Source organism: Spermophilus citellus, assembly GCF_964194105.1.
Source record: "Spermophilus citellus genome assembly, chromosome: 6".
In the NCBI taxonomy this organism is placed as follows: Eukaryota; Metazoa; Chordata; class Mammalia; order Rodentia; family Sciuridae; genus Spermophilus; species Spermophilus citellus.
Genome location: NC_138187.1, coordinates 118,066,505 through 118,138,593, shown reverse-complemented (window position 1 = coordinate 118,138,593; position 72,089 = coordinate 118,066,505). Strand labels below are relative to the sequence as shown.

Sequence of the window (72,089 nt, the reverse complement as noted above, 5' to 3'; positions counted from 1 at the left end):
GGTTTTTTTTGTTTTGTTTTGTTTTGTTTTTTTGTTTTTTGTTTTTTTCTGCTTCCTGGCAATGCAGTCAGCAGTTTTGTTCTGGCATGCACTCCTGCCATATTGTGCTACCTCATCACAGGCACAAAAGGGGTCAACAAATCACAGACTGAAAATTTCCAAACTTGTGAGCCAAAATAAGCCCTTTCTCTTTTAAGTTAATTTTCTCAGGTATTTCTTACAGTGCTAGAAAGATGACTAACACAGCATACCATATGAATGTCTGCCCATATATATTCATTGAGGCACAATTCACAATGGCCAAGTTATGGAATCAGCTTAGGTGCCCATAAACAGATAAATGGAGATAAAGAGAATGTGGTATCTATATGCTATAGAGTATTATTCAGCTATAGAAAATAATGAAATCAAGTCATTAGAAGGAAAATGAATGAAAGTGGAGATCCTGTTAAGTTAAATAAGCCAGAATCAGAAGTATTGCATGTTTTCTCTCATCTAGGAAAAAAAAAATACAACATGAAAGTAGAATGGAGACTAGTAAAGAAAAGAGAGAGAGTCATGGAGAATGGGAAGGGAGGGTAAGAAAGGGAATGGAGGTGGACATGATAAAAATATTACATGTTTGTATGAATATGCCACAGTGAAACAAATTATGCTTTTGTGTGTGTGTGTGTATGTTTGTGTGTGCCTTGGGGGAATTGAACCCAGGGGTACTCTACTACTGAGTTATACCCCTAGCCTTTTTTATTTGATCTTTTATTTTGAGAAAGGCTCTTGCTAAGTTTTCCAATCTGACCTCAAACTTACGATCCTACTGCCTCAGCCTCCTGAGTCACTAGAATTACAGGTGCGTGCACTACACCCAGTGAAACTCACTCTTCTTTATAATAAATATACACACAAAAAAAGTGAGTTCTACAGATGTTTATTGAAATAAAAATCTGACTTGACATAATAGTTCCGATTGACACCATAATAGCAACAAGAGGGAAATAATATCAAATATGTCCTTCTGAGGCAGCTTCCCATTGCTCTGCTTTATCTCAATAAAATCTGAACTCTCAGAACAGAAACTCTGACCTCAATAGTCAGGGAAACAGATCATTTAATAAAGAATAAAGGAGCTAAGACCCAGATTGACTCGTATTACCTAGATGGGACCATACTTTATCAAGCATTGCTGGAGTGCTTTCTTTATGTCATATACAGTGTTGGTCTCCAGGGAGGGAATATCCTGCAAGAGATATGGAAGAGCATCTAGCAGGGCACGAACTAGGGAAATGAGGCATTTCCAGTCACCAGGAAAATATATAAAATAGATTGTTCTTTTGAGAGATGGCTTTTGAACACTGATTAACAACAAGGTAGAGTTTTTGTTTTTTTCAGTGTAAATCCCAAAATCAAAAAAATGGAGGAAAAAGGTCTTTGAAAAAATATGTACCAAGCTAGGTTCAGTAGCACACCCTTGTAATTCCATCTACTGGAGAGAGGCTGAGGAAAGAGAATCAAGAGTTACAGCTTGGCTAAGCAACATAGCGAGATCCTCCTAAAACATTTTAAAAGCACCCAAAAGTAGTTTCCAAGAGGAATATTTCAGTATAACTCAGTATGCATTTAAAATGAAATGTGAATTATTCACTATCAAGAAAGTTCAAAGCCCTTCAAGTGAAATTGTTTGACCTGTTTGGCAGCAAAATAAATATGATGGGTGGTCTGTTTCAGGCACCTGTCCAAGTCCAATCACATTACATTTTCATAGTATCAACATTTAAAAGCCCCATCCCTGTTGCATCAACAACAGCATATGGGAACATCTCCCAAACACATGGCAACCAGCACATTATACAAACACATTTCTTCCACGAGCCAGACTCTGCATATTTCCAGAAAAGACAAACTCAGCAAGTGAAGGAAGGATTTGCATGCTACAACCCAGAGCTCTACCACTTGGAACACATCACATGGATTTGAGGAGTGAGGATTTATCTCATTAAGAGTCAATTGACTTCCCAAAAGAATGATCATTTTCCAGCTCCAATGGCAAAAAAAAGAGAAAAAACTAAAATGCAAGTTTCCTGTCTTCAAAATCAGAATTTTTTTTTTTGCATGTGTGTTTCTCAGTTCAATTCTTCATATCACTGTAACCTGAACTAAAGTTTCTGTAAGTCCACCAATTATTTTCCCTCTCCTCTAAGACATAAGTCATAGCCTACAGGACAGAAATCGTAGATTTTAGTCCACAATGATGCCACTTTGTATAATTAAACAATTCACTTAACTTCTCTCAACTCCAATTTTACAGCCTAAAACTGTATTGAGTAAATTGAAAGGGTTGTTAAAAGATTGTATGAAGATGCCTATACATTATAAACATTATACAAATATGTTAGTATTAAAAAATAATAATCCTCTCCCAGAGGTTAGGGGTCATATATGCTCTTATTCAATCAAAATACCTTGAGTATAGTAGCAAAAATAATTTAATATTACTGAATACTTGCTGTGTTCCAGGAACTGTTCTCAGTGCCTTACTTATATAAAATTATTTAATCTTTCCCACAAGTATATAAAGTAGTTACTATTATTATTCCCAACCTGTATATGAAATATCTGAAGCTCAGAGAGCTAAATGGAAAACCTGAAATTCCAATCACAGAGCCCCACTTCATGGCCATATGGCATATGGTGTGTGAGATAATCAACAGCCACTGGCTCAATGGTCAGCAAAACCTTGACTCTATTTCTGGATCAGGAACCTCCCAGCCAGACCCCAGAACCAAACATATGTTCACAAAATACTTAGCGAACTCACTGATAAGCCACATGTTTTTTTTCACGAGTGTTTGAATCCCAGTTCACCTGTCTACTTTTACTGGTCTATGTGAGGCTAAATGAGAAAACACATATTATACAAGTGTAAAGTGCTATTCACAATATTTCTTAATAAATAAATGATAGCATTTGAATGGAAAGCTAAACTGATTTGCTTCAAGTGCCACACTAACTTTATCCCTTCTTTGGTCCTAATGTGGTAAATTAGGTCTGGTTATCAAGGTAGAATTTGCTTATTATGTTCTAATTTACAGAAAAAAAAGGGGGGGTCATTGGAGACTTATACAGGGCCAAGGATCTTACTGTGAGTCCATCCAGTAAATCCTCCATGGAACACGCAGAGCCTGAAGGACAGCTCCACTGCCAGACCACTCCCTGTGTTATATCCTGAGGCCTCTATATTTTTGGCCATTTGTTCCCAGTAGGCCCTTCCCTCTGCAGCTGGTCTGGCTAGCAGTTTTCAAAATGTAAAACAATACAGGCTGAGACAACATCATTACTACTTGTATTCGATTGAATATTATCCCCCCAGAATTTATGTCTACCCAGGACTTTAGAATGCCACTTTATTTGGAAAGGGTATCTTTGCAGATGTTATTAGTTCAGAATTTTAAGTTGGAATTATCCTGGAATTAGGGTGAGCACTAAATCCAGTGACCGGTGTCCTTAGGAAAGGAGGGACAGAGAGATTAGGACATGGAGACATAGAAAAATAGAGAACACCATGTGAAGACAGAGGCAGAGACCCAAGTGACAATTATAAACCAAGAACATCACGAATGGTCAGGAACCTCCAAAAGGTGGAAAAAGTGAGAATGAATTCTTCCCTTGAGCTTTGTGAGGCAAGGCAGCCCTGCCAAAACTTTGCTTCTAGATTTTCAACCTCTAAAACTATGAAAAATTAATTATTTGTCTTTTTAAGCCACTAGGTTTTTGGTAATTTGTTAAGGTAGCCCTAAGAAACTAATACACACTGCTGCTGCTTATTCCATAAAAAGTGAGGAAAAATAGTATTTCTGTGATTTAAGAATCCATTGAAGAACCAGAGATACTAAATATAGAACTAAAGTAAAAATTTGGTAGATAATTGTCTACATGGGGAGAAAAAAAATCTGTGAATCACACTCTACATGGGGAAACACACGCCATCACTGGCAATATTTATTCTCATTTTTGATGGTCCAATAATTAAAGCAAAATCTACTTACTGTTAAGATGCTTTTTCCCCACTGTGTAGCATACTTCCATGTAATTATAAAACAGCAAGCATGTTGTTAAAAGACTCATTCTATTTCTATAAAAATAAAGTTGAAGGAAATATTTTAGAAAAAAAAATTCCAAAAATATAATTAAAGACTGTCAAGTTTCTGCCATGAAACAACCATTTCAAGAATTATTTTCATTACTCTTAGTTACTACTGATCTATCCCAGTTTTAAATCTATTACACAGTAAATTTCATTTAAAGTATTCATTAATCTACATTTTTCCACAACCTTAGTAACTACTAGGAACCATCAAAAATGATTTTTTTAAAAAATATTTTAACTGGGCCTATTTATGCACTTTTGGATATTTTCTGCTGGATTATTACCCAAGTGCAACATAGGAAAGACCTTAAATTTTAACTTATTAGGAAAAAAAAAAGAGCCTGTAAAAATTTTATGCTTTGCAATCAAAGGTAGTGTTCCCAGCATGGTGCCTGCTACCCGTGTGCAGCTGTGACTGAAAAAAAAAAAATCAAGGTGTGATTAAATGGTCTTTTTCATATTATCCTCTCTTAAAGGCTTTTTAATTGGAACCCAGCCATCATTAACAGAGCCTGTTGACCAGAAGTCTTTACTCCAAATGACCAAATGAGCCATCTAACTTCTTTCTGATTTCTTCATGCCAGGTCAATGCCTACTACTGACGATCTTTCAGCAGTGTCCAGCTCTGTTGCACATCAGTCTTATCAAAGAAAACAAGATAGCAGCTGTTTATGTGCTTTTGCCATATTGTAGCTTCATAAGAAATTTACTTTTTTCAAATCACAAACTCGCCTGGTCTCCCCAGTGCCACACTTTGCCTCTTACTTTATTCCTATTCCTCAGTAGAAGGCTTGGTATCTGATGTTTCATGAGAGCCACTTGAATTCTTTCTTATGCATTTCCCCTGTTTCTAATTTGCCATTAAATCCTGTCATCTCATAACTAACACTACCTTCATTCATGTCACTGCTCCAAAAAAGTTTGGGTGTCCTGTCTACCTAGTTCTTTGATGCCACCCACAGGCATAGATTCCTCGTCTCTGCAATCCTTTCAGTCCAGGTAAATGTATAAAAACCACCACTTACTTCATTGAGCGCCTCTGCTTAATATTTTGTTAGGGCTCCTAGTTATCCACTAGATAAAAATTCTCATCCTTATAATAGCATTTCAAACCCTTCCATAATTAGCTCAATCTATCTATCCATTTTACACTGCCTCATACAGCTGAGGTTCCCAATATATCAGGATTCACACTGCTTCCTTTTTAGTTAGACCTTCCTCTATTCTGGGTTTCATGACTATTCTTTCAGCTGTACTTGTTCTTTGACTTCGGCCACAAAATATCTTCCCTCTTCCCCACCATTAAAAACCTTTCCTGTGCTTAAAGGTCCAGCAGCTTGATCCCTTTTGCTCAGGGAACCTTTTCACACTGCTGCAAACTAACATCCCACTTAATTGACTCTCAATGTCCTTTTTTATATTGCAACTTCCTGACCTTCCATCCCTCTCACTCCTTCATTTCTGCTAAATTGGCTCAGAAACCCCATTGGAGACCTACAGGCTTTAACCCCTCATTATTTTTCCTTTCTTGTAAAATGATTTATTATATTTGCCCTTTCTTGACTTCCATATCTCCCTGAGTAGCCTATACAGTACTATAATCTCACCATTCTGATCAATGACCCCCACCCCATGTTGACCTTCAGTCTTGTCAGCTCCAAAACAAGTCAATAAGTATTTTCTTTATTTCTTCTCTTCCCCTCGCACCCCCCCCACCCCATGAACATTTGATGACAGTGTAGCTTAGCACCTTTAAATTTTCTTTTTGCATTCTTGACTTTTTCATACTACCTTTTTGACTCAGCCACTGCAGTCTGATTCTGATTCACAGCAACTACCTCATTGCTTTAGGGAAACTGCTCAGGAAAGCTTTGCAGGTCACCTCTCTCCTGCCTGCCAAATCCAATGGCTCCATTTCAGCCTGTCTTAGTACCTACCACTTGTTTACCCACATCTCAGAACAATGGTCTCCTCTGCTTTCATGTTGTTCCCCTTTATGTCTGTCTACTCCCATGATTGCTCCTGAGAGTTTCACTGATTTCTCTTTTTTGACCCAGCCTTTAAATGTGGGTCTTTAAAAAAAAAAAATGTTTCCTAGGTTCTTTATTCTTCGCCTGTGACTTTTCTCCAAAGATGATTCCTTTGATTCCCATAGTTTTATCCAATTCACTTACGTTAATGACTCCCAAAACTTATTTACGTCTTCAATCTAAATTTAAAACCCAAATTTCCAGCTAACACCCCATTTTCACTGAAACTTCAAACAGTCCACCAAAAGTTGAACTCATTATCTTTAGACTTGCTCCATTCTTTACTGATTTATGTTTGTTAATAGCTTCACCAGAACACTTTGAAATAGTCATTTTTAACCCATTTCCTAAACCTCATCTCTAAGTAGAGTTCCTGACCGAGTCCCAACCTGACTTTTCCAATCTGCCTTTTTTTTTCTTATCATCCTAGTCTATTGAAAAAGATTTCTAATGATTCTTCTTCTTGTTCCTTTCAACCCAGCCATATATCTTCTTTAAAAGTTATTCCTATATTGCCAGAGCTATTTTGTTATATACATGAATGCGTCACTCCTTTGTGTAAATGAATAAATAAAAAATCTCTGATCTAATAGAAGCTTCTAAATGCTAATCTGTCTTTTGTGTCTTTCTACATTTGAGTAGTTGCAGACTTAAAGGCTGGATAAGAAGAGCATAATATAATTTTGGCCCATGTGATTTTCATTTGAAAGATCATCCATATTCTCTTTTATCGTATAAAGTATCTTGTGTTATCTGTGAAATCATTTCTTGATCTTTCCAGATGCAATCGCTCTGTTCAAAAATAGGTCCGTTCCTGTCAGGGTTGCATACCAACCCCATCTGCCTGTGGCTACTCTTTCCTTGCATTTCACAGCCATGGCTAAAAGACAGAATTGGGGCTTCGCTGAGCTCTATAAAAATGTTCCAGTCATTTCACTTGACATTAAAAATTAATATTGGTACTTTTTAAAATGCCTACTGAAATGCCCAGTGTCTTGGCGCTCTGTCTGGACTAAGAGTATGATATTATGGATTAAAAACGTGAATAATTGAAGATGACCCTGGGATTTCAAGATAATTTTAGAGATTTACAATTGTTACTTTGCATTGTACATGTACAAACAAAGCCATTGAGCCAATTAAATTTGCTTCCAGTTAAATTTGCTTCCAGTTTACTCTGACAATTCTTGAAGGTACTTATTCACTGTCAGTACCAGCCTGGGCATTTGGCAAGTCTTGACGGATGAATCTCCTCTCCCTCTATGGCTGGGAGAATTGGGACCTATTTTACAAGTCATGTTTTAGGACTTATAAAACCTCTTCTTCCACACTACCTTCCCACATAAAGCACGGAACTAAAAATTCTGATTTGGTGTTGCTATGTAAGCCTTTCTTACAACATAAATACAAGGAGCTTTCTCAAAATTCACTTGTACTGTCTTGCTCAAGACAAATATTAAAAATGCTTCAAGAATCTCCCCCTTTTGTCACATGTTAGGGTGTGTGTCAAAGGAGAAACTCAGCCAAGGATTAAATTTGTTTATCTTCAAATTTTTAGCTTGTAGTCAATCATTTCTCTTCAGTGTGCTACATCATGCTACAGTAATTGTTTAACCCATTTCTTTCTGGACATATCAAACCTTCTATGAAATCAATTTACTTTTGCCTTTTTTTATAAATTGCTCTTCAGAAAGTACAATAAATAGAGTTTGAAGCAATTACATGATTATATCAAAATCTATCTAAGTGGAGACTGAGCTTGTATTTTCTCTATTGGCTCACACCTTTCAATGTATTTTTCATGCAAGGTTCTCAGCTATACATTTGGCAGTATAAAAATCTGGTAACTTAGGTTACCTAGGTCAATCAACCCATTAACTAATTAATCAATTATTTTCTTGCTTCAGTTTTCATCTAATTACATAACTGTTAATATTTCTTTAGAAAATCCCAACATGATTTAATGGTAACCATTCCCCATAAGCTTTTAGTTAATGTTATAGAGGTTTTGTAACACAAAAGTCACAAAATTACAATGCCCTTAAAAAAAAACCCTTCCCCCATCTGAAAGAAAACCTATAAATTTAAGCCAATATAAACTTGTCAAGAGTTCTCCCTCTCAATTTCACACCAGGGCGTGGTGCTACACAGCTGGGGAGCTGAGCTAATAAGTGTTGAAAAATGAAAAATGCTGCTTTATGGCATCACATAAACCGGCAAAAAGAATACTTTTAACTCCACCCCACTTTTGACAAACAAATGCCAAAATGTAGATGCTGTAAGAATGAGACTTTATGGTATCAGACCCATGGGGTAAACAGAATGGTCTCATGGGATTTTCTTTTTATTGAATACTACATGTAATAAGAAGTGGCATAACATTTGTAAAATCTAATCACTTTTGGTTCCTTTTTGAACCTCAAAGGGGTCATTTCTAGAAAAGCTGTTGGAAACACTGCATAATGATCTATTTATCCAGTAGTGAAACAGGATTATCCCTTTTACAAGGAGACTGAGCTTTCCCTCACAATATAAATACTGTAGCATGAGTGTACAACTTGAGTCTTTTGAGGAACATCATGTTCAACAAATATTTATCGAAGAACTTATAACTGGATTCAAAGAATGATGCTAAGAGCTCTTGTGCAAGTTACATGAAATAACATCATCAAGACCCAGCTGCTTCTCTTGAGCTGCTTTGTTTCTTAGCTGATGTTCACTCACTCACTCACTTTCTCACCCACTCACTAGTCACTCATTCAATATTAAATCAGCAAACAAAAATAGCAAGTTTACCATATCCAAGTTCCATGCACTTAATAAATCCCAGAGAACTGTACCATTATAGCAAGAGATCCAAAATTTATCACAGAAGAAATGCCTTTACTCCCGGGCTTGAAATAAATGAGATGGAAACAGAATATAGCAAGCCAGAAAAGAGAGGCAGAGGAGTGTGTTAGTACTCCCTTCTTGATAGGGATCACTGACTTTCAGAAAACAGAGGATGGCCTCTAGTTGCTACACTAGTGCTTATAAGTGCTGCTAGCTTGCAATGTCTGAAGTTTTCTATTACAATATATAAATAACTGTATCTATTCTACATATGACTTTCCAGATTTTTCTATAAGTAGAAGAATGTTTTCTCCCATCTGAACTCGTAAAAAAAATTTACCCAGAACTTAGTTTTCAGCAATATATAATTAAATACTCTATCTACCATATGAACTAATGCTTATTATAGTGATAAATATGAAAATAAGACATAAGAACTAAATGAGAAAACCAAAAAGCATGACTAATATTTGAGAGAAATACCAGTTGAACGGTTTAAAACATGTACAGATTAGTAAATAATGGGATAAATAAGAGAATTCTAGTTACAGCTTTTAAAATGTGGAATTACATGAAGAAGCCACAGAAAAGAGAATGTTTCTAAATTCCCAAAGGCATCTGAATATGTTTTACAGGACATAAATGAAGACTATAATTATAAGAGTTGCATTATAGCATCACTTTTATATTCCATAATGTAATCAAATGTATCACTGAACTATCTCCCTCACAAATGCAAGTTTCAGTCAATTCCCAGGAACAAATCCATCCTACTATCATTATTATACTTTTTTTTAATGTTAACAATGTTAAGTATTATGAAAATATTTTTTAAAAAGAACATTTTTGGTTAGTTATAATAGGTTCCATATACCAAGCATGTAACTTTAACTTTAAAAATGTATCTCTTTCTCATCACCCTGGTACTCTACTTTTTTTTAGGCAGGAGGGTGGGGGTTACTGGAGATTGAACTCAGGGGCACTCAACCACTGAGCCACATCCTCAGCCCTATTTTGTATTTTATTTAGAGACAGGGTCTCACTGAGTGCTTAGTGACTTATTAAAATATGCTGAGGCTGGCTTTGAACTCTGATCCTCCTGCCTCAGCCTCCTGAGATGCTGGGATTACAGGCATTCACCACCACACCCAGCTGCTACACTACTTTTAAGTGAAGAAAAAGAGGATAAAACTTTTTAAGAGTACAACCTACCCTGCCATCAGTTTTATCTTTTGTTATATGTTATAATGCTAAGGCCATAACTGGCAATCTACTAGCACTATTCACATTTTAACTAACTTCCCTCAAGTTCAATAAAAAGTTTCTATTCCTGGCCCTCAGATAGTCATCAATACTTAGGTGGTAATCACCAAATTTTTTACATGCACTTTACCTTTGGCGGTGACTAACTAACAAAGTGAAGGTCAATTTACCTTATTGTCACAGCAAATCAAGGAGCTAACATTGATTCCTGATTTTACTCTGGAAGGGAAGACCAATTAAGTTTTTAATACTTGGACACTTCACATTTGGCAAGGGGTCCATACTAGACAATTCTTCATTAACATGAGATATCTGAGTGTGTGATAAAATTTATAGCACTTAAAATGAGATTTTTCTGTACTTCAAATCGGATTATGTTTATCACAATATAACTTCACCAAACTAGGCAGAAAATACCCAAAGGCTTTCATTTAAGCAAATGGGCCAAGTACCGACAGAAGATGTGACATAAATACTTATAGATGCAATAAGCACTTCCTCAAATAATGTGGCAGGAAGGAAAGGAACACCAGCAGAATAGCTAGGAATGTAGTAATGTGGAATGTGGTGACATCTTTTGAGGAAAGGTCAGAAAAGACAATACTTAAAACCCATGTCAGCCTCTGAGAAAAACAGCCAGAACCCCATGAAAGCTCTGCCTTCAAAGGATTTCATTCTAAACTACATATCCACCAAATAATTGCCATGATTAGCATAATCTTTGCCTGTTAAACCAGTAATTTATTTTCTGATATAGACTACTTTTTTTAAAAGAAAGCATTTGGTTCTTTAAAGTATTCATGTCCCTTTTTATCTTTTTTCCTCTTTCCTATGAATATTTAAAATGCAATAGAATCTATAGAATACTCATAGAAGCAAACATGTTACTATTACCAAACTCTGAAAGAAACTGCTGGAGAAGAGTATTGGATTTACCCCTTTGGAAATGCCTTAGAGATCTGTGGAACACAGTTAAGAAATGGTGGTTGTTGAGTACAGAGTATGGCTGAACTTTTATATCATGCTCTATTTTTTTTTTCTTTTCATCTGTACTTAGAAATGAATGGGGCTGTTAATGACGTTATGAGAGAAACTTTGTGCTTTACACAAAGCACAAATTGTAGGAATAAATAGTACATGCATCCTGTGTTTATGGCCAGGCCATGGGTCAAAAAGAAACTCATGTCCTGTGTGAACTGAAATAATCAAGAGACTTCATTTGCCATGTATTTTTATGTTTCAGGGAAGTCTATTTTAAGACAAAGAACATACTCATTGATAGTTCAATCCTTTTACTGGCTTAAAGGCCACGATAAGATTTAAGTCTATGAGCATCAAAGGAGATACGGAATTTACCTTCTTACTTCCATTGTATTCTGTCTCCTCTGAATAAGTAATGAATTGATGGTGGTTATTATCTTGAGTGACTTCCAGATGTTAACCATGTGGTGAACAGAAGTATTTCCTGACCAAAGGGTCAAGAGAGAAAACTTCTTAGTATATATTTATGACTTTAATGGCCACGAAAAATACTTATTTTTGTTTCTCACATACACTTATATGATGTAAACAGCCTACCTAGATAGGATGCTTTCCTGTGGGGAAGAGCAAGATTTAACTGCTTATAGCAATATGTGAACATAATCTTTTTTTTTTCTTTTTGGTATCAGGGATTGAATTCAAGGGCACTTGACCACTGAACCACATCCCCAGCCCTATTTTGTATTTTATTTAGAGATAGAGTCCTACTGAGTTGCTTAGTGCATCACAGTTGCAGAGGCTGCCTTTGAATGCATGATCCTCCTATTTCAGACTCCTGAGCGCTGGGTTTACAGGCATGCACCACCACACCTGCGGTACGTAACCCTTTTTTTAAAAAAAGAAGAAATAGCTAAATTAATGAAAGCTGATCATAATATATCTTTTACTGCTTTATTTGTTTAAAGACATTAAAGTTTTGTCTATGATCTATAGAAAGAGAGACTCATTCCTGCAGTCTCTTATGACAAGCACTTTTGATATTTTTACATAAAAAATATGCTATTAAAGTGCTTTCCACAAGAACTGAACATTGATGCACTTTACATTTTCTATTAAGAAAAATAAATAATTCACACTCTTGTGAGTAAAGGTATATTGTTTTCCTGCATTTCTTAAAATTATGTTATTATTAGTAACAAGTGCCAGCATATTTCAGGGATGGCATTTCTCACTGAGAAGCAAAGCATGAATGAATATTTTTATTAGAGTCAACCCACTTGTATTCATAAACAAAATATTATTAATTTTTTTCACTTAGATTTCAATACTAGTAAGGAGAATATAAAAATTGTTAGAAAGAAATAAAATTTTCAGAGACTGTCATTGATATAAATTGAAGCAAGGAGTTGAAGTTGTCAGCTAAAATTCCAAAAATTTGATGTTTAGTGTGTTTTTAAAATAATTTAAATTATTGAGTAGATTTCTGGTCTCTTTTTACTTCTGTTGTCAAAACAGCTGTAGTTAATGATATTTTTCAATGTCCTTTGTATCTTATATAATTTATAATGACCACATATAGTCATGGGTAACATTTTGGTCTACTACCTACTACAGTTCCCTAAGATTAGACCATCTAGTGAAGAAGGTTGTAGCCCTCTTAGTTTGTGCAAATATACTGCTATGATTTTCACACAAAGGCAAAATTTCCTACCAACTAATTTCTCAGAACATCCCTTTTGTTAGATGATGCATGACCATAATGATAAACTAATGGAGAATGTAAGACAAAAAATAAGCAACAATTCTTTCTACACACACACACACACACACACACACACACACCTGCACTTACCTTCAAGTAAGAAAATGGTTGTGAAGGACTTAACACAGTTCCAATACTACGTGGAAAGTGTTTTTGTTGATGATTGTCAGGCACAAGGAAGGTATGATAGAACATCAGTCAAATATGCAAATAGTATGTAAATAGTAGCCACATTTGTTTTGGAAGCAGGCAGACTACAATTAATCAAAGAAAAAAAAGACCTGAACTCTGAAAAAATAAATATTCAGGAAAAGGAGGGACTAGAGAGAGATACACCTGACAAAGGCGTATCTCTTCTCTTTGTCCAAAGAATGGACAAAGGAGAAGGTAGAAGGCAGCACAGCACATTTGGAGAATTCTTGATATTCAGCATGGTCAGAAGGTTAGAATGGATGTCTCTAGAAATAAAACAGGGAATGTTAATAGAGATGTGTTCCTGAAGAATTTTAAAACAGTGAATGTTAATAGAGATGTGTTCCTGAAGAATTTTCAGAGAACTGGTGTCAATCCTTATATTAGAGTCAATGTAAAGACAGAGTTTTTAAAAAGCAACTCTGCAAAAATATTTTTTCATAATCTAGGCATTAGTAATATGAAGAGGAAAAAAATTCAGTTTGCCTGTAAGAAGGTCACAGAAATAGAAACTCATTGAAATATAAATTATACTCTGTCTAATTTATATTATAAATTTAGCCTTTGGGATATAAATTATACATTCTTAAAATCAGGCAGACCTATAAAAATGACCTCATATGCTTGTTGCTTCCATGCTTAAACTTGCAAAATCATCCTGGAAACTGCCATTCTAGGATCACACACAAAAACGTCATTTCCATGACTTTTACTACTTTAGATCTGTTACTGAAGTAGAGTCATATAGTATTTGTCTTTTCTGTGACTGGATTATTTCACTTAGCAAATGTCTTCAAGATTCATTCACATCATAGCATGTGATAGCATCTTCTTCCTTTTTAAGGCTAAGAAATGTTCCATCATTGTTCTTGTTTAGACATCCATTTGTTGATGGACATTCATTGAAAGTTGCTTCCACTGCTTGGTTATTGTGAATAGTGCTGCCATAAGTATCAATGTACAAACATCTCTTTGAGAATTTTCTCTCTATTCTTTTGAATATATACATTTGTGTTCATTCTTCACTACACAAAGAATATCTGTTCTTGAATATTGACATTTTTGCCATCAAGTTATAAGAAAGTGTATTCTTTAAGTTTATAGTTATGATAATGGAAACCCATTGTCATATCTTTATATAAAATATTATTCATGAGTAAGTACAAGCACACACACATGCACAAACACACACCCACACTCACACGCACACACAGATATGTACACATACATACTGAAAATAGTCCATTTCAGAATAAATTGCATTTTCTTCTTTTTTAATAGCAAAGATTGACTTTACATTTTCTGATTATGTTTTTTTAAACTCTTTTTCTGTTTTTCTGTTTTCGTTTAGAAGCCACCATGGAAAGAGTAGAAATAGTTGCATACTTAAAATTTTTTGTGACCCTAGAATCATGAACTTCAGAGGTTTGCAAGCTGTACTCCCCTATTTCACACCTGGAGAAATTTGTCCAATGAGACAAAATGGCCTGTGTAATGGCACGTAGCTTATCATCTCTGAAGTGAAATAGAAACTCCTTACTATCATTGTAATATTTGCAAACACACATTCACAAGCTTCTCTTAAATGAATATGGCATTCATATTGAATATAAATATGGGAGACTGCCTTGATAGGGAAAGTACTCTCTGTTTTTCTTTCCCTTCTTTCTATTGGATATATAGAGTGCAGTGACTTTCTCCCATCTCAGAGGACAATTTGAATATTGAGCCTTCTCTACACTCCAGGGAATAGGACCTGTTCAGAAGTTATTATTAATTCTTTCTTTGGACTTGGGAAGCGATAAATATATATTATTGAAAAACAAAATAGTAAGTTCTAGAATACTTAGGCAAATAAGATCAATGGAGCAATTCTAGAGACTGATACAAAGACTTCTTATTCAAGAAGTATTTCCAGAAGTTGGGAATTTGAGAACTGACAATAGAAGGTACTCAAAAGGGAGAAGATCTTCTTCCTAGGGAATAGTAGAGACATGTAGCAAAGGAGTACTGTTTAGTCACCCAGGTATAAACACTGGTCACTCAGTCTGCAATGAAGAAAGAAATGTCCATCATCCTTCTCGACAGCTGGCATACTTCTTTGGTATAGATCATTTTGACCATTAACAGCCCAGCAAAGTAATAACTATCAGTGTTCCAGGACTGTGTTGGATCTATGCTTGAGTAACTCTATTCCATAGTCCCATTGCCAATGCTGCCTTGGCTATGTCACAATGCCCTAGTGGCCCATCTGCTCTAAGAAGGAAATGGGGCCACATCTAGTAGGTGTAGTGGGTGGAATAGAGGAACTTCTCACATCTGTATTTACAAGAACTGAACTGAAAAAGTACAATGTCCTTGTCACTGAGGCAATGGTTACATTGAAGTTTATAACCTCATATCTAAAATGTTTAGTTGTACTATTTTATAAGAATTAAGGACTTTTAAATTATTTTGTTGTTGTTTGTGTTTTTTCTTTAATAAATGGGAAAAGGGAATGTATAAAGGAATTTCCTTTATTATTTTATAAAATTTTTTAAGTTACTTAAGCAAGACATTTTATATGATATACACATATTCATTGGCTGTGTTTCTCTTTCCCTTTGAATAATGCCATAGACAAAAACTAACTAATATGATTTGATGCTCCAGAGTGAGGAAAAGAGCGATGCAAACTCTAATGTCTGTATGATTAATTCAATTTCATTTAAGTGTTATCATTTGAAAGTACCAAATATTTCATTCTAAAAGGCTAAACTTCCAAGTTTTTTTTTTTTTTTTGGTAAGCCAACAAATGTACTCTATGGAATTTCTAAACACATAGCAGAACAACAAACTAAAGTCTAACTTCCTCATTTGTATCTTTAGATCCCGATATATATTGAAAACCCTTTTGTTTTTGTTTGGTTTACTTGCTTTTTACAGTTTAGAAGTGAAGTTAACCAAAAAGGGATGAACCACTAATGGATACCTAGATTAGCTGAAAGCAAATAAATAGCAGTTTAAAAAGAGAAGATACACAAAGAGTAAAAGAACATAGGGCTAAAAATCATCCAGCAATAATTTGCCCCCAAACTCAATAGGGCATGAAAGAAGCAGTCACCCCAAAACTTAATTACATTTCAAACTAGTATAACATTATGAAAAGAACAAAAACATTTGTGCTCAATAGTTTGCCTATCAGAAGACATCTCCAAATATAATAATCTGAAAACTGTTTGTTCTATAAATAAATAAAAATAAAATGAATAGTAACAATATCTAAGCACTTAAATTACTGGAAAGAAAAGTATACTTTGATTAGGTTTGGAAGAACCTGGTTCATTCTAATAGTGACATGAAATCTGACAGAGGTCAAGTTCTAGTAGAAAATCCAGATTCCAAACTGGAGGCATCTACTCTAGCTTATTTACCTGTTTAGACAGGTGCTCATTCAGATGGAGAATCAGACTAGGAATTAACACCAAAGACTTGGTAAAAGTTTAAGAAACACAGAAATCCTAAGAGATAGAGACTCTAAAGAACTATGGTTCAAATTACAGAAGGGAATTAAAAAAAATACTTTGGATATTCCCTTGCCTTATATTTGTAGGCCAGTGTACATGAAGGGAATCAGAAAATAGTTGCCCTTTTCTGTCTGGGTAATTCCATTTAGCATAATGTTTCCAAGGTTGATCTTTGCTGTAGCATCATTCAGAATTTCATTCCATTTTAAGGTTGAATAACATTCCATTGTACATACATACCAAATATTATGTTTATCCATTTACCTGGAGATAGACATTTGGATTGTTTCCATCTTTTGCCTATTGTGAGTAATGAGACTATGAACACTGCTGTATAAGTATCTGAGTTCTTGCTTTCATTTCTTTGAGGATATGTTGAGCGATAGAAGAATTGCTGGATCATATGATAATTCCATGTGTAACTTTTTGAAGAACCACCAAACTGTTTCCACAGCTGCCACATTGTTGTACATCCCCATCAACAATGCACAAGGGCTCCAGTTTCTACATTTCTTCACCAGTATTTATTTTCCAATTTTTTGGTATTAGCTGTCCTAATGGGTGTGAAGTTCTGTCTCATTAAATTAGATCAGATTTTGGGGTTGGGATTGTGGCTCAGTGGTAGAGCGCTCACCTAGCACGTGCGAGGCCCTGGGTTCCATCCTCAGCACCACATAAAAATAAAATAAAGATATTGTGTCCAACTACAACTAAAAAATAAATATTAAAAAAATAAATTAGGGGGCTGGGGATGTGGCTCAAGTGGTAGCGTGTTCGCCTAGCATGCGTGAGGCACTGGGTTCGATTCTCAGCACCACATAAAAATAAAATAAAGATATTGTGTCCACCTAAAACTAAAAAATAAATATTTAAAATAAATAAATAAATAAGATCTGCTTTTAAAAAACTCAAAGAGAAACTATTGCATGACTTCCGCTCGCTTGTATGTAAAAAGCTGCAAACATTTGGTGCAAGTCCCAAAGTGGTTATATCTGTTAAATTTTAAAAAGTAAAAGAAGATGGTAATACCGCATTTTAGAATTGCAGTCTAAAATCCTACAGCAGATGCTTAGGGCATAAGTATATTCACTAGTTACTACAATAGTCCAGTGCAGACTGACACCTGTGAAGTCCCACGCTTAGCAAAACCAAACGCTTAATACAGCTACAAGTGTCATAGACATGAACCCAAACACCGAAAAGGACTCAGAGGCAGGACAGCTCCCGTTGCGCCTGCGCGCTGTTAGGCGCGCTCCCGCACGGCGTCTGCGTGCGTACGTGCGCGTCCCCGCTGTGGCGGAAGGGCGGGGTTGCACGACCTGTTCGGGCTTCCGTGATGGCTGCTGCGTCGAGTTCTGCTCGCTTGCGGCGTTGTGTGGTATCGCCGGCTGGGAGGCACAGCGCCTCACTGATCTTCCTGCATGGCTCAGGTGGATTTATGTCCCGTTTATCTGCAATTTGGAAACATCTTCCCTTTGATTCCCTCAGTGTTTCCCAGTGGAGGAGGCGCTGGGTCCCAAAGGAGCCATGTGGGTTCGGAAAAGGTGGTTCTTTCCTTGCTGGCCCGTGACTGTGGACGCATGGTCACTGTCACCTCTTGGTCTTACTGTTTTGTCTTGCGCGCTGGCCCACAATCTTCTCTTCTGAGCCTTGTGCCCTGCAGTCCACTGTGCAGTCCTCCCGTCCACAACATTCTCTCAAGCTCAACCCTTGACCACCTCCCGTTCCTCTCCGCACATTTAAACAGCAGGTTAGGTAAATCTTGTGCTAGAGTCACATCCATTATTTCATACTTTTCAGGGTCAGCTACTAGTGATTTTGCCTTGTTCCGCTGGGATGGATTATTTGCCATTGCTTTCTTTCTCCAGTCTCCCATAGGAATGTAGACAAGTGAGACTCACAGTTAACTCAGATGGTATTTACAGAGTAATTCCTTTTTATATGGCACTGTGCAGAAATGGAATGCTTTCCCTCTTTTCCTTTTTCCTACTCTCCATTCTCCCTTTCCCCTTTCTTCCTCTGTCATTAAGCCTCCAAGATAAAGTACAAAGTTAATTCTGAGGCCTGAGGGTAGGTATTTTCTTCCCCTGCCTGCCCTTCATTCTGTATAGCATTTCTTATGCTCCTCTGTAATCTTTTATGTCTTTCTTCTCCAATGGATTGTGAGCACCTCCAAAGTAAGGACCTTGTTAATTATTGCATTCACAGTGCTTGGCTTTCTTTTAAGAAATGAGATGCAGCCAGCATCCTCAGGGGGCCTACCTAAATTTAAAAACAAAAACAGTTCATTAGTTTGAGTCAGCATGCATGGGAGATCACAAGATGGTGCATGATTTACTGCCAAGAGACTAGAAAGGAAGAAAAAAAATGTGGTTAAGCATTATAAAGCCATTTGGAGGATGAAGAGCTTGTCCGATTTTTTTTTTTTTCAAGTAAGTAGTCTTTGAATTGAGATGTGTAGTGTTAAGGGGGAAGATGATTGGAAAGATACAACATGGAGAACTAGCTGTGAGCAGTAATGAGAGATATTCTCTTCATTTTGAAAATGAGGCCAGATGGATTCCACTGTTGTCCATAAGTCACTTGGCTATTAGGTAAATGATGGTGAAATTGGAATTTGAGCCCAAATCTTTTACTCCAAATGTAGTATTCTGGTGAGTTAAGTGTGTGTGTGTGGTGTGTGTGTGTGTGTGTGTGTGTGTGTGTGTGTATATATATATGTGTGTGTGTGTGTGTATGTGTGTACGTGTGTGTGTGTGTGTGTGTGTGTGTGTGTGTGTATTCCCTTTATACTCTGGATAAAGAATTTAAGTAATTCTGCTGTTTGTAAGTATAATAATAATGTAATTCTTAAATATTTAAATATCCATTGAACCACATAAAGCTCAGATTGGGGATAGGCTTTTATCATTCAGTTTAGAAGCTAAAGATATTATATTAGACTTTAATATATATGATTGTGTTATAGGAGGTGTTTGACTTCTGGCTAACCCAAACATGTACAAACTAAATATAACAGTTCTACTATATTTTTGGAATAAGATGACTTTTTAAAAAGAGGACTTTGTGGATTAATGGATGTATATTAATTTTTTCCAAGGCTAAAAATGTGTTTTTTTATAGATAGTTTTAAAAAATCTTAAAAACTTGAGATTTTCTTTTCGAATATAGCAGCTGTAGAACACCACATGGGAATGTAAGTTATATATTGCTAATTTAATTTGAGCCCTTTCCACTTCTAAAATACTAAAGAAATACCTTCTTTTCGGATAAAAAATACAAGATAAATTTGTAAGCTTTGTTCGGTCTCCTAGATTAAGTGAATTTACTCTTATTTGCTCTTAAGATACTATAGTTCTCCTTTCAGTGGTACTTATCATACTTGTAATTACCTAATTTAATGTTGGTCTTCTACACTAAAATGAAAGGTTCACGAAAGCCCAAACCATATGTGTCTTGTTTATGGTTTTCTCCCCATCTGACAAGTTCCATGAGTTAACTAAGTAGGGTCTTTCCAAAGTTATCAGTAACCTCTCTGTCCTAAATATATTTGTCACTTTTCAGTCTTCTTATTTGAACTGTTTTTCTATCCATTGTTTGTTATTTCTGGTTTCTTTTGTTTCTTATCCTCCTGAACCTGGCCATGAATGATAAGGTTCCTCAAAATCTGGTCTTGGGTCTTTTTCTCACTCAACATTTTTCTCCCCTAAGTAAACTTCTTAGAAGCTCATAGATTTCTATTTCTGCCTACATACTGGTGATACATATGTATGTCTTCATTTTGGACCTACTTTGAGCTCTAGACATGTTTACCTAAGTGTCTTAATACATTCTTTGAAGAAATATATCACATAGCACTATGTTCAAGTCACTGTTCTAGGCTCTGAATATATAGCAATGAACACACCAACGAAAAACCCTGCTCTCCTAGAGCTCACATTCTAGTGTAGGAAATAAATAACACAGTGTAAGATAGTGAGTTCTAATGTGGGTCGGGGGAATGGCAGTATGGGGAGGTTGGATTATATGAGGGTCCTTACAATGTTAAATAAGGTGGTCAGGGTAGGCCTCACTGTGAAGATGGTGCTTCAGCAGCCACATTTAGGTGAGTGAATCATGCAGATGTTTGGTCACACTGTTCCAGACAATGAAAAAGATAAGACAGAGGCTCTGAAGTAGTTTCCCTAATACATTCAAGGAACAGCAGTGAGTCTAGTGTGCCTGGAGTTAGAAGAGTAGGAGAAGATATCCGAGAAGATACTTTTTTCCTTTACCTCAGCTGTTCTTCCCTTCTGCATTTTACTGCTCACCATCCTGCAGATTTTAACTTAACCTGTTCAACAACTATGTTCTGTTTGTTGCTGTTCTAGGAATTAGATTAACAAACAACTCAGAGGATAAAATAAAATAAGACTCATCCTGTGGAGCTTATGTTTTCATGAAGTTGGCCTGGAACTCATTAACAGATCAGTTCTGAGTGTAGTAAACCTCATAGCACCAAGTTCCTTATCTTTGTAGTAGTTACATTTGTTTTACACATTTATTTTATTTGACCAATGCCTATTTATAATAATAAAATAATATCCCCAACAATGCCACTCTAGTAGTAAATACTGTTCCTGGTACATTAGTAGTTACTCAATAGATAATATTTAAATTGTGTTTTAATGATTTGATTGATTATAATTAAAGTTCGGATTTTGAGATTTTCCTTTTCAGGACTATACATGATGAACCTATATTCACTACCTTTTTTTCTGTGTGCAAATACACACATATTCTTACATGAGCTTGGGTAGTTTTTCACCTTTAGAGTATATAGTCAATGATTTTAGGTCATTTAAACTTTATCAAAATTAAATTCTGATTTCTTCAAGTTAAAATAAAGGTGCATTGAATACCCTTTTAAAGACTTGCTATTGTCTTAACGAAGAAAATTATATTAGGTTGCTCCAACTTAAATACAATTAGGCTTAACACTCACTTTAGGAATTTATTATTTTTAAGTGTAAGATAAGAAATGATGGTATTAAAATTCAGATATAGAGAATTTCCTTTTAGAAAAGTCATTTTATTTTATTTTATTTATTTCTATTATATCCATTAAACAAATGAGGAAAACAGAATTTAAGCTTAAAGGTTTTCAAAGAGATAGATCAGTGATGAAGCCTGAAGTATAATAATCAAAATTATTACTACTATTGATGCCTACTAAGTCACATTGCGGAATCATTTTTTAGACAGTTATTTTTGTATATGGAGAGTTTTAAAATCTATTCCAGCATTGTTTGACATGAAAGTTATAGACTGCTTTTAAATGCACTGTATTAAAATGTTCATCTTACTCTAGATTTTGTGATTCATCAGGTGATTCTGGACAAGGACTCAGGATGTGGATCAAGCAGGTTTTAAATCAAGATTTAGCATTCCAACATGTAAAAATTATTTATCCAACAGCTCCTTCCAGGTATGCAGTAATGTGTTCCACTTCTCTGTCTTTAACTTTGTGGCATAAAATATAGACGTGCCAGCTAGATGTTTTTTAAGCTTGATTCTGTATTTAAGATATTTTAAATTAGGATGCCTTTTTCTAGAATGTATTCTTTATTTTGTAGTTAGACGCTTGGGCCAGGTTTTGCCAGGTGTTTTAATCAGCTTTCTCCCTGCTGTGACTAAAAGCCTCTACCAGAACAACTGTAGGAGAAAGGTTTATTTGAGGGCTCATTGTTTAGGAGGAAGGCTGGCTCCATTCCTCTGGGCTCCAGGTGAGGCAGAACATCGTGGCAGAGGAAGCAGCTCACATCATGGTTATCAGGAAGGAGAGAGGGGGAGAGAGAGAGAGAGAGAGAGAGAGAGAGAGAGAGAGAGAAAATATACCTCTTAGCCACGCCCCCAATGAACCACTTCCTCTAGCCACACCCTACCTGCCCCCAGTTAGCACTCAGTTAATCCCATCATCGATTGATTAATTCACTGATGAGGTTAATACTCTTATAACCCAATCATTTCTCCTCTGAGTCTTCTTGCACTGTCTCACACATGAGCTTTTGGAGGACACCTCATATCCAAACCATAACATCAGGTAATTTCCTCTCTGTAAAGCATTCCCTACAACTCTGAATTAAACTGTCTACTTAGCATGACCAGTCAGACTCTCCTTCCTCTGGTCTTGCAGATTGCTCATCTTTCACACTTTCTTCTTCCCCCCTTTCACTCTTAGAGGTAATTTAATAACTTTGGCAAATATAACTTAATCTTTCTAATAATTTAGTTTAGCCAGAGTTCCTGTGGAAGGGATTTCATGACATTCTTTCCAAATTTCAAAAGATTCTTTAGAAATAATGTTACACTTTTTGAACAAGTAAACCATAAGAGAAATATGGTGTTGTTTTAATAAATATTTAGATTATATAACTTGTAGGTGTGTTTAATTCACAGTGATAAGACTAGTACAGTTTTAAAGTCAAACTGCTTATCTAAAATATTAACTATACATTAGCATCTGTACTGTTTTATTCTGAACATATGCTTTAAACTGAGGTTTGAAAGTATTTATTGTGTAAGCAAAACAATGTGCTGAGCTATGCAACCCAACCTGATTTTTCATTATCTGTTCTTGATTTATTTTTATTAAATATACTATGTACTTATGCAAATGTTTTCCTTCATTTTTCCATTAACTTAGTATTTACTAAGAAGAAAAAGAACCAGGACTTCAAGGATCTCTTTATGTTCACCAGTAAGAATTTGCTTATCTAGTTGATAGCATTGAAAGAGGTGGAACAAAAATGACAATATAGGATTGAAGTTTCAAAAAAGTATAATTTTAATATAATTAAGAGTTTAGAAGTGTGGTAGTACAAATAAGAAACCTGCTGACCAGTGGGCTGTTTTTGTCCTGTAAATTAAATGTCTTTGAAAATATCATAAGTGCTCATTATTTGTTATTGGGTTTTAGGTTATGTGAAGTTGAGAGGGAAGAAAATACTTGTATTTCTAGAAGAGTAGGAAAGATAAGTGCATTTCATTCTATATATAAATGTAATTGATAAATCACAAGGAAAAGCATTGGAAAGATAATTCTAGGGATTAATAAGTTTTATCTTTTGAATTTCGTGTTTCGTCACTGATTGTGATATGAATTCTAGATCAGTGTTTCTCAAATTTTAGTCTAGAAACATTTCAGAGTTCAAATATATGCAGTAAGTATTGTTTGTGGATACTATTGTGATTTAGTAAAAAATTATTGAAATGATTCATTGAATTCCCAGTAACTTTTTGTTGTTTTTATTATCAGTAGTATTTACACAGATCATCAAACATTTTAGACCATACTGATTGATATAAATGTAGCACAACAGATATTATATATAAACATAAATTTTCATGGCATCAGATTAAGAAAAGGAAGAAGAAACAAGTAAAATTCATGTTATTAATATTTTTTATTTAACTTAGTATATTCAAAATATTATTTTAGCATATAATTAAAATGAACATTATTAAAGTGATATTTTACATTCTTATTTTTATACTAAAACTTTGAAATCTAGTGTATGTTTTACACATACAGCACATCTTATTTTGTATGCAAATTAATTGAATTTAAATTAATATTAGAAATTTATCCTCAGTTGCTCTAGCTGCATTTTAAGTGCTCTTTCTCTATTACATGGCAAGGGGCTCATTTTGGATATGTAGTTTTAAATCTTCAAAAGGCGTTCCCCTAGAGACTATATTGATAGCCACTGTTCTAGGTCAAATTATCATTTTTCGTTATATTGATTTACTCAAGTTTTCACTTCTAGTTAGCAAACCGCAAAAAGTTTCCAAGATTTTATTTTAAGTAATAATAAATTATTTTATTGCAATAAAAACTAAAATTCTTATAAACAAATCTGGGAATGAACTTCGTTGAATTTGGTAAGAATAAAAAGCAAAAACTCAATTTATAGAAGCAAAAACATGTACTAGAATGACTTCTCTTGACTGGGAGCATTTAGCATGACATGAGCATAAGAAAAGAGAATAGAGAGCTTTGGTTAATCCTTTGAGTCAATTAAGTGGAGGTTAGTTAAGAGAGAATACTTAGCATACTATATTGTAATTAGCTATATTTTACTACCTTCTACTGGATTAATTTCTAGAACAGTCTTAGATCATAATTCTTATTGTATCCTTCTAAGCACTTCATTATACATAAGTGCTTAACACCAGAAGCTGACAGATAGAAGACCTTCAGTGAACATTGGATAAATATCTTGCAGAATTTGTTGCAATTTACAATAATATAGTAGGAATGAAACTGTGGATATTTGTATATAATGTTGATATTTTATCTGTGTAGTTATTTATGCTGATATGAACAGTTTTTTTAAAGTATAAATTGTTGTGGATAAATAACATAAGAATTATAGTTTCCAAGGATTTGTAGCTTTTCTTTCTAGGTCTTGAGTAGTAAGACAATAAATCCAGAGTGAGCACAGAATTTTTAAGTTGAAGTATGTAAAGCATGCTGGGCCACTTTTAACTGAGGAACCTCCAATTCAGGAGGTGGGTTGTATCATTAAGCCCAACTTTTAACATGGTTTCCAAACTGTACAATACTATTTGATAGTATTTATTAGAATAATCTGGCATTCACAGTAAACTCTACTGTTTCAAGTCTGCTAGCTGATGTTGTAAATAACTGTTTATTCTGTTTAGGTAAGGAGTTTGGGCATAGATTTTATTAACTTGACTTTAAAGACAGCTACTCTTTCCATCTGCTTTGACAATGTTTCTTTTGATGCTGATTGATTCACTTGGGCTACCTTGTTCACAATCTTTCAAAAGGCATTCAAAGGAGGCATTTGGTAGATATATGAGTTCTTTAATTCATTGTTTTTAATGTAATTAACACTTTTTTAAAAAGTGAACTTTAACAGCCTTTTAAAAAGCCCATCAAGGAGGTTTCATCCATTGACATTCTTCTGCACACTTTATGACATTGTCCAAATTTATAGTACTATGTATCTCACCTCTTTTTGCTTTTATCACTTGTGAACCCTTGAGTGTTTCTAAACTATAAGGGCTTCAATGACTCTGCTATATCTATCAGGGCATAGTGAAAATATCATCTTTTTAATAAAATCTTTCCATCAACTCTACTTAGTTGTTATGTAGGATTAAATGGCCTGTATTTGTTAACCAGTTTTGTTCTAGAATATATCTAGTCTCACATCTTTGAAAAGATGCTTACTATTATGTAGATTTCACCAAGCCAGATACTTATGGAAATGAATGCACATGCAAAGCAAAAGCAGGTTAAGTTTTTTTTATTTGCTTAGGTATATAAGGTCAGGCATTTTTCTAGACAGGTTATAATAATTTACACTCTCACCAGCATTGTTTGAGATTTGCGTTTATTTCACATCCACTTGAATACTTTTCACTGCCAGTGTTTTTAATTTATAGTCCACTCTGTGGATGTGTAGTAGTATCTCACTTTAAATTTGCATTTCTCTAATAATAATGATATTAGCACGCTTTTACATGTTTATTTAGCATTTGGATATCCTCACAAGAAATGCCTTTTCTAATTGTTTGCCCATGGTTTTCTGTGGTTTTCCTTTTGTTTCATCAGAGCTTTGTATTTCTTTGCATACACTTTGTGGTGGTTGTTGATTAGATGAATCCAAATATTTTCTGTCTTGTGGTTTGCATCTTCACTTTCTTGATGATATATTACAGGCATAAGTATTAGTACATTTCTTTAAAAGTAACATTTACAGTGAAATACAAAAATTTTAGGAATATAGTTCAGCGAATTTTTTATTTATTTATTTATTTTCAGATACCGGGATTGAACTCAGGGTTACTCAATCACTGAGCCACATCCCCAGCCCAATTTTGTATTTTATTTAGATACAGGGTCTCACTAAGTTGCTTAGCACCTCACTTTTGCTGAGACTGGCTTTGAACTTGGGATCTTCCTGCCTTAACTTCCTGAGCTGCGGGAATTACAGGCATGCACCACCATGCCCTGCTAGATCAGTGAATTTGATACACTTATGCACCTGCCTACCAAAATTAGATAGAGAATGTTCCTCTCACCCCAGAAAGTATTCTTGTACCTCTTTTCCTGTCAATTGCAAACTCCTAAAGCAACTATGGTTCTGATTTCTATCACCATAATACAGTTTTGCCTGTTCTTGAAATTTGTTTAAATAGAATAATTTAATCTTTCTGTCTGACTTCTTTCTTAGACCTAGAGTTCTTAAGGTTCATACATGTGTGTGTATCAATAGTTTCTTTTAAAATTCTGAGTAAATATATTGTATGACCACCACAATTTCTCTCCATTCTTCTGTTGGCGAACATTTGGATTATTTCTACTTTTTGGATCAAATGAATAATGATGCTATAAATACTATTGTACAAGTCGTTTTTTGAACACATCTTAATAAGTTCTCATGTAGACTCTATTCCATTAGTTTATTTAATGTTTGCCAGTAAAAGACCTTTCTTTGATTATTGTAGCCTTGTAGGAAATTGTGAAAGCAAGTGGTTCAAGTTTTGATCATTCCAGATCCTTTCCATTTACATGTAAATTTAAATATCTACTTATCAATTTTACAAATACCTGTTTGAATTATGTTTAGAATTATATGAAATCTGATCTGCAGTTTAATGTAGAGAAATTGATGTCTTCCATAAATGCACATGGTATATCTTGCTGTTTTTAGGTATTTACTAATTTTGTTCAACAATGATTTGGATTTTTTAGTGGAGAGGACTTTTGCTGAGTTTTTTCATAAAGTTTTTCATGCTAATTTAAATGGGATTTTTAAATATTTAATTTTCCAACTATTTGTTGCTAGTGTATAGAAATAAGTTGTTTTTGTAACTCATTCTTGCATCTTCTTATTTTTACATGTCATTTCTAGTTATGTTTAATATGTTCCTTATGATTTTTGTGTGAACAATCATATTGTCGGTGAATAAAGGCAGCGTTATGATTTCCTTTCCAATCTCTATGCCATTTTTTTTCATTTTCTTGTCTTCTTGCACTTGTTTGAAATGCTAAATAGAAGCAAAACATGCTTCCCATTCACTCTTGAAAGAGATGCATTTTGTATTTCACCATTAAGTATGGTGTTTTACATGATATTTCCTTTTAGTGCTTTTATGGTTTATGTTGATATATTTTATTTTAATTCTGATAGCAATACTTTCTATCTTCCCTCTTTTTTCTTTGTTCATTTTGCCAAGTGTTATTAGTTTATTAATTTTTTATAGAACTAAATTGGTCTTTGTTATTTTTTCTGTTTCATTTATATCTACTCATACATTTCTTCCTCTGATTTATGTTAAAGTTGTAAATTTCTCGCTAATCACTACTTTACATCTTATTAATTTTTTTCTCTTGCTTTTGTTATTCATATTGAAAATTTACATTGTCCCCATGTTCTCAGTATTATGTAACAAACCATCAAAAGCAACAGTTTTATCATGGTCACAAATTTCATGGGTTAGAAGTTCAGAAAGTATACTATACTGATGACTTGATCCTGTACTATCATATGTGGGACCTCTGTTGGGAGAATTTGAAGGCTGGGTGTGACTCATGAATTTACTCCTGGCAACTGGAACCATCAGAAGCCTTGATATCTGTCAGTTAATGCTGGATATTAGATGGGACCTTACTTCATACTTACTATTATTGTAACATCTGTATGAGGCTTTCTCTTACGGAGTCTTGGGCTTCCAGGTTAGCATAGAGGTTGGGTTCTAAGAGCAGGTGTCCTCAGAAAAGCATAAGGAAGCTGTATTACCTTTAAAGACCTAGTAGCAGTTACATAGCTGTATATTTTTGTTAGTTAAAAGACTAGTCACACTCAAGAGGAGAGGACATGGACCCTCCCTCCTAAGGAAATACTAGAGTCACATTGTAAGAAGGGCATGGGAATTGTTGTTTTAGTCAGATGTGGAAAATTTCTAGTGATACCCTAAGGTGTAGCTTGTTTAATAATCATAGAGTACACATCAACTTTCTTAGGAATACTTTATATTTTTTCCATCCTTTACTTTCTTTTGGTTAGTGTTAGATGATTGGTCTTTTTTCATCCTTTTACTTTTAACCTACCTGAATTGATTATATTTAAAATACATTTTATATATACATAATATAGTTGGATTTTAGCAATTTCTGGCTTTTAAGTGATTTGTTTAATCCATTTACATTTAATGTAACATTGAACAAATATGTTTGAATTTATTTCTGCTTTTTTTGTTACTCTGCATCCAACTTTTCCCTTTTTCTGAATTATTTGAACTTTTAATACTTCATTTTAATTTGTCTATTTTTTATTCTTGATTGTGCTAGATAGACTATACATAGCAAACCTTTATCTTTTGAGTTATAAAACCTTAACTTACAAAGTTCCCTTTTACCTCCCCTATTTATAATTATCGTATGTATATCATCTACAAATGTTGAAAACGCCACATTTTTGTCATAGTCATACATAAAGAGCAGAAAAGGAGAATTATGCTCTCTTGTGTTTACTCAGTCACAACTGAATATTCTATTACAGAATATTGTTATGTTTCTATTAAATTCAGAATTACCATTTGGTTATAAATATTCCTTTTTATCAACCATATTTAATAGATGTTTTTAATCAGTGAAGTAAGGACTTATTAACTAGAAGCCAGCAGTTTGCTGTGTTAATTAAAATGGAAAGTAGAGTTATATTTTTAATTATGTTAATGGGGGCTCTTTAATTGAAGTACCAAATAAAGACTTATTCCTGACAAGTTTAAGCTATATTTACAACTAGAGGTTTTCTTAGTTTGGGTTTACAATTAGGATTTCCATTTTTAGAAAAGTAATGTTTTAACAAGCCATTTATACTTTTTATGATGATAAAGTTTCTCAGTGTTTTGAAAATTCTGAAATATTTGTATAGTTCCTCTACTTTTTGATTCACTATTTTTCCACATAAAATGAATGTTTATATTTTTCATTAAATATGTATTATAAAAGAGATGTTGGCACATGTTATTTAGGCATAGTAAACAATGGGTTTGTCTTTACTTCACTGCTTAGGATTCTGATCTGAAGCATGTGAGGAGATCTCTATCCTGATACCAGCAGGTCTGTACAACAGGCATTCTAGTCAGGAACTCTACTAAAAATAGATATTTTGAAGAAATAGTTCACTTCTTTGGTAAGTTTTTTAAATGGTGAATTTAAAAGCCAATAGGCATATAAAAACTTGGTTATTTAGAAATATGGAGTTTTATTAAGTCAAAGAAAATTTTGACCATTTTTCTAGAAATTGCAAGTGAATTTTATAAGTGTTAAAGTTAAATGATGTTAAAAGCACCAAATAAAAAATAGTTTAGATATTTTGTTTTTTTTAGCTGACACAGATCTTTCTCAAGTAATACAAATGATTATTGACATTTGTCATTCAGTAATTGCTTATGTAGCATCTTCAAATACCAGGCTTTGCTTTTAGTTGTGGAAAAGATAAAGCCCTTGCTCTCAGGGAGCTCACATGGAGATGGAAAATAAAAAGATACCTAAATATTATAATTTCAAATAATGATGAATGTTAATGAAGTTAAGTAAGATACTAGGATAGAAACTCTATGTATGTTACAGGACAGAGGGAGGTATACTTAAAGTGGAGAGTCAAAGGAGCTCCCCTGAGAAGGTGACTTTTGAGTTTCGACCTTAATGACCAGGGGGAACCCTCCATAGATAATGCTGACATAGAGCATTCCCAGTAGAAGGATATCAGATGTAAAGCTCCTGGACCAATAAGGAGCTGGTCCTCTTGGGAGCTAAGAAGGAAGCCAGTGTGACTGGAACCTAGTGAATGCTAAGGAAAGTGGTGTGCAATGAGGGCAGAGAGGAAGACTGGAGCCAGATTGTTATCATAAAGGTTATGAATGACCTTTTGATTTTATGACTTTAGGGGAACACACGTCAAAACAAAACTTGGTTTTAAGCTGAATGTCTTTTTATTTTTAAGTAACCTTGAACATTTTATTCTAGCTTAATGCTTTACCAGTGTGTAATGGGCTAATTGATTGATTGATTTAGGAGCCACACAGATGTTCTTTGCCAAGCATATTTATTTATTGTGGTAATGTCTGAGCTGTTTTATACCAGCTAATAAAATGATTTATTTGAGAAGGAAGGTGAATGAGTATAACATATGTGCCAGTATTTTTTTTTTAGCTGTTTAAAAACAATCTTTCATACTTTATTTAAAGATTATTCTTACATCTTAGGAGACATGTATTCTTGATTACATTTTCTTACCCAAAATTTCTAAATTATAGTCTCAATCTTATTACGTTTTCCTAATTATCTCCTTTGAACAGAAAACTTTAATTTTCTTTGAGAAATAAGAGAATGAAAAGCTACCAGATAGTAAAATACTTGGTTGGGTTTCTACCACCATGGAGCATCTATTAATTAGTTAAGGCATTGTCAAAGGGAAGAAAGTTAAGTAAATGTCATTTTTTTCCATTAATGGCTGAGTTCCCAGAATGATTCACATTTTAGCCTATGATATCATCCTTATTTAAGTGCTTAGACAGACAAATAAACACTGAGAGAAATAGCAAAACTGGAAATGGAAGTATAAATAATTCAAAGGGTACAGTCTAATTTGAACTTTAGATGAGTGTTATATTTTGCATTTTGATTTAGAACTTCACTGTGGTTTTAGTAGCAATTTGAATACAATTTAAGATTTCATTTTGACTATGTAGGAAGCACCTGCTTTCATTTTCTGAGTATCTTTGGAGAGTTAATCCTCAGATTTCCAGAAGAAGGAAGGCTTGAATCATTTCTGCCTTTGTTTTCCTAAATCCAGTTGATCTACCTCTCTTGAATCAAATAGCTTCTGAGATCAAAAGTCCTGTAGGAATGAAGGAGAATTTAGGCTGTGTAGGAGTCCAAATCAAGAGCTGGTGCAGACCTTTGTCCTCTTATACCACGTGAAAGCTTGAATGGATAGTGGTGCAGAAGAAGCCCTGGGAGTTCAGCTTGCAAAAAGATGCCTTCCCCTCAAGTTTTTGTCAAGAATTTCAGTTTTCCTTGCAATTCCAGCAGCTTGGGAGGTTAAGGCAGGAGGGTTGTGAGTTCAAAACCAGCCTCACCAAAAGGCATTAAGCGACTCAGTGAGACCTTGTCTCTAAGTAAAACACAAAAAAGGCTCAGTGGTTGAGTGTCCCTGAGTTCAATCTCTGGTACCTCCCCCCTGCCAAATACATTAATTCTCAGACAGGAATGCAGCATTAATTAGAATTCCAAAAGGATTTTTGAAGAGAATTATTTGAAAATATTTTAGAGTTTGCTAAACAGTTTGATTAATTTCTTGGATAAACAAAGAATAATGAGTGCCTGACAATAGACAGGACAAGTGAACAGGCCAGCAAAATGGTAGGAGGAGAGGGGCTCATCTCATGACCACTGTAATGGGACCAGTATGATTCCTAATTGATGAATAGATTAGTGCAACAGAACAAAGCCTTTCTCGGAGTTCTGCGTTGAGTCACAGAACACCCAAAAATTATTTGAGTAACCATTTTCTTGATTTTTCTCAAAGGTAGTATAGAATTAGGACAATTATAGATATATTGGAGAGAAGTAATTGTGTATATCATCTATGCCTTAGGCATTAGGACTTAATTCTGTCATAGGATCCATGTTGAAAGAGACTAGATAACCTAGAATAAGGCTTGGCAATGGTGGAATTTCACCATTGTGTGAGAAGGGTGAGTGGCTATCCAACTGGCTTTCTTCCTTCCTTCCTCAACCACAGTTGCCTATTCATCTAGGAGAAAATTAATATGAACCTTTAAGTCATTCCATGTAAAAAAAAATTCTCAGAATTTAAGACTTAAAAAATACAAACAAAAATCTTAGAAGAATATCTGGAATTCGGTATATAAAGATATGTGGACTGGAAAAAAAACGTTCATTTAATTTTTAAACAAGACATTATATCAAATGCCAAAATCTCTTATTAGATAAATAGGATACCTTAAATGCATATTAATATTTAAAGGGAGAGCACTAAAGGAAAGGGATCCGGGGGGGGGGGGGATAGAGGAGAGAAAGGGAAAAAACTGAGGCATGATATTAACCATATTATATTGTTATATTGTACACATGTATAAATGTGTAACAACAAATCCCACTGTGATGTATATATCCAACTGTAATGCACCAATAAAAAAATATGGGAAAAATAGATTTGAAAATTAATACAAAAAGCAGATGACAGATATTAATAATAGGCAAAGTACTCTTCTAAATTAACAACAAAAATATTAAAAGTCCAGTAGAAGAAATAGTAAATAATATGAGTCATGGTTTGCATTTTTGTGAAGTTTTGGAATAGGTAGAACTAATCAATATTGATGGAAACACTCAAGGGTAGCCTAGCAAGTATATGGGAATTACCTGCAAAGGGGTATGGTGGGATTTTCTGAAACATGAGAATGTTCTGTATCATTGGAGAGATGATGGTTGCATTGTCAAAAGTGTTTGGATTATATTCTTAAAATGTGTGTATGTATATATGTATATTAACACGTAAAATCAACATATTAAAGTTGATTTTAAAATTTTAGTTGATATTCTTCAATGATGACATTTTAAAGTTTGTTAGTACCTATTGCTGTTAGTGTCACAAACAAAAGGATATTCTCTTGCCTCTGCAGTCTTTGTGATCAACTTTGAAACTTCTGTTAAGATAAAAATCAAACTTTTCAGTCCAACAGTCCTCTTTTCTGGTCTCTGTTCCATGGGAATAAAAGTCCTAGTACATAAAAACATGTATGCAGACATTTAATACAGTATTAAACGTTCTTAGTGATTGGAACCTGTGCACCCAATGAATGCCAAGTGAATGTAGGAGACTAGCTGAGTAAATTGAAAAACATTTTTATTTTAGAGTTTAATATAATTGTTTGAAAAGATGAGTGAGAACTGTATCAGATGGAAGAATTTATATGAGGTACTGTTAAAGGAGAAGAACACATTGAACATAAGAAAATCACTTAGGAGTGCTTCATTTTTGAAAAGTAACAATACTAAAATCCTGTAAATATATGTTTGTTTTTTAAAATTTTTCAATTTTTTTTAGTTGTAGATGGACACAATACGGTTATTTATTTATATGTGGTGCTGAGGATCAAACCCAGTGCCTCACACGTGCAAGGCAAGCAGTCTACCACTAAGCCACAACCCCAACCCCAACCCTAAATGTATGTTTTAATGTATATGTTAAAAACAAAATTTAAGGAGTCAGTTCAGTGGCACACCTATAACCCCATTACTTGGGAGGTTAAAGTAGGAGGATCAAAAGTTTGAAGCCAACCTGGGCAATTTAACAAGACCCAGTCTCAAAATAAATAAAAAGCGTTGTAATTCAGTGTAACTCAGTGATAGAGTGTGCCTGGTTCTGGGTCTCTGTGGTACCACCAGTACTACAAAAATAAATATATACATGCATACATATATTGCTTGATTGAAGGATATATTTTTCAATCATTAACAAGATTTACCTGGTCTAGAGGATAAGATATGTGAGGGAGAGAATGGAAAGATTGGCAAAAATAATAAAATTTATATGAAAAACATTAAAATAACATGGTAAAATTTTTAAATATTGCATATTTCTGTAATTTTCTAGAGCTACGTAGGTTAAGGAAACTTTACTGATTTACAGGAATATTCATCATAAACATTCAAATGTAGAAATGTAAAGTTTTCTAAAACTTTTTACAAAGTAATATGTATGCCATGATTCTGTTTGTATAAATAAGCAGAAGATCCCATGTGTCAGAGAACCTTTCTTAATTCCAGGTTTCTTTCAGTTTCTCTGAGAAATCTTTCCAAATCCAGTCCTCTTGACTCAGGCCCCTCATTTACTTTGAAGTGGCATACAGGAAAGAATGTTAGAGTAGTCCTGTCCATTCATCACCACCCATTGGCCCTAAGGATTTTGGCAATGAGAATCGCCTATTCCTAGCCCCATGGACTGGGTTGGTTTGCTGCTGTTTTACATGGGCTTTTCCCCAGAGAATTTGCAGGAGAATGTGTTCAGTTCTTCTAGCCCTACACTTTATAGTTTAGTTTAGTTTTGTTTTGTTTTCAGCTTCACATATCATGCTTTTACTTCACTGTCTTTTGAGAGCAAGAGAATACAGCTAAATCTGAGATGGCAAAGTAGAAGAAATATTGGCATATTAGGAATTCTGTATCTCTAGTCATTAAAGGGAAAAGTTACTTGTCATTAGTTTAGATTTCTTTCAATTATGATGAGTCCTTTGTCACTGTGTTTTTCTAATGTTTTATTTTACTGTGTTATTTTAATGTTTTGTGCTTTCTATAGCAATCCTATATAAAATTACCCAGTTATTATCCATGTAGTAAGGAGAAAATTAGGCTTGCCTAGTGATAGGCAACATTTTTTGTCAAATTCTCCTGTCCTTTATCTTTGACAAACCCTTGTTCTCTGTGTTCAACAAATATATTCCCTTGTATCTCTCTGTGTTTGCCTATAAGGATCTCTGGAATTGTCTCCTTTCATTTACCTTTACCTTAAAGTTGGTTAAAATAGAGTATTTGAAATGCTTGGTTTTATATGTGTGTGTGTGTGTGTGTGTGTGTGTGTGTGTATTTTTTTTTAAAGAATAGTACATTCCAAAGCATCAATGTGCAATGAATGGGTTAAGACTCATTAGTATTGTAATTATACTACCTCTTAAATATGGATAGTTAGAAAAGATGAACTAGCTTTAGTGAATGTTAAAATCAAAATTAAGTAAAGCAAAGTTAATGCAATGTGCTTAGGGATAATTTAATATGAATTCTTTAGCATAAGTTATTCAGATCACTAATCTTTTAAAATTAAAGCAACTATTTTATTTCTGTATGTTTGTTTTAAACAGGCCATATACTCCTTTGAAGGGAGGAATCTCCAATGTGTGGTTTGACAGATTTAAAATATCTAATGACTGCCCAGAACACCTTGAATCAATTGATGCAATGTGTCAGGTACTTACTGGCTTGATTGATGAAGAAGTAAAAAGTGGCATCAGGAAGAACAGAATATTAGTAGGTAAGGACTTTATATTTTTTCACTTTTGTCTAATTCCATACATTGAATTTTGCTTGCAAAATTGTTTGGAAGCATTTGTATAATCATTTGTCCCATTCATAGTTTTAGATAAACTATACATTGAGGTTTTTAAAAATACTAGAATAATAAACAGCATCTCCTAAAACTTGAATTGATTTTTTTGAAGCATAGCATATTTTGCTCTGTTTTGGAAATTTTATATATTTATATATATGTGTACTGCATATGGTCTGCCATCTTTTCTAGATTGTCTGGCCTTATTTAGTCACCTCTAAGATGACACTTATCATACTAAATTTTATCTCCAAGTTGTTGATAAAAATTAGGCACTGGAGCACAAAAAAAATTCTCAGAAGAAATACAGTCTAATGAAATAGATAATGAAGTCAAGTGTTCTAATGCAATGCACATATTATTGTAAAGTATGTAAAAGTTATAATGTGAGCAGCAGTAAGAATGAATAAGAATTCCCCTGGTAAATAAGAAGAGAAATACATTCATGAAGAAAGCAAGAACATTTCGTTTTCTCCCAGGTAGTAATAGTTTGTTATGTACCCCCAAACAAACTTAAGATGTGATGGAATGTACGTTTCAAAAGGATGATGCCAACAACACTGTGGGGGCTGACTAGTCTATTTAGGTCAGGAAAACAGCAAGAAGGCAAATGCAATAGATAAAGTAGAATGATGAAAGACTAAACTGACACATACTATTTTAAGATTTTGAGAATACACAGAGGAGTAAGATTATAATTAAGCAAATTATAGTTGACTAAAGGGTTTGGCTATAAAAATGTTTTCTAGGGTTTTTGCAAATGATATATAGAGAAAAAAATGAATAAACTTTTGTTAAATAGGAAGAACTAGACAGAAGCTTCTCTTCCCATCTCATATCAGATACAGGAGATGTTCAGTGAAAGGTTGTTTCTTAGAGGTACACATGAATCCTATACTTTGTACATTAAGAATATAAGAAAAATATTCATTGGTTAATTTTTGTATACTTATGTCTCATGATTCTGTAGGAGAAATTTAGGAGAAACATGATAAAATTCAGGAGAAACATACACATCAAATAGTAACTTTTAAATTGCTCTCTGAAAGTTGGCAATGCAGTCAGTGGCAAACTAGGATTTAAACCTTCTATTATAAGAAAATTATCAGTAGTATTAGATTATCCAGTCTTCTTCTGACTTTGTCAACACTGAAAGTGTCCAATGTGCAGAACGTAAGCATTCTTCATAGTCAGTATGTTCTCCTTGTTAAAGTTTACCTTGAAACTTTATTTTCCTCTAGTGACTTTCTGCGTAATGTGAGAAATGAAAATGGAGAAAGAAAAATAACTTATCCCTTGGGTACCATTGTGCTTAAAAGGTATATATGATGGTAATACTCTTAAATTAGTTGACATTTATAATATACTTGACAGTTTTTAAGTTGCCATTATATATCATACTTTTTGGATTTAGATAGTGTTTAAATTATAAAGTCGTTTTTATATCGAGCCTTGTAACAGGATAAATGGGATATAATTATTCACATTCCAGAGATGGACAAACTAAAATTCAAAAAGATTACTGGCTAATAATAGAGTTAGGACTAGAACCCAGGTCCCTCCATTTAGTTAAGAACTTCATGCCATGATCAGATTTTACTTGTGACCACTAGGTGGTGATAATTTGTTGTTAAGAGAAAATATTAATATAATTTAGGTTTAATTTTGATTTAGGATGTATAGAACCTGACAAATGACACGAACAGATTATTTGAATTATATTGGGAATATTATCAGAATTTTGAGTCAGAGAGAAGCAAGTACTTCTACAACCATATGATTTATTTACATGGGTGATCTAAATACTCAGCTTGAGGGGAATGGCTGAAAGCATTATGGTCCATTCATTTACTTAAATGTTATGTAGCTTTTAAATGCTATGTGTACTCACATGAAAGACACTCAATGAGTATGTGTTCAACTAAAAAAATAATTGCAGTTTTTTAAAGTTTTTGCGACTGTGGAAATTCTTTCAAATTAGTATTACACGAAAGAAAAAGCAAAATATAAAATTGTACATGAAGAGTGAATTTAGTTGCTAAAATGAATTTCTTTAAATATATCAAAATTATATATCAAAATTAAGATTTTAGATGACCCATTTTCTTTTTTGTTTGTATCTATGTGGTAGAAACACTTTACAGTGAAGGTGAATATTAATATGTTAATTTTATAATAATATTTAAAGTAAATATAAAATGAAGGAATAGTGTAATTCCCATGATAAAAGCCTAACACCAAAATTTTCAGACTGCCTTTACCTGAACCTATGGAAGTTTCTTCTGAAGCTCTACTAGCAGCAGAAACTTAGAATGATAGCGTTATTTTCCTTTCTTTAAATACATATGCACTTCAGTTTATTAAACAACTTATGTTTCTTCAGTAACAATTAACAGGACATTAAAAGCTTGCTACTATCATTCTAACAGTTTTCCATACAGGAAAATATTTTGCTTATCCTACAAATTTTGCATTTGAAATATATAAATAAATATAATCACAATTTGTATATTCTCAATCTTTTGAGACTTCATCACAATACGAAGAAATTACAGTAGCAAATAAATGGAAGAACTGATGTTTGCTATGATAGTGGAATTTGTTACATTTTTAGAATCCTATTTAGGTGATAGCAAGCTGTTTTTTTTCCTTAGGCTTTTGCTTTCAGATAGAGGTTCTAAATTTTCCCAGTATAGTTGTTTTATAGATTGTTTCTGTTTTATTTTATAAAAAAGAGTTCATAAAGCCAAGTTTATTATTTTTAACATGTTTTATTCAGCTTGTTAATCTTAAGTATATGTTGCAATGTTAACTCTTAACATTTTAAATACTTCACCAGCAGCTATAAATATCCATTATAACCATTACCTACAATGAATTTACTATTTGCTGTTTACTTATTGAACAGTGTATTATATATTAGATCTTAGAATCTTAGATGGAAAATTGAATTCAAGTGACTAGTCCTTTGTGTAAAATTTTTTTATAGGAAAAATATACAAAGTCCCTTTTCATAGTAGTGTACCATGCTAAAGGTGATTATTTGACAAAAGCAGTGAGAAATTGCAGATTACCTCAGAATATTATGAGTGGGTAAGAGACTTGGATTGAACCAATAAATAAAAAGATTTCAGTCACTACTTTTCAGTCACAATATTAGTTATAAAGCTGATATTGTAATTTATGAAAATTGAACATGAAATTAATACATAAAGTGATTAGGTTCCCTGATCAACAAAAATAAAAAGTGTTCAGAAGCACTTAGTATTTGCAACTTTTTTATTATAGGTATGCTTTTAAAATCATTTTAATATATTTTTGCTTACTAATTTATTTTTACGTTGCATCTTTTAATGATTTTTATCTTAGCCTAAGAATTATCTTTTTATGAAATATTGATTTTATTTTTGCTCCATTTATGAATTTTGATGCTCTTTTAAATCACTGGTACATCTTAGATGCCCTAGAATTTCACTGACCAATGTGGTAGCCACACATGGTTTTTTCAATTGAAATTTAAACTTGTTAAAAATTAAATAAAATTTAAAATTTAGTTTCTCATACTATATTGCAAATAGTTAGGAGCTTCATTTTGCAAAAATGTAATGGAAGCTCCTAAATCTCTCAGAAAAATAATTTCATTGCTGCCACCTTGGTATTTATAGCATATGGATTTCTTTTAAATCATGACCGTATTTTCACTTTTTTTTCTTACCCATTATATTTTGTTTTGAATTGTTTGCTACATATCTATGATTCTCGGGCATCTGATTTATGGCTTAAAAGCTTTTAAAATTTAGACTTATGTGTGAGATTTTGTTACTCTGGAATTGAGTCTGAATATCTTTATTTTTAAGAAGTCAGTTTAGGACTGATTGGCCCGAAGCATGCTAATCTTTCATTTCTAGATTTTCTAAGCTTTACTTTTATATCAAATCACCCAAAATGACATTTCCCAATGACAAATTTCTCTCCTTACAGAAATATCTTTATTAAACTTTAATTTATTTAAGTTCATTTATTGAATGAATATTTATTATATAAACTCCTTCTGTGTGCCAGACACTGTTCAGAGGCATAGGGGGACCTTTATTTTCTAGTGGATTTTAAGTGTTCATGTCCTGGACTTTTATGAAAGAGTCAGTTGGAGAAGAGGCTGATGTAGAATGTAGAATGTCTGACTTTCAGTTTTATATTTTTTAAAAGTATACTTAATAAATTCCATCAAGGAATTCAGTGCTAGGACCAGTTTCTAGTATGGTGTGTTATGGTTCCTTCTTTTGAAGATACCACTGCAAAAACTCTTTCTCTTCCACTCTGGATCTCACTCTTTTCCCCAAAATCCCATCTCTCCCTTATATCTTCCCATTTTCCCCCTATTTTTAAGATGTGATTTTGTTGCCAACAAGTTTTTTTGTTTTTGTTTTTCGTTTATAATAAGCACATAGAATTCACTTTTTAAGTAAATGGATTATAAGGAACAGAAGGGAAATTGGAAGAGAAGAAGTGAGCCTTTGTTAAGATCAATTCTGGGGACTTTTAGGAAAGCTAGAATTGTATTCTTAGAGGATTTTTACTCCTAAACTGAATTTCTATATTTATAAACTATATAAACATATTTCTATATTTCTCTATATATAATATATATTTCTTTACTTATAAACTGGATTTCTGTATTTATAAAAATTATGTAAATTTTGAAAGCCTTTGCAGTTTCAATTTTTATAGCAGATTATTAAGCATTTGTATTTAAAAGCTTGATGGAAATCATAGAGATTATCTACTCTAGCAATCTATATACTAGAAAATGAAATGTTATGTCAACACATTCAGCTAAGGAGTGTCACTGGCAGAACTAGAAGTTAGGATCCCTTATTTTCAGCCTAATCCTCCTCTTTCTACCAAATTTTAAGTTAGAAAATGCTTCCTGTGATTTTATAATGTTTCAGTGATATTTATACATTTTTATTATTTTCATCCTATAATATGTCATTCTAAAAATTCAGTTGAACAGGTATTTATTGGGTTGTCACTATGTGCCAGGTACCACCAAGAATATAAAGATAAAGTCTGCTCATAAGCACATGAGTCCCAAGAGGCAGAGACACTTTGTTCAGCTAATCCTAACAATTGAAATTTATGATTTTTAAAGGAATTTCAGAATGTGTTTACTTTATAACCAAAATAATGTTATTACATAGAAGATCTTCAGAAGCAAAAAAGAAGTCTATAACTAGTGGCAAAAAACAATAAAGCTCAGAATTCTTTTTGCATAGTTATGATGAATGTTTAAATACCAACAACACTAATATTGGCTATTTATTGTGCTTCAACTCCCAATGGGATGTATCAAAGATTTATCATGGATAGTATAGCCCCCATGGTTTCTAACCTTTTGGGAAATCTGATGCACAAATGCATATGGTACATACAGTTTTAAGATTTCTTTTTTTTTTCCTTCTTCCCCGACCAAGCTTATTTTTTAACCTTTATCAGATGTATTGGGGCTGGGGATGTTGAGGATGTTATTTCAAAAGAGACTTTCAGGTCCATCCATATTGACTACTGCTACTGATAAGACTTTTATTATTTCTTTCTGAATGTTAAAAACTACAGATTGATTACTTACTGTGCCTGGTTATTATTTATATATTATACCTTTTTTAAAAAATCGAAACTTGGTGAACTAATAGTCTTCTTTCATATATTTTTGTCTTGGATCCAAAATAGTAATATCTGCCTGCCCCAAATAAATTGATCCTATTTTAATAAATATCAGATGATGATAGAAAGTACATTCAACTCTGTTACAAGAGATCTGGATTCTGGAAGTCCTACTTTTACACCTAAAATTAGGTGTAATACTTTAGGCAGATCACCTAATTTCCATGAACCTCAGTTCCCTTTATGTATAAAAGAAGGATATTATAAATTCAAATTTGCAGTCTCTCAGGGCTTAGCTTTATACTTTCTTTGGTAAGTGAAATAAAATAGTAGACTGGAAATTAGGAAATCCACCAAATACACTAAGGTATGTTTTTGTATTTTTATATGTATGTAACTACATGATTTATTTTCCGTATTTATTTTCTCATGAAATATAAATGAGTTGTCTTTTAGCTCTGACTCGAGTTTGGGACTATCATACCAAGTGTCTGGTCTATGGGAAGGCTTGGATCCACCAGCCTCTCTGTTCCTGTCATACCATGCTCCCATCCATACTCTGTGACACATGTGTTTCCTAAGGGTCCATATGTTTTAAGCTGCATATTGTAATAACTGACTCAGAATTTGGCACATAAAAAACAATAAAAATGTATCACCTAGGTAAATGATTTTCCATGTAGATAAATGTGTTTTATTTGCAAATCAATTTCCAAAGTAATAGTGTAATACAAAAATGTTTTATCTAGCTCATCAAATTTTTGACTATCTTTCCTAATTCAAAGATCACTAAGCACCTATTATATGATTTCCACTAGAAACTTTTCATGGAGCTCACAGTTTGGCAAACAAAACAAAAATGTACATGGTATTAATTGTAGTTACAATGTAATGATTCCTATAAATACAAACCAAATATATTTAAAGAAGTTTAAATAAGTAATGATTATACTATGGCTCATATTTTGAATTATGATAAACATTTTTTACTTGGTGAACATGAGTTCTGTGTTCATTTCTAGCTCCTTTTATTCCATGCATCTCTTTACCTGTGATGACATAGGTGGCACATTGTTATTTCTTAAGCAGGTCTTGTATGAGATCCAAAGTAGACTACATTTATTTTTAGCTCTATAGGCTTCTGAATATTTTTAAAAATACTTTTGAAATCATAGCATAGATATACTTTATTCTGGATTGCTGTATATATTCTGCTCTTTAAGTGTATTTTTTGCTTCTTTCAGGAGGATTTTCTATGGGAGGATGCATGGCAATGCATTTAGCATATAGAAATCATCAAGATTTGGCAGGAGTATTTGCTCTGTCTAGTTTTTTGAATAAAGCCTCTGCTGTTTACCAGGTAAATTCCAGATTTAAAAAAAGAAAGCTAAGCTGGAAAAAAAAAATATCACCATGAAACATAAACATGGAAACTAAAATAAAGTTGATAAGCAATAAAAATGGATGTACAATTAATATAAATTGAGCATTACTAGGAATTCATGGCCAAATGATTCATATTGATTAGTTCCAGTTGATCATTAATGTCAGGAAGTGCCCTGTAAAAAGGATGTTGTTAAGCAGAGTGTTAAGGAAGAGAGAGAGTGAGTGTGTGTATGTGTAATATAGTACATTTGTATCCTTTATACATATTGAGAATATAGATGATTATAGCAAGCTTTGCTTATTATATCAAGAGTATTCTCAAGATGAAAGGTCAGTTATAAAGCTGATATGTATTATAGCAATATCCTAATTTATGAATAATATACATTAATTGTTGCATCTTCATTACCAAAAGTAGATTAATAAAGCAGATATCAAAGTAAAGCAGAATATAATTTTTCCCTTGATTTTATTTTAGCTCTGGCCCTCTCCTTCTTTCACTCTAAGTGAGAGATCTATCTTCCCAAGTCACTCAGTTTCTTCAGGAAACACATTCGCCATTTTTGAGGGAATCCTCTATAGAGTTAATGCAGGGCACAAACAACACAGTTCTGGTGGTGCCAGCACTGGCTAAGCTCTCAGGCCTGCCCCCATGTGGATACCTAGATAGTACCTCTGACTCCTTTTCCCTTTAGTGACAGGAACTTCGTAAGTTTTTCCTCTGTCTTTGATTTTTAAGAATGGTCTTCTTAAATGGAATTTCTTACACCTTTCCATTTTTATGTGTTTTTTTCCTAGACTCTTCAGAAAAGTGATGGTGTACTTCCTGAATTATTTCAGTGTCATGGTACTGCAGATGAATTAGTTTTTCATTCTTGGGGTGAAGAGACAAATTCAATGTTAAAATTTCTAGGAGTGAACACAAAGTTTTATAGTTTTCCAAATCTTTACCATGAGCTAAGCAAATCTGAGTTAGAAAAACTGAAATCATGGATTCTTACCAAGCTACCTAGAGAAGTGGAAGGCCAAAATGAATGAATCAAAGTTTACTTGTTAATACAAATATATAATGTTTTTGAGAAAAATTATTTTTTTTAATTTTTTTTAAATTTTCTAATTAGTTATACATGATAGTAGAATGCATTTTGACACATTGTACACAAATGGAGCACAACTTCCCATTCTTCTAGCTGTACACGGTGTGTTACCTAAGTATATGTATGAAGGCATGCACGAATGGTGTGACTTTGCTTTGTGTAGAACCAGAGACGTGAAAAATTGTGCTGTATATGTGTACTATGAATTGAAATGCATTCTGCTATCATGTGTGACAAATTAGAATAAGTAAATAATTTTTTAAAAAAATCAAGAATCAATAAATGAGATGGATTCAAACTAAAAAGCTTCTTCTCAGCAAAGGAGACAATGATGCAATGAAAGAGCATACAAAATGGGAAAAAAATCTTCATCACATCCACCTCAGAGCACTAATCTCCAGGATATATTAAAAAAAACTCAAAAAGCTTAACATCAAAAAAACCAATAACCCAATCAATAAATGGGCTAAGGAATGAAACAAACACTTCACAGAAGAATAAAAAAGTGATTTTATTGCTAAATTATAATTATAAATAAAGTATTAATAATTTATTGGCTTGTGTATTATTTTTTATGTCGCTTTTGACAGAATAGCATTAATATTTCAAGTTTATAAAGCTTCACATTACTCACTTGACCTGCACAAAAGCTGTGTAAAATAGGCTAAATATTTATTATTGGTATTTGGTAACAGAGATATAAGTGTGCATTAGCTTTGTATAACTACCATGAAATTCCTTACACAGGAACTTTTACCTTGGCTCATGGTTCTGGAGGTTCAAGTTCAAGATTGGGCAGTGCCACTGGTCTGCACCTGTGGTGAGGATGCACACCATGGCAGGAGTGTATAACAAGAGTATATGCTTATGTTATTAGCACAAAAGCATAAAAAAACAGAGTCTCAAAATTCCTTTCAAGAACATGCTTCCAGTGACTTAAGAACTTCTCCATTGGCCCCATTTCTTAAGATTCATAGCAGCTCCTAGTATCACCATCCTAGGGAGCAAACCATAACAAAATTTTAGTCTTCCATAGCCTAAACAGCAAGACTAGAATCTATCGCTTCCAATTCTCAGTGGAATTTTCTTTCCATTAGACAAATTTGCCATTCTATTCTAGGTCTCAGTTTAAAATTAGTACCTATCCTACAAAGTTTTGTTGAAGCTTAAGTAAAACAAATAGCAAAAAAACAGCATGTAATAAGAACTCAGTGAATATTAGATAAAAGGATGGTCATAATGTGGTTCCAAGAATACTTTGTCAGATATTGACCGAAAATGAAATTATATTACTTTATTGAAAATGCTCTCAATAGCAATTTACATCAATAATCTCTCATGCATACATTATCTAATATTTTCTTTTTTGATTCTTACAACAACATTTTAAGCAAAATGATATATCAACCCCATTTTTATAAATGGAAACACATGGGATCTGCCAGCTTTCATTCAACAAAATTATTTTGAGAGTCATCCTTGTACTATATATCAATAGTTCATTTATTTTATTGCTGCATATCTCCATTGTACGAATATACCACAATTTGCTTATTCACTCACCATTGATAATTTGTTTACAGTAGTGAGCTATCACAAGCCTACTATAAATATCATGTAAAAGTCTAGATATATCATTTTTCTTTGGTAAATAAGTAGATGTGGAATGGTTGGATTATTGTAGGTATACGTATAATTTTACCAGAAACTGCCCAGCTCTTTCCCAAAGCAATTTTGCCATTTCACATTCCAGTTACCAGTGCATGACAGTTGTAATCACTTCAGTTCTTTACCAGAACTAGTCTAGTTTTTGATATGAGGAATATTCAGAGGTGAAAAGGTTGACTTGTGAGAGCTGTAACCTAATCAGTCCATCCTACTTTGAATGGAGTAATTGGTGGAACTGTAGGTAGGTGGTGTACAGCCTGAGGGGTGGGTCACTGGTGTGTGCCCTGGAAGTGTGCATCTTCCTCGTGGCCCCTTTCCTCACACTCCTGCTTTGTTGCTGCCATGAGGGGTACATCTCCTCTCCACCACAACCTTTCCCCATGACGTGCTTCCTCACTTGGGCCCAAAACACTGGAATTTGCATCTGTGGACTGAGAACTCTGAAGCCATGAGCCACAAATAAATCTTTCCTTCTCTGAGTTGATTTTGGGTATTTGGGTCACAGCAAAGAAACAACTAAAATAAAAATTGGTACCAAGAGTGGGATCATTGCTGTGATTAACCTGACCATGTGGTTCAGAAGACTTTGGAGCTAGGAAGCCTGGAGACACAAGTGGAAAAGCTTTAGAATTTTGTAAGTGGAGCTTAATGGGCAATTCTGGTAGGAGCTCAGAGACCAGAATGCAGACAATTAAAGACCAAGCTCATGAGGTTTCAGAAAGAAATAACTCAGTTGGAAATTGGACTATTGACCATTAATGTTACAGTCTGGAAAAAAAAAAAGAAACATCATTGACACTTTGCCCATGTCTTGAGACACAGGCTGAATTCAGAAGTGATAGACTAATTAATCTAGCAGAGGAAATTTCAAGGTAGCACAGCATTCAGTCAGTGGCATGTATATTTCTGGCAGCTTTTAGCTAGGTTTACCATGAGAGTCAGGAGTAGAAAACAGAACTTAAGCAATTTACAAAGTTGCAGTTTGGTCAGAAAAGTGCATGTATAGCTGGGGCCAAGAAGTCTTATTGAAGAGATTACAGTCCCTAAAGAGATAGTAAGTACTTTGAACAGAGACAGTAGGAAAGATGACTCTAAGGCATCTCAGGAATTTTCAAGACCACACCCATTGCAGACTCCAGTATGTAAAAGGAAAAACTTTGAGAAAAGCTCATGGGCGTTCCTTGGTTACACAGTAGGGCCTATAAACTTGTTTCACAATACTCAGGCACTCAGAGGAAACTGCAGCTGTGATCCCAGGGAGCTCAGCTACTGCATGAGCAGGCAGCAGACCTAGGCATCATTCACATGATCCCACTTCTACATGAATGCAGCTTCCACCAAGAGTTCAAAGAAAGTCCTGGGAAACCTTATGTGCTGCCTCTGAGAGGGTGATGCATGAAATGCTGAAGGTGATACTGAAGCTGAAGCTGGGGGAGACTGCAAGAATTAAAAGATGCCAATAATATGGTCTGTCTACTAAGTAAAGCTGCTGGTCACAGAGGAAGCCAGACTAAAAGGCCATATGTGCTACAACTGACAATTTCAAAAGGACAGCGTTGCCTAAGCTCTTTGGAGACATCCACATATCTAAGTGTCATAGGTGTTGTACAAGTAGTTACAGGACCTATTTTCCCAGCTGGGTTTTGGTCTTGCTTTAGCCTCATTCCTTCTTCCTAATGCCCCTGTGCCTCACTTTTGGAATGGGAATGCTTATGTCACTGTACGTTGGAAATATGTAACTTGCTCTTGATATTTTACAGGGACTCATAGCAAAGAGTTTGACTCCAGTCTCAGAAGAGACTTTGGACTTTAACTTTGGGGCAATGCTGAAATTGTTAAGGATATGGGATTCTTAGAGATTAACTAAATACATTTTTCATTGTGAGTTAGACATGACCTTTTGGAGGTCAGGGGCAGAATGTTATGGTGTTGAAATTAAATTATGATTTAATTTTCATTCTCTTAATCCACAATGATGTTAATCAATTTTTCACATGCTATTAATACTACCCCAGCATTGTTTGGTAAGAAACTCCTTCCTACGCAGGATTATTTTTATACCTTTATCAAAAATCAGCAAACTCTTACTTGTGTGAGTCGCTTCCTGGGTTCTCTATTCTGTTCCATTCATCAGCGTGTCAGTCCTTCAACCAATCCCACAGACTTAATTTCCGTAGTTATATAAGTCTTGAAGCTAGGTAGAGTCCTTCCAATGTATTCTTTTTCAAAATTGTTTTATCTATTTTTGTTTAGCATCCACACACCTCGCCCCACAAAGAGAAAAAGGAAGAAAAAAAAGTTTGCTGCGATTATGATAGGAATTGTGTTGTTTGTATAAGGGAAATCGATATTTTTACTATTTTGAGGTTTTCAACTCACTAACAATTAACCAATGTTGCTTCAGTTTTTTAGATCTTTGATTTTTTAAACCAATGTTTTGTAGCTTTCAACATACAAAATCTGTGTATGTTTTGTTAGATTTATAATTTCATTTTATGAGTGATTGATTCTGTTATATTTAGTTTTCAGTGTTCGTTGCTAGCATAATGTAACATTATATTATACATTGGTCAAGATCTCACTGAGCTCATTTATTAATTTTAGGAGAACTTTGGTAGGCTCCTTAGGATTTTCTAGAAAGACTCTCATGCCCTCTGCCAACTGGAACACCTTTATTTATTTATTTTTCCAGATGTATGCCTTGGCTTTGCTGTGCTCCTTTCACTAGCTAGAACATCTAGTCCTGAACTACATACTAGTGGTGAAAGCAAACATCTTTGCCTAGTCCCCAGTATCGAGGGAAGCATTCAATCTTTCATCATTAAATATGATTTAACAGCAGTTTTTTTCTTTTACAGGTGTCCTTTATCAAGTTGATGAAGTTTTTTTCTGTTTCTAGTTTCTGAGAATTTTTATCATTTACACTGGTTGAATTCTATCAAATGATTTTTCTACAACAAGTGATATAATCATGAGATTTTTCTTCTTTAGCCAGTTACTATGTGGATCAGTTTGGGAATATTGAACTAGTTTTGCATTCCTAAGATGAACTCCCTAGGTCACACTGGATAGTTCTTTTCGTATAGTGCTGAACTGTATTCACTAACATTTTGTTATGAATATTTTCATCTATATTCATAAAGGGTATTTTCCTTATTTTTCATACAATCTGCATAGATTTTGTATTAGGATAATAGTGGATTTATAAAATGAATTGGTAGTATTAGTATTAGCTGTTCTTTGAATGTTTGGCTAGATTTTTCAGTGAAAAATAAATTTCTTTATAGTTTACCTTTTTATTTTATCACAATGAACTTTCAAACATGCTACTTCAGTTTTAGTATAAGAAACTCTTTTTTTTTTCTTTCTAGGCCTTTATGCTATTTTTGTCATTTTATTTATAAACATAAGCATGTGCTATCATCTTATACATTTCCTTTAAAATTTTTAAATTAAAAAAAAACTTACATATCTATTCATGTAGTTAACTTCTGTTGTTACTCAAATGTTTTGTGTGGCATTTTGTGCAACATTTTTTCCAAATTCCTGGTTTCACTTTCATTCTGCTGAAGGTCAGCCTTCAACATTTCCTATAGTTCAAATCTGCTGTTGATGAATTTTAGGTTTTGCATGACTGATAAAGTCTGTAGTTTGCATTTGTTTTTGAAAGGTATGTTTCACTGAGGAGGATTCTTTTTTTTTAATTTTTAAAATTTTTAAATTTTTTTTAATTAGTTCTACGTGCCAGTAGAATGCATTTATGTACTTTGGTATCCATAGACGAGATGTAACTTCTCATTTTTCTGAGTGTACGTGTTGTAGAATCACATTTGTCATGCACTCTGAGTGTAGAATTCTGAACACTTTTTTCCTTCCAACACCTTAAACATGTTTTACCATCTTCTTGCTCAAATTATTTAAGACAATAAGTCTTCTGTCATTTTTATCTTTGGTCTTTTTTGTCTATTGCTTCCTTTTATTCTTGCTCATTTTATGTGTATTACTAATTTTGAGCAATTTGATTTTGATGTATCCTAATATAGAGTTTCATGGTTTTTGTACTTGATGTCCTTTGTTAATCTGCTTTCCCTGACTATATAACAAACACCCGACATAAGCAACTTTTAAAGACAAAGCTTTTATTTTGCTCACATTTTCGAGTTTCCAATCCATGACTGGTTGGCCTCATTGCTCTGAGGCCTGTGGCAAGATAGCACATCATGGAGGGAGTATCCCACCTTGTGTCTAGAAAGCAGAAGAATAAAGGGGCCTGGGGTCCCTCCATACCCTCTTGTTTATGCCCCTTATTGACCTAAAGATATCCCAGTAGACCCCTCTTCCTAAAAGTTCCATCACTTCCCAATAGAGCCAAGCTGAGGACTAAGCCTTTAGCATATGGATCTTTGGGGAACATTCCATATCCATATTATACCAGGGTCCTTCTAGCATTTTGGGGTGATTCTTCTCCCCAGCTTCAGAGAGTTTACTCATATGTGTAGTTTTCAGCACTCTGCTGACTTCTTGAGGGTTCAGCATTCCAAGATCTTTGGAGGTTTTTCCTTGTGCCTCACACTCTTGTACTCTACCCTATAAACTCTGGCCAACTTGATTTACTCAAACCAGACTCTTGGCCTTGCTTCTTAACTCGGGGAGTCCACCAGACACTGCATGATTTTCCCTTCCTGTGCCATGGTCTGGGGAATTCCAAGGCAATAAGCTGGGGTGGTTATAGTCATAAAGCTCATCTTATTTGTTTTCTGTCTCTCAGAAATCACCATCTTTCATTGCTTAGTGTCAAATGCTTCCAAAAAATATTGTTTCTAGTATTGTGCCCTTTCTTTATTGTATTTTTTATGTAAAAAAGTAATATAGTCTCTCATATATGGTTTAAAGCTAACAAATTATCTTTTAAAGAGTTTTTTTCCAATTTAAAAATGCATATTAACCCTTATATTTTTCAATGATCTTCATTCCTTAATACAGTTCCAAATTTCTATCTGATGTCATTTCCCTTCTGCCTGAAATACTTTCACATTTATGATAGCACAGGTCTACCACTAATAAATCTATCAACTTTTCTATGTCTGAAAAAAATCTTTTTATGCCTTTACTCTTAAAAGATATATGGAATTCTAAGTTGACTTTTTTTTTCTATCAGCACCTTAAAAATTTTATCTCATTGTCTCTCTTCCTTTGGCTGTCTTTATTATTACATTTAAACAATGTGATGATGATGTGCTTTGGGGTTATTTTCTCTATTCTCCTTATTCTTGGAATTTATTGAGCTTCTGCTTTTTGCATCTGTGTGTTTATAAGTTTTCATGAAATGTGGAGGCATTTGGCTATTATATTTACAAGTATTTACTTCTCTCCTTCCCTTTCTTGTGATACTGTTTGAAGTTGTCTTATAGCATATTGGTGCTTAGTTTTGTTTTGTTTTTTTCTTTTCCTTTTTATTCTTTTTCACCCTGCATTTCATTTTAGATTTTTTTATAGTGTTGTCAGGTTCATTAATCTTTTCTTTGGCAGTGTTTATTATTAATCCCATCTATTTCATATTTGATAGTGTGCACCTTTAGTAGTTCTTTTTATTTTTTGTACTTTTATTTACTAAATCTTTTCTCTACATTCTTGGATGTATGAAATGTGGTTATAATAGCAACTTTTATTTATTTTTTTAAATTTTTTTATTAGTTACACATGACAGTACAACGATCTTGACATATCATACATTTGAATCAAATGGGGTATAATTTCTCATTTTTCTGAGTGTACAGGTTGCAGAATCACATTGGTCATGCAGTCACGTGTATAAATACAGCAATACTAGTGTCTATTTTATTCTGCTGCCCTTCCTATCCTCCTTCCCCACCCTTTCCCTCCCATCACTTCTCTCTACCCAATCTAATGTGATACACTTCTTTTTTCCCCCTCACATCATCATACATGTATTTTGTATAACCATGAGGGTCTCCTTCCATCTTCTGTGCAATTCCCCTTCTCCCTCCCTTTCCCTCCCACCTCTCTTCCCTATTTAGTGGTAATCTTCTTCTCATGCTCTTCCTCCCTATTCCATTTTGAGTCGCCCCCATTATATCAGAGAAGACATTTGTCATTTGTTTTTTAGGGATTGGCTAACTTCACTTAGCATAATCTGCTCTAATGCCATCCATTTGCCTGCAAATGCCATGATCTTGTTATTTTTTAGTGCTGAGTAATATTCCATTGTGTATAAATGCCACATTTTTTTATCCATTCATCTAATGAAGGGCATCAAGGTTGGTTCCACAGTCTAGCTATAGTGAATTGTGCTGCTATAAACATTGATGTGGCTGTGTCGCTGTAGTATGCTGTTTTTAGGTCTTTTGAGTATAGTCTGAGAAAAGGAATAGCTGGATCAAATGGTGGTTCCATTCCCAGCTTTCGAAGGAATCTCCATACTGCTTTCCAAATTGGCTGCACCAATTTGCAGTCCCACCAGCAATGTATGAGTGTACCATACTCTCATAACTCTGATAACTACCATTACACCAGCACTGTTTTGATTTCATAATGGCTGACATTCTTACTGGAGTGAGATGGTATCTTAGAGTAGTTTTAATTTGCATTTCTGTGACTGCTAGAGATGGTGAGCATTTTTTTATGTATTTGTTGATTGATTGTATATCCTCCTCTGAGAAGTGTCTGTTCAGGTCCTTGGCGCATTTGTTGATTGGGTTATAATAGCAACTTTTAATACCCTATTCTCTTAATATATCATCTCTTGTTATTTTTTAGTTTTATATATTGATTATTTTTTCTTCTCTTTAAGGGTAATGTCTTCTTTCTTCTTCTTCATGCCTAGTGACTTCTGATTAGTTACCAGACAGTGTGTTCTATTTTGTTAGGTAAGCTGGATATATTTGCATGTCTATATATATTCACAAATTTGTCATGGAATGTGATTAAATTAATTGAAAGTACTTGAAAAATCAGTCTTCCTTGAAAGATTTTTTTTAGATGCTAACAGAGCAGTGTTTACTGCAGGACTAATTTTGTATCATTATTTAAGCAATGCATTTTTTGAATTCTGTATCTGATACCCTCAGGTTATAAGGATTAGTCTAGCTGGTGGGAACACAAAACTTTCACAAACATCCCCATGTGATCACCTATCTCTCCTCCCAGGTTAATGGTTTCCTTACCCACATCGGATATTAGAACTCTACTGAAGAGTTGAGGGGAACTCTGTGCAGATTTCTAGGACACTGTGCAGCATACCCTACTTTAGGAACTATATACTCTCAAATTCTATGGATTCCCAGCTTGCTTTCCTCACTGGCTTCCAGCTAAGTCTCTATCCCCATATTCAGTTGAAAATTCTTGGGCTGGGGATGTGGCTCAAGCGGTAGCACGCTCGCCTGGCATGCGTGCGGCCCGGGTTCGATTCTCAGCACCACATACAAAGATGTTGTGATGTTGTGTCCGCCGATAACTAAAAAATAAATATTAAAAAAAATTCTCTCTCTCTCTTTCTCTCTCTCCCTCTCTCACTCTCTCTTTAAAAAAAAAAAAAGAAAATTCTTCAGACAATAAGCTAGACATTCCTTGGTGCTCACCTCATCTTTTTCTCTTCTTAAGGTATGATCATCTGCTATAGTGTCCAATATCTGAAAACATATTTGGTCCTGCTCTCTTGTTCTTTGGATTAAAGAATGACTCTAGCCACTGTTATTCTGTCTTACTCATCTTGGTCAAAAGGATAAGTCCCATTATTCCTCTTTTACTTATAGTTATAAACTTTCAATTGGAAAGAAAGACAAAAAAAATTAAATCTGGAATCAGAGAAGATATAGTTCATGCAGTGTTTTAATTATCTTTAGCTTTTAATGACTTTGCTTCTTGAAACTAGATGTTTTGGCTGGAATGTGCACCCTATCCTTCATGTTTAAAATTCTTATGCTTCCTTTTATCATAAGAGTAACACAAATATATTTCATAGGTAAGGGTATTAGGCCTATGAAGTGTTCAATGCACATATACCCAATACAGTAGAATTTAAGGGAAAACTAGGTTTTTTTAATCTTTATGAATGCTCATCTGTCAATTAAAACTCATGTATTTTGGCATAAACCTTAACATCTGACATAGTATACTTGCGAAATTGCTGTGTAAGGATCAAGTTACATAGTTTACATATATATAGTATATAAAAGCCTTTAAAAAATGTAAAGTTAACCAAATTCAAGGTATTATTAGTATTGTTTGCCAGAAGTAGAGATGTGTTTGTAATGTAATGGTTATAAATCTTTGTTCACTGACTGAGTAATGTAAGGAAGATATACCAAAATATTTTATATAGCTATTCTTAATTCCAGTCCCCTTTTCATTTTGGTAATAGGATATCCAGTCTTGATAATGGGAGCTTTTTTACCTCATTCCAAATTCTGCAAGGTCTGGGCCCTTTTCAGAGGGAAATATATTCAGTAGAGATCTTCCAGCATCTAGTACTCATCCATTCATCTTGAGATGCCTATCGTCCATATGTGTTTCCTCTCAAACCAGGTATATAAGCCTGAAAAATCTTTGCTGAGGCTTGGAACACTCAGTCATTCTCCTCATGTCCCACTCTAATCCTTTTATGTTGCTTTGCCATAAAAAAATTTGCTAAGGCAAGAAAGTTGAAATAGCCTTGATATGTTCCTACATAGATGAGGAAATATTGCAGTAATAAGAAAACATCAGTCAATATCATCATAAATTTTGTATGTTTATATGCTGTGGTAATTAATTTGCAAAGAGGAGAAACAAGGTTCAGATGTGAATGGCAGGAGACTTTCACTTTTTGCTCTACATTTATTATGTTTGAATTTTTATAACAAGCTTTGTTACTTTTGTAATTCTTAAAGAGAATATGTTTATACACTGTTTTCTTAGAATAGAAGATGCTCATAACTGATTCAAAAACATTAACTGTATTCTCTGTAGGCAATTGAGTATTTCAATTGAAGTATAGCAAAATAAATTAGAACAAACTGTGAAGCAGGTTTGTTATAATTGAGAACATTCAGTTCTTTGATATGTAAAAGAAAATGTCCAGATATTATATTTAAACATTAAGTCTATGTTCTAGAAAAATAATATCTTTATATATGATAAGAGAACAGAATTACCAAGGCACACACACACACACACATTTTATTTTCAAGCATATAAATATTTCAAGAAAATTCAGATTATATGAACAATAAGACTACAGTTCGACAGACTGAGTAATTTTAACAGAGAATAAATATGCTGTTATCTATGCTTTGATTATACTTTCTAATGTACCCTTTAGAAAGGTGTTTATGTGCTTGCACACATGTAAACTCTTCCAAAGCAGATGTGTAGCCTTAGTGTATCCCTATTATAAGGGTAATATGCAGGCCCATGCATGTGATGATTCTCTTATTTCTAAATTCTGCCATGTAGCTGAAATAAAATCAATTTGTTTCATGTAGCATTAAATTAAGAATACTACAAACAGGTCTTCAAATACCAGAATGAGGTCAACCTATAGCACTGACTTCAACTTTGTCCCCCAAAGTATTGATCCCCCTCAACAGAATAAATCCCACAGATCATTAAGGATGTACCTTAGAAGGCCAGCTGCCTTTCTCCAAAAGTTTCTGTATTGACCTTCCTTCCTAATCCAAAACATTGATCTAGGCATCCCACCATGTATGAACAATTACAGACTCCACCTTGGCTCATATGAAGTGAGTCTAAGACAATGTTTCATCCATAACACCTAGGACAAGTAAATTAAAATGGAGCTGAATGCTTCTGGAGCCAAGATGTTATCATTGATCATTTTAACCAAAGATAGGCACAGACTTCAAACTAACTTTTTAATTAAATGATTTTCATTGTAGAGATCTTGGGTTATTTAGATATATTTCTCCAGAAAGCCTTCCCAAGTAACCAAAGGAAGCCTTATTAGTGAGAGATTCCCTGCAGTTGCCTGAAGTCTACATGAGCTACTTGTGATATTTCCCAAAACAGCAGACTCATATAAAGGTCTCATATACATTATACTTGCTAGTCCCCTCAAGTAACCTTATGTCAGTCAAGGGAACAGGTGACAATATATTTAACTCCTAGCCAGCTGATAGCCTCAGATTTCCAAGTTTAGGTCAGATGATGAAGTCTAGTCCTTCATTTTTGCAGAGAAACCCAGAGGAAGTCAGCCCAGGCACACCAACTAGATTGCATTTATCCATACCAAGAATGAATAAGTGTGAATAAGTGATGTCTATGGGAATAGATGTGTGGAAGGAGGGCACAGAAGATAGAGATATCCTTTGCTGTATATCCTATAGGCTTCTCAAACAGATTAAAGAGAACGGTGACCAAATATTTAATCATCTGCTGAGGTTTGGCAGACCCAGCAGTCAAATTTAAAGTGCTTTGGCTTAAATTTAAGGTATTAATTTGCATACCAATCTAGACCTTTCATCCAGAAGGATTTGGTACAAAAGGGACAAGGTAATTTTTATAAAATCTAGAGACCCATTATGCCACCCCACCTTGGCCCACATGGACCACTGTAGGGAGATATGACAAGCAATGTATTCAATCAGTTGGCCATTATCATCTTGATCTATGACCATGTCATTGCAACAAGTAAATTTATATGGGTAAACCAGGATTAAGTTTGAATAACCTTCCTCCTTTTGGCTCAGCAGGCTTCCAGAAGCTATGTCAACCAGATCAGCCTGGGGTTGGCATTGAGGAAAGAAAAGGGATCATTCCCAGGAATAGTCAGGTGGAATACTAAATTTTCCAAATAGCTGTATACAATCTCCCAATACTTTCATTCTGATCTTTACCCAAATAATAGCTAAAAGGAGATGATTCCTTTCTGGGGACAGCTGCTTTCATTAGCCAATCTGCCTTACTAAGGTACATAATCCAGAAGTGAGGCAGGTAGAGCCAGACATTTTTTGAATCAATTTTTGAGGGGAATGTGCCAGGGCTCAACAATACTAGATACCTGTGAGTTACAGGGTACATGAATGGCCTATGGAATACCTGAATATGAGCTCATTATTGAGGTGTTTTGGGGATATACTGTTGTTAGACTCTAAGTGGCTCAGAAAGTCAAAAATACAACATATTAGCTTCATGGAAAACAATAGTGGTTAAAATAAGGTTATCAGTCTGGAATAGCAACATGTAACTTGCTAGTGTGAGGCCAATTTTATAATCCTTATAAGTCAAAGAACAGAGGCAATTAATGTGTCAGGAACAGGTACAGGAAATGCTCCATGTCTTGTGGCTGCCCTTACTGCAGAAAAAAAAGGTCAACTTTTAGTAGGAGTCAAATATCTGGCATGCAGTGGTAGTAGCCTATGCATCAAAAACACAGTCTTTTATTTTTTGTCCAATATGATGGTCAATGAGTCACCATCTCTGGTAGTTCAGGTGAGCAGTGGTGGTAATGTGGGATGTGCAATCTCCATCAGCACTTGATTCCAATTAGTTTTATCTGTATGAGTGACCCAAATGGCTCAATTCACAGTTAATTATGTGTTTCCTTGGTTTGCAATGCTAAAGAGGAATGTTGTTAAATCTGCCAGTCTATAGTTTTTCATGTGACAGTACAAAAAATCAGGTCATGGCCACAACTCAAACATCAATAAAAATATAATAAGATTTATCAAGGGTATTATTTGACATAACTACAAAATGGCCTTAGTTCTGTCCACTCAGTGGAGTGACTATGTTCATTTTCAGCCCTAAATTGTTGGTCCTGAGCCACTCAGGGCATACCATCAGATTTCAGCTTAGCCAAATCATCGATGATGAGTCAGGCTCATGCATTATGGGACCAGCTTTTGTATGCATGGTCAAGTTGCCATTTTGTCATGGGGCACCAAGATGCCACTGAAGCAAGGCTGGCTGTATTCTTGTATTTACTATTTGCATTTGAATACTGAGAAATTTTGGACCCTTTGTTCATACCATTAGCCATTGAATCTGAATTGATCCCTTCAAAATGGGATCAACAGACTAGAAAGTCACAGTTCCTCTGGGGCAAGGTGCCAGCTTCAGCAAAAATCCAACAGTAAATGAACAATTATTTTTAAAGAGAAGTGTAATTGAGGCAAAGAGGCAGAATCCAATCTTGAGGAGCACCTCCAAATGGAAACCACCTCCCTTTGCAAAAGTCTTCCATGGTTTATCTTATCAGTCATAGAGATTTGTAACTCAAAGGAATCACTGAAGAAGTAGGGCCCCAGCTGTATTAGTGCCTGTCTACATCTGGCTCTTCCCACATATTTATAAGCATTCACAGTATAGGAATGTCAAACATCAATACCATTTATGCTTTTAGCAGTGGAAGTCAAAACAACAAAACATTGAATCAACACAGAGGGTACAACCCCCATTCCCTTACCCCTGTGAACTCTGCCCAAACCCCATCAGTAAAATTTGGGCATACTCTCATCCCTTGGGACACAGTTGGATGGTAATTCAGGTTCCAGTATGCACCAGAGCCACGAAAGATGGATTCCTTCCCTTCCCAACATTTCTCAAAATATTTGAGAGATGTATGACCTTTATTCCCCCATGGGAGGAGAAAGATGTCACCTGATCCTTAGTCATCGTTCTCATTAATCCAGTTAATATCCATGAGAGAAAGAGAGATGAATCAGCATTATGGACTCTGGGGAGGGGGGACCTCCATGCTGTGAAACACACGTTTCCATCTTGAGCTTCATGGCAGCTTCTTACAAGAATTAGTTCAGATTTTGGAGGGTTAGTTCCTTGCTCTTCAGAAAATCAGCCTCATCAGCATTGAAAACTCAATCTAGGACAATATAATCCTGAATCAAAGTCAATGTTCTTTCCATAGTTTCCCATGGGAAATTGTTCGGGGAGATCCCCTGAGAAAGGATGAAAGCTCCCTGAAAGCAGGCAGGACACACTATAAAGAAAACATCACAAAGCAAAATAAAGCTTTGAGGGCCTTTTACTGCCATCTTCCAATGGCTTTATGTTGGCATGATATACTACAGGAGGGCCCAGCTGCTGCTTTTCTTCCCTAAGTGGTACGACACACACTTCCTCTCTGATCTTCCCAGCGAACCAGCCAAACCTCTAATGATTTACCTCTTCTCTGATAATAGGAATTGTGAATTTCCTTTCTTTTACACTCAGTGAAAATGCATGTGCAGTTGTCTTAGTCCATTTCTGCTGCGGTAGCAAACACCATAGACCAGATAGAATATTAAAAAAAAAAAAAAAACAGAAATTCACTTCCCACACCTCTGGAGACCTGGAGGTCCAAGATTAAGGCACCAGCAGATTCATTATCTGCTGAAGGTTTTCTCTCTGCTTCAAGGTCATGCCTTGCTGTTCCATCTCATATGCTTGAAGAAGGAGGGCAAAAGTCACCAGGAGACTTGTCTCAACCTCTTTTTGGTCAACAGAGCCCTCATAACAATTATTTTCCAGAAGGGTGCATCTCTTCATACCATCACCTCAGGATTTAAATTCCAACATAGGAATTTTGGAGGGACACATGCACTCAGACCATAGTAATAATCATCACATGCTGCCCACCCAGAGAGTGCTAATACTAGTGATGAGAGGGTGAGGGAGACTAAGATTGAGGCAGACCAAGCTCCTCCCTCCTAGAAGAGAACTAGAAAAAAACTGGACCAGTTGGATAATTGTTTGACCTCTTTCCCCAACCTAAAATCACTTTCCTAATTCTTCCTCATTAAGAAGAAATAAGGTGAAAAACCATTTATGGCCCCAACACTATACAATTTGGTCAACATGCTCACTACCATTTTCCTGCAAATCCTATTAATTTCCCTATGAAGCCTTTATCCTTTCCTTTCTGATTTCTCAGTGTCTTAGAACATAGCTGAGAAATTTCATTTGAAACATGGAGTGGACTTTTTAAAAATGTAAAGTATCATTTTAAAATATTTTTCTTCTTTGCACTGTCCTCTAGTTATGTGCATTACCTTGTGTTATTATTTAGACCTTTTGTTTTGGATTGATTGTGAAACCATATGTGATGTCTATACTGGGAATAGAATTAATAGTTCTATGAAGCGTAGTGGACATCTTGTTTTGAAGAAGTCATAGTTTGGGCAAAATGCCCATAAGAGACTTATGTTTTTGCCAATAATTTTAGTTCAGAGCCTCTGGGGCTTTTTTTTTTTTCATTTAAGAAGTTGTGAGAAAATTTGATGCTTTTGCATTTTATTTTAAATTTGTTTTAAGGATCATTTCAAAATAGTTTGTTACTTCACTCTTTTTTTATTATGGCTAATTTACAATTAGTGTTTTGTTGGTTGTTTTATTGTGTACTCTTAAGGGCATGGTATTATTTTAGTTTAAAATTCACCATTTTCATTGCCTTCCTCTATATTCCCCATCCCAATTTTTTTCTACACAGATATTGGCTTGTCCAATAGAAACTAAAGATATGCTTGACATATTAGTTACATGTTAATTTTGGCAGCTTCTAGTATGATTTCTTTTGCCAATGAAATTATTGAAACTGAAAGATCAAGTGGAGACGTCCATGAAAGGTAGAAGCCTTTCCCTTGGGGCATTAGGTATTAAGCCAGTTTCTCTATCATATAAGGAGAAAGAGAGAAGTGTTCAAAATGGAAGTTTCCAGCATAAAACTAGGTGGCAGAAGCAAAGGATTCTCTTTAAAAAATTCACTTCAAGAGCAATAAATCTGTAGGTAAGTCAAAAAGAGTCTTTGAATTGGCAAATGAAAACTATATTAATTTAAGTAGTAGCTAAAAGACATTTTTTTTCAGGCTTCCTAATTATCCTGTGAAATATCAACTGTTCTTTAGGGCAGCTGATTAACATTATCTTACTTCTGTAATGGAATCAAAACTTTTTATTGTTGGAAGGGAATTCAGAGATTATCATCTTACACATGTGAAAACTGAAAACCAAAGAGGTGCTCTGATATATTCATCAACCTAAAGCTCAAGACTGAAATGTAGTTCTTCCTGATGCTATTATTCCCGTACCACACCACCATAGTGGTAGTGTTCAGAAAGTAGAGTTGAACCTTCCCATAAAATTTGAATGTTCTAGATTCAGAGCTATTGCTGTTCCTTTGTAGACATTTTATAGTCATGGTGTTTGGGCTCCATTTTGACTATTTTGTTAAAGGAATGTGTTGGATTGGTCTCTCCTTCTGCCTCAACATTTTTATAGTCATGGTATGGATGTGTATATTTAAGAGTTTTAAAAAATTATTCACCAATTCTCTCAGGGTTCTAATTTCCAAATTCCAGAATCCCTGTTTCATTCCATATTTTTCTAGCATTTGACTCTTTGTTTAACCCCTGATTCTAGAATTTGGACCTTCCAATCTGATTTTTTTTTTTTTGTCTCTCTAAGCTATTCTGTTTCTTTCAAAGACTTTTTCATTGTTGGTCCCCATAATGTGAGTTCTTTTTTTTTTTAATTCTCTCTTTGGGTGATCTCCCACTTCTATGGCTTCAAACTGGGGACTCCTTACCTATATATCTAACCCCAAGCTCTCATTCTAGCTTCAGATCCACATTTCTAACTTCCTTTTAGGTTTCCCCACCTGCTTTCCTAATAGCCATCATGCATTTAATATGTTCAAAACATTGCAAAATATTCACACTTACCCAATTTATGATGTTAAGAAAGGGGAACTCAACTCTCCCAAGTTTCCGTTCCCTCGGGTGTCAAATGGGTTTATAATGAGATTGAATTGAGATTGAATTTAAAGAGCCTAGCATACTACTTGAGAGTTATTGCTTTTGTGGATCATCCCATAAGATGTTTATCCTTTTTGTGACCCATTTTAAATTACTTTCCCTCTAGATGATAATGTCTTCATGTCATTCTCTACTCTTCCTTTTCTCTTATGTTTTTATCATGTCAGTTAACACATAATTCTGATGTTCAATGAAACCTCATTGTGGCCTCTAACTATCTTCTAAACCTCTAAACATGCCTTGGTTCTGGCCTCCTTGTGCACTGAATAGACAGCCCTACTTCTGGTCTCTCCCCTCTTCTATCTAGCCATTCTTCAGTGTACATCAAGATATTGACCTTTTCTAGCACCTAATAAACCTGTGGGCTCCCATGTTATTCTGTCTTTGGAATAACATTTTAAAAATTTTAACTTGGCAATAAATCCCTTCACATTCTCGTAGATACCTATTTTAACTTCTTGCCTCTTTTTTTCTCCCATGTCAGAGTCATTGCATACACTCTCCATTCTCTCCCCCCCACACACACACACACTGCTCTGACATACCAACAATTCCCACATGCTAGATCTTTTCATGACTTTGCCTATAGTATATGATTTCCTCTATTTCAGATGTTGTCTTCCCCTTCAAATGACAAATTCAACATTTCAGAAACAGGTTGAATGACTGATTGCCTGTCCAAGTGTCTTTGACAAGAAGTGTCCATGTTCTATTCTCTGTATGGTTTATCCATCTCTTACATATGGCTCCTGGGTTCACTTCTACATTGTGAATTCATGGGCAAGGGTTATAGGAATATTTTCCTACTTGGTGCCTAATATTGTGATTGGAAGACAATAAACATCCAATAATAGAGGGTGATATTATATTTCTTACAAGCTTCTTTAAGTGCTAGATTTATTTGGCTGTCCCTTAGAATTGATTTCATAGGAATCCAGGGATGTGGTCCTTACTCTTTTGCCTTAGTTTCACTTGAGGTTAGATTTAATTTTTAAGAAAGTAATATTATGTAGTCAAAATGCAGGCATTTTGCTTCCATCCAGCCTCTCACAGTTTTGGATTATCAGATAAGGCATTTTTCCCCAAGAAACTGCCCAGGCTCTTTATCCCTACTAAGGAAGCACTCCTGGGCAGTCACTGACGACTGAATGCAGTTGGTAGCTGATGTGGAACCTGTTTGTGATAACAAGTAGTCAGAACACAAGATGAATATTGGATGGCCTCAAATTCTTGTTCAGTATTGTTGCTCACAACTCTGAGATGCATGGTATGGTGCTTTATGTTATATCTGTGTCCAATAGATATTGAACAGTTAATTATATGTTAACAGTTAATTATATATATCCAAGTACTGGCAGTTTTAAACTGGCCATGGTGAAATTCTCTACACCATGAAAATCATCAAATACTTCCCTCCTAACGCCTGACACACAGGAGTACAACCCAAAAACTCATCCTGCTTCTGAACACCAAATCAACATTTTCAATAACTGGCTGGATATGTGTCTTCTCATCAGTTCATTCCATAAATATGTAAACATTCCTTTAAATATTAATCCCTTACAAATATTCCAGTGTTAAATATCTTTTCCACTCATCCTATTTCTATTCTTAATGTTCATCTTATTACAGCTGAGAGTGCAGTTTTACTCCTAGTCCCACAAAGAGTCATGACTCATCTTTTATTTACTGCTTGCTCTTATCTTCCTAAACCTACTCATGAATGGCCCAAATGAAAAAAGTTTCTATTTATTATGATGTAAGATTTCAAAATATGATCAATGATCGTGAAAGGCAACCATCAATTAGAGACTACCTCCATGTAATTGCCCATAATCTCTCTCTGTAACACTCTTTCATATGCTACTTTGTTTTTAGTTTTTACATTTTGTTTTATCAAAATTATTTCCACTATTTTAAATTATCAGCACTATTTTTACAATTTACTATGATATGTACTTCATCATTGAATAATTTTCTTTTTTTAAATTGATTTTATTTTTTTAAATACATGACAGCGGGATGCATTACAATTCTTATTACACTTATAGAGCATAATTTTTAATATCTTTGTGTGTAAACTTTTAGAGACTCAAATGTGTTTTACATATTTTTTTTTCAAATTTTATCTCATAATAGTGCCTTGTGTGAAAACATTATATGTGTACTCAAAACATTAAAGCTTCCTCAATAAATGAAAGAGATATCTTTTTTGAACATCTGCATCTGTGAAGGATAAAAATTTCTCAAGATCTCGGCTCTTTGACTATAAATATGTTAGTGATCCGCAGTGTTTTTTTGATTGATCTCATAAAAGACTTTCATTGTTCATCACAGTATTTCAGATGACCACAGATATAAACTTGAGTACACACAATCACCAGGATAGTATGCATTTATATATTTTGCTTTTAAACCTTTTTTAATTTTTTTTATTTTTTTTAAAGAGAGAGAGAGAGAAAGAGAGAATTTTTTAATATTTATTATTTAGTTTTCAGTGGACACAACAAATTTATTTTATTTTTATGTGGTGCTGAAGATAGAACCCAGCACCCTGCACATGCCAGGCGAGCGCGCTACCACTTGAGTCACATCCCCAGCCCTAAACCTTTTTTTTAAATGGATATAGCTTATCTACTCATCTAGTCATAACTGTTATACCTGGGTGACTATGGTTAGAATATTGAGATGTTTGTGCTTGCAAAAATATGTATAGCATTTTTGCATATTTTATTGTATAAAGTGATCTATGAAATATTCTGTCATATTTTTTATGTTTCTGAGAGAAATTTTTTTAATATAAATAAATATCTCTAAAAAAATTTTTAAATTATTTTTTCCAGAATTATATTTTCACAATTTTGGTGTTTTGAGATTTTTAGAGTTTATAGATTTTGATCTTTCAGGATTTTCAGCGTTCAAATTTATAGAGTCTGGGATTGCATCATTTTGGATTATAACCCAAACATGCCAGGAATCCAAAGTTTATTCCCTCCCATATCACTGCCATCTTAGTTGGGCTGGTTTTACTCTCAGAATGACTCTGTTATAGAGTGATGGCCTCGGGATTTCCAGATATCACATTCAGATGCAATACCATTTAGAGGAAGAAGAGAAAACATCTTTTTTTTTTCTGGTTCTTTCTTAGGAGTAAGATACCTTCCCTGAAGGTTTCCATGAGACTCACTCTCACAAGTCCCCTTCTAAACTCATCACTACTAAGAGAAGCAAAATGAGACCATTGTGATATATTGGAAATAGGATCACCTTCTCATGAAGCACATGGCTTTGTGGAGTAAAGGTACCTGGACAAATTGGATTCTGCTAGGAAAGAAGTTGAAAAGCAAGGGATGTGAAGTAGGCAACCAATTCCTGCAACAATTTCCAACATTAGAATGCTTCCTTCTTAAGGAATATCACTGACTTTTATTACCTAAGAAAATATGATTTCTTTTTTCACATAAGAAAATTTAATTTATATTTTGTTTACTAGAGCTACATGTATATTCCCTAGCATCCTAAGAATAGGACACATAACTACTGGTTCAATGTTTCTCTATGTTAACTAGTTATCTGGTACTAACTTTTCTTCAAGTATGTAGAATAAGCAGTTTACCAATAGTAACTTGTTATGGTTTAGATCTGAGGTGTCCCCCAAAAGCTCAAGTGTGAGACAATGTATTATCAGTGCATTAATCTCCTGGAATGAATTAAGTGGGTGTGGTGGGGGTACTAGGTCACTGGGGGTGTGCCTTTGGAGCATATATTTTGTTCTAGAGCTAGCTCTCTCTGCTTCCTTATAGCCATGTCCTGAGTTGTTTTCCTCCAAACCCTTCCATCTTGATATTCTGCCTCATTTTGGACCCAGAACAATGGAGTTGGTGTTCTATGGACTGAGATCTCTGAAAATGTGAGCCAAGTAAAGTTTTCCTCCTCTGAAATGTTGTTTTGGTCACAGTGGTTAAAAAGCTGATGAAAACATGATTCTTTTAATATTCACAACAATCATTTGAGATAGATATTATTAATATTCCCATTTTATATTGGAGTAAAATGAACACAAAAGGCTAAGTAATTTGCGCTAGGCCTCCCAGCTAATAAATGTACGTTTAGCCATTTAGAATAAGAGAAAACAGAGCTATCCACATAAGGCTTAAACCCCTTTCCCCAACACAAATAGTATCAGAACCCTCTAACTACGCAAACTGAGATTTTTGAAGAGGATAACATTTGTTTCTTAAAGATTGAAACTATTACTTGTCATTTAAAAGAGTAAGACTTAAATTTATCTTCAGAGTAAAGGCCACACAAATGGCCTTTTAGCCATGGAAGTAAAAATTGAAAAATTTGTCTGAAATAGTGGCTTATTGCTTTAAGGAATGATATCATCATCATCAGCAGCAGCAGCAGCAGCAGCTTTTTAGCAGCTGTTAACTAAAGGATTTGACCAGAACAATTCTAGAGGAGGAAAAGGTTTACTTAGGGTTTACTGTTTCAGAGATTTTAGTCCATAGAAGGCTGGTTCCATTCCTCTGGGCTCAGGGTGAGGCAGAATATCATGGTGAAAGAGTGTGGAGGAGGGAAGCAGCTTACATCATGATCAAGAAGCAGAGAGAGAGGTCTCCACTAGCCAGATACAAATATATACTCCAAAGCCACACCCCAATTTCCATCCCTCTAGCCATATCCTATCACTTCAGTTGCTACTCAGTTAATGCCAATTAAGGAAATAATTCACTGATTGGGTTAAGACTCTTATAACCCAATCATTTCTCCTCTGAATCTTGTTGCATTGTCTCACACATGAGCTTCTGGGGGACACCTCACATCCGGACCATAACAACTATGTATTTATTTCATCTCCTGCCATAAATATTTGTTGATTGAATCCTCTGGACCCAGGACTACATCAGGTCCAGGGGATACAGAACTGAAAAACCAAGACATGGTTTTGCCCTCATAGAGCTCACAGCCTAGTAGGAGATACAAAATAAACAATCCAATAAATGTTAACAATACATTCAGTGGGGCTTTCCTGTTATCTAGGCTTTTTTTCCAGAAATTCTAATTCTAGGAAGATGCAATAAGAAACCACACATTCTAAACAAAGGAAGATTTTTTCCCCAATATACACTCAATATATTGAGAAAAGATGTGCACAAGTTAGGGAGACATGAGGGTTTGTACTATTGATGAGTACATATAATACGATTTCAATAAAGTAAATAAGGTATTCACTAACTACAGAGAATATGACATACAATCAATCAACAAGTACATGAAAAAATGCTCACCATCTCTAGCAATCAGAGAAATGCAAATCAAAACTACCCTAAGATACCATCTCACTCCTGTAAGATTGGCAGCCATTATGAAGTCAAACAACAATAAGTGTTGTCGAGGATGTGGGGAAAAGGGTACACTTGTACACTGCTGGTGGGACTGCAAATTGGTGCGGCCAATTTGGAAAGCAGTATGGAGATTCCTGGGAAAGCTGGGAATGGATCCACCATCTGACCCAGCTATCGCCCTTCTCGGACTATTCCCTGAGGACCTTAAAAGAGCGTACTATAGGGATACTGCCACATCAATGATTATAGCGGCACAATTCACAATAGCTAGACTGTGGAACCAACCTAGATGCCCTTAAATAGATGAATGGATTAAAAGATGTGGCATCTATACACAATGGAGTATTATGCAGCACTAAGAAATGACAAAATCATAGAATTTGCAGGGAAATGGATGGCATTAGAGCAGATTATGCTTAGTGAAGCTAGCCAATCCCTAAAAAACAAATGCCAAGTGTCTTCTTTGATATAAAGAGAGCAACTAAGAACAGAACAGGAAGGAAGAGCATGAGGGAAAGACTAACAGTAAACAAAGACGAATGGGGGGAGAGAAAGGGAGAGAGAAGGGAAAGCATATGGAAATGGTAGGAGACCTTCAATGATACACAAAATTATAAGAGGTTGTGAGGGGCAAGGGGGAGGGAAAAAATAAGGGGAGAGAATCGAACAACAGCAGAGGAGGTAGAGAGGGAAGATGGGAGGGGAGGGGAGGGGAGGGGGGATAGTAGGAGATAGGAATGGTAGCAGAATACAACAGTCACTAATATGCCATTATGTAAAAATGTGAGTGTGTAACGGATGTGATTCTGCAATTTGTATTTGGGGTAAAAATGGGAGTTCAAAACCCAATTGAGTCAAATGTATGAAAGATGATATATCATGAGCTTTGTAATGTCTTGAACAACCAATAAAAAAAAAGAAAAAAAAACAATATGAGTTATACAGGGGAGGAAATGTACCATAGAATACATCAGATAGCTCAGCAGTAACTAGAATTTACATAATCAAAGTTGAAATCACTGAAAAAATTATAGATTGTATGCAAATACCCCTTGACTTATTTTTTTTTTATTTTTTAAATTTGTTTTAATTAGTTACACATGACAGTACAATGATCTTGACATATCATACATTTGAATCAAATGGGGTATAATTTCTCATTTTTCTGAGTGTAAAGGTTGCAGAATCACATTGGTCATGCAGTCACGTATATACCCACAGCAATAATAATGTCTATTTTATTCTGCTGTCCTTCCATTCCCCCCTTCCCCCTCCCCTCCCTTCCCATCACTTCTCTCTATCCAAACTAATGTGACCCACTTCTTTTTTTCTTCCCCCTCACATAATCATACATGTATTCTGTATAACAATGAGGGTCTCCTGCCATCTTCCATGCAATTCCCCTTCTCCCTCCCATTCCCTCCCACCTCTCTTCCCTATTTAGTGGTAATCTTCTTCTCATGCTCTTCCTTCCTACCCCATTTTGAGTCACCTCCCTTATATCAGAGAAGACATTCGGCATTTGTTTTTTTGGGATTGGCTAACTTCACTTAGTATAATCTGCTCTAATGCCATCCATTTCCCTGAAAATGCCATGATCTTGTTATTTTTTAGTGCTAACTAATATTCCACTATATATGCCACATTTTTTTTTATCCATTCCTCCATTGAAGGACATCTAGGTTGGTTCCACTGTCTAGCTATTGTGAATTGTGCTGCTATGAACAGTAATGTGGCTGTGTAGTATGCTGTTTTTAGGTCTTTTGGGTATAGTCAGAGAAGAGGAATAGTGGGGTCAAATGGTGGTTCCATTCCCAGCTTTCCAAGGAATCTCCTCTATGAAGACTCTTTTGTATTAAGAATAAAGAACCCACGTTACTTTCACTATTCAACCACTTTATAACTACATAGGATATTTACATTGCTATTTGATTGAATTAGCAAAGCCAATTCCTTGGTCAAAAGAAATTTAGTTTATCTAGGCTTGTATTCTTCTGACTCATAATGCTTCCCATGGTGTCTAAAAGCAAGCCACGAGTAAAATATGTAAGAAACTAATCACCTGTCATTAAAATTATAATTGTGATTAAAATTAGACAACCTCCAATCCCCAAATATAATAATCTGCCTCAATTTGTGTGTACTTTAACCCAGTTAAGTGACCTCAGTTTGTTCTTAATGCCTAAAATGTTAGCTAAGTGCTCACCTGAGATGCACTGTTGTTCTGTTTAAATCCACATGCATTGATGCAAAGAAGCTTTTTAGGGTGGTAGTGGAAAAGTGTTTTCACTATCTGAAGTTCTAGTTGAGCTGAATTCTCTAGAAGAACCATGCCATTTTTAACCTGAGGCTTGACTCACAGAATCCCATCTGGTTACCCCTCAAATGGACAAGGCTCTGATGCATATATGATTTTTAGAGGCCCTTTAAAAATTAGTTATTAAAATGTAATTATATAAATATTTGAAAATATCTAATAAAACTACTAACAATGACAACTAACTTGTATAGGCCATTTTTAAGGAAATATAATTCTACTGTTAAGTTAATCCCTCTTGCGGTATATTGAAATGCTTGGAATTTTAAGTCAATCATCCTTAAGACCCCTTACCAATTTTGTACAGATGGGAAGCCATGTGGGTGAGTATATTGCATACTTGGAGATGAGATCCAGATGACAAGAATGAAGAAAAAATAATTTGAAACATGTTAGAGGAGAACATTGAAAACATCAAACACTGTGGTTGTAAGCAATACAAATAACTATCCTAAGTTCTAAAACAATATAAGAATATGAAGATGTCAAAACTCAGGGTATGTTCATTTAATCTTTCTCTGGATTAAATACATTTTTATTCTCTATCAAGAGTTAGTTGGAATATATATTCATACAAACATGCACATTAATAAATGCTATATATTACACACACTGCATATGTACATATCTGTGTGTTTATACACATATATGTTTTGAAGAGGACAAATGTCATCAGTAAATTATAGAAAATGCTCATTAAGGTTTTATTTTCTAATTTTCTTAACAATCTCAAAATTAGAAAATATAGAAATAAAAAGGATCATCAGTTTTTAAACATATGGCAACAGCTCTCTCTGGGGACGTCCAGCCAGACTGATGTTTTGTCTGAACCAATTTCCTTGTGGACCATCCACCATCCCTTAACAAGCTTGGCGTGCTTTCCTTAAACGATGGACATCAATTTTGATAGGCAACTAAGTATGTGTTCTCGCAAGGGTAAAGGCTATGTCAAACAACTACCAATATGTGTATGTAATCATTTTCTATGTCAATATACCACACATTTGATGTTTACTACATTCTAAGATACTTTAGACGTAAGGATCATTTCTTATTTTTTCTATGTTCTCTGTGACACCTACCTTGAGAATATCCTGATGTTTCATGACAGTATAGAATGTTTTTTATAGGTCTATATTTGAAATTATGTACGCTTCTGCCAGTTGTTCCTATAAAACTAGGTGTCAGATTTTAGGAGTCAAGTCTTCTCTTGAAATTATATGTTTTAATTTCTTAGCTGTCATACATATTTCAGAAAAAGTGCTTGTGCTACCTACATCACCTCCGTGAGTTTTTATGGAGGCACTTATTACACAGATTTGAGATAGTCACAATGGTAATCTTTACCTCAGACATGTTAGCTCTTCTACAAGTTAACAGTAATATCCAAGCTCAGATAACCTTATTACAGCTCATTTTAAAATAACACACACACAAACACACACACATGCATACAAACATACCTACATTTTCAAAACTATAATGTGTAGTTAGTCTCTTACCTTAAACCATGTACAAAAATTAACCTGAGATGGATAAGACACCTAAGCAGAAGAGCTAAATCAAAAGCTGTTGAAAGAAAATACAGTGGGAAAGTTTCATGACATTGGATTTGGCAATGATTTCTTAGATGTGACACAAAAAAGCACAGGCAGCAAAATAAAAAAGATACATTGGACAACATCAAAAGTAAAAAAAAAAATGCATCAAAGAATACCATGACCAAGTGGAAAGGCAACCTATAGGATGGGAGAAAATATTTGCAGTTGATTTACCTGACGAGAGGTTAAAATATGGAATATATTAAGAATTCCTACAATTCAACAACAACTAAATAGCCCAACTTAAAAATGGCAAACAATTTGAATAGATATATCTTCAAAGAAGACAAATAAATGGTCATCACACATATGAAAAGATGTTCAGTGTCATTGGTCTTTGGGGAGATGTATAACAAAACCATAAGATATCTGCATACCCGTTAGGAGGGGGTACTATTTTTAAAAAGGAAAGGAAGAAGAAAAGAAGAAATAAAAATAACCAGTGTTTATGAGAATGTGGAGAAATTGGAATCTTTTAATTCCATTGGTGAGGATGTACAGTAATTCAGCTATTATGGAAAACTGTCACAGTTCCTTCAGGTATGTATTAAAAAATCAAAAACAAGGTCTCAAAGAGATGTCTGTATATCCAAGTTCATAACAGCAGTATTCATAATAGCTAGAAGGTGAATCAACCAAAATGTCCATCTATAGATTAATTAAGCAAGCAAAAGGCTATATTCATAGAAAAATATTATTTAGCCTCCAAAAGGAATAAAATTCTGAAACATGCAACAAAATGCATGAAATTTGAGGATATTATACAATGTGAAATAAATCAGTCACAAAAAGGATAATCATTTAACTGAGATGTCTAGAATAGTCAAACATAGTAACAGAAAATAGAATTATAGGTGCCCAGAGATAAGGAAATGGGTAATTGGGAGTTATTTAATGGGCATGGAGTTTCAAATTTGCAGCATGAAAAAGTTCTTAAGATTGGTTGAACACTGAGGTACATATTTTTTTAACAATACTGTAATGTAAATTCCAAAGTGGTTAAGATGGTAAGTTTTATATTGCATGTACTTTATCATAATTAAGAAAAAAACAGGGTAGAAAGATGCAGTCAGATATCAATAATGGAGAAATATGCCTTCCAAGGGGGTAATGATCTCTGCCTATGTAAGTCCTGCCATTCTTAGGAGAACAGAGGCCAGGATGGGCATCCTGAAAGAGAGATGGTGGGTTAGGAACTAATGAATAGTTGAAAGAAAATGGACTCTTGGGTCACTTGCTGTAGAACTTGAAGCATCCTAATCTTGCCACATTGGAGGAAGTTTACTAAATGTTCGGGTGCCTCAGTTCTCCATGTTA

At 34.5% G+C, this 72,089-nt stretch overlaps 1 protein-coding gene and 1 long non-coding RNA gene across 2 annotated transcripts; both read left to right on the top strand.

Annotated features, from left to right (window-relative positions):
* The first annotated feature begins 17,986 nt into the window (after positions 1-17,986).
* On the top strand, positions 17,987-44,621 carry LYPLAL1 (lysophospholipase like 1). Its single transcript, XM_081299905.1, has 5 exons — positions 17,987-18,137; positions 22,075-22,174; positions 35,677-35,846; positions 42,830-42,945; positions 43,770-44,621. The coding sequence occupies exons 1-5, from the start codon at positions 18,044-18,046 to the stop codon at positions 44,007-44,009; spliced, it is 720 nt and encodes a 239-aa protein (XP_081156031.1). The 5' UTR covers positions 17,987-18,043; the 3' UTR covers positions 44,010-44,621.
* On the top strand, positions 23,404-33,935 carry LOC308652166. Its single transcript, XR_014022743.1, has 3 exons — positions 23,404-23,446; positions 29,801-29,921; positions 33,867-33,935. It is a non-coding gene; the product is annotated as an uncharacterized lncRNA (long non-coding RNA).
* Positions 44,622-72,089: the final 27,468 nt, after the last annotated feature.

Excerpts from the sequence above, each read along its gene's own strand:
- LYPLAL1 (XM_081299905.1), top strand. The coding sequence starts at position 18,044 with ATGGCTGCTGCGTCGAGTTCTGCTCGCTTGCGGCGTTGTGTGGTATCG. Across the intron at positions 18,138-22,074 it reads GATCTTCCTGCATGGCTCAG|GTGATTCTGGACAAGGACTC; the intron begins GTGGATTTATGT and ends GTGATTCATCAG. Across the intron at positions 22,175-35,676 it reads TATCCAACAGCTCCTTCCAG|GCCATATACTCCTTTGAAGG; the intron begins GTATGCAGTAAT and ends TGTTTTAAACAG.